The sequence below is a fragment of the Lindgomyces ingoldianus genome, assembly GCF_010093535.1.
Source record: "Lindgomyces ingoldianus strain ATCC 200398 unplaced genomic scaffold BDR25scaffold_46, whole genome shotgun sequence".
NCBI classification, from domain to species: domain Eukaryota; kingdom Fungi; phylum Ascomycota; class Dothideomycetes; order Pleosporales; family Lindgomycetaceae; genus Lindgomyces; species Lindgomyces ingoldianus.
The window spans coordinates 277,947-347,215 of record NW_022985207.1 but is presented as its reverse complement, the minus strand read 5'-3'; the positions used below and the strand labels follow the sequence as shown (position 1 = coordinate 347,215).

At 41.1% G+C, this 69,269-nt stretch overlaps 12 protein-coding genes across 12 annotated transcripts; 8 read left to right on the top strand and 4 right to left on the bottom strand.

Annotated features, from left to right (window-relative positions):
* Positions 1-25,183: 25,183 nt before the first annotated feature.
* BDR25DRAFT_346736 (3-hydroxyacyl-CoA dehydrogenase-like protein) lies at positions 25,184-27,174 on the top strand (the record flags this gene model as incomplete). The annotated part of the gene is made up of 3 exons (XM_033694180.1): positions 25,184-25,271; positions 25,315-25,944; positions 25,997-27,174. The coding sequence occupies 3 exons, from the start codon at positions 25,184-25,186 to the stop codon at positions 27,172-27,174; spliced, it is 1,896 nt and encodes a 631-aa protein (XP_033541265.1).
* A 563-nt stretch (positions 27,175-27,737) lies between these two features.
* On the top strand, positions 27,738-34,605 carry BDR25DRAFT_271884 (polyketide synthase-like protein). Its single transcript, XM_033687279.1, has 5 exons — positions 27,738-28,149; positions 28,205-29,125; positions 29,177-33,292; positions 33,347-33,667; positions 33,735-34,605. Exons 1-5 carry the CDS (start codon positions 27,859-27,861, stop codon positions 34,566-34,568), a joined length of 6,483 nt encoding a protein of 2,160 aa, XP_033541264.1. The 5' UTR covers positions 27,738-27,858; the 3' UTR covers positions 34,569-34,605.
* Positions 34,606-35,341: 736 nt separating this feature from the next.
* On the top strand, positions 35,342-36,454 carry BDR25DRAFT_296819 (short chain dehydrogenase/reductase-like protein; the record flags this gene model as incomplete). Its single annotated transcript, XM_033688960.1, has 3 exons — positions 35,342-35,691; positions 35,751-36,147; positions 36,205-36,454. Exons 1-3 carry the CDS (start codon positions 35,373-35,375, stop codon positions 36,452-36,454), a joined length of 966 nt encoding a protein of 321 aa, XP_033541263.1. The 5' UTR covers positions 35,342-35,372.
* A 209-nt stretch (positions 36,455-36,663) lies between these two features.
* BDR25DRAFT_296816 (short-chain dehydrogenase/reductase-like protein SDR) lies at positions 36,664-37,490 on the top strand (the record flags this gene model as incomplete). The annotated part of the gene is made up of 2 exons (XM_033688959.1): positions 36,664-36,771; positions 36,810-37,490. 2 exons carry the CDS (start codon positions 36,664-36,666, stop codon positions 37,488-37,490), a joined length of 789 nt encoding a protein of 262 aa, XP_033541262.1.
* Positions 37,491-37,556: 66 nt separating this feature from the next.
* BDR25DRAFT_296814 (uncharacterized protein) lies at positions 37,557-38,483 on the bottom strand (the record flags this gene model as incomplete). The annotated part of the gene is made up of 2 exons (XM_033688958.1): positions 38,402-38,483; positions 37,557-38,332 (listed from the first exon to the last, which is right to left on the bottom strand). The coding sequence occupies exons 1-2, from the start codon at positions 38,445-38,447 to the stop codon at positions 37,557-37,559; spliced, it is 822 nt and encodes a 273-aa protein (XP_033541261.1). The 5' UTR covers positions 38,448-38,483.
* Positions 38,484-39,341: 858 nt separating this feature from the next.
* BDR25DRAFT_242524 (multidrug resistance protein-like protein 1) lies at positions 39,342-43,219 on the top strand (the record flags this gene model as incomplete). The annotated part of the gene is made up of 2 exons (XM_033685786.1): positions 39,342-42,817; positions 42,868-43,219. 2 exons carry the CDS (start codon positions 39,342-39,344, stop codon positions 43,217-43,219), a joined length of 3,828 nt encoding a protein of 1,275 aa, XP_033541260.1.
* An 81-nt stretch (positions 43,220-43,300) lies between these two features.
* On the bottom strand, positions 43,301-44,687 carry BDR25DRAFT_381231 (NAD(P)-binding protein; the record flags this gene model as incomplete). Its single annotated transcript, XM_033697700.1, has 3 exons — positions 43,301-43,812; positions 43,857-44,226; positions 44,321-44,687. The coding sequence occupies 3 exons, from the start codon at positions 44,685-44,687 to the stop codon at positions 43,557-43,559; spliced, it is 993 nt and encodes a 330-aa protein (XP_033541259.1). The 3' UTR covers positions 43,301-43,556.
* A 452-nt stretch (positions 44,688-45,139) lies between these two features.
* BDR25DRAFT_329214 (oxidoreductase-like protein) lies at positions 45,140-46,224 on the top strand (the record flags this gene model as incomplete). The annotated part of the gene is made up of 3 exons (XM_033692442.1): positions 45,140-45,645; positions 45,702-46,077; positions 46,108-46,224. The coding sequence occupies 3 exons, from the start codon at positions 45,140-45,142 to the stop codon at positions 46,222-46,224; spliced, it is 999 nt and encodes a 332-aa protein (XP_033541258.1).
* Positions 46,225-46,278: 54 nt separating this feature from the next.
* On the bottom strand, positions 46,279-47,040 carry BDR25DRAFT_242539 (acetoacetate decarboxylase-like protein; the record flags this gene model as incomplete). Its single annotated transcript, XM_033685787.1, has 1 exon — positions 46,279-47,040. One exon carries the CDS (start codon positions 47,038-47,040, stop codon positions 46,279-46,281), a length of 762 nt encoding a protein of 253 aa, XP_033541257.1.
* A 775-nt stretch (positions 47,041-47,815) lies between these two features.
* BDR25DRAFT_381212 (uncharacterized protein) lies at positions 47,816-56,172 on the top strand (the record flags this gene model as incomplete). Its single annotated transcript, XM_033697699.1, has 6 exons — positions 47,816-48,016; positions 48,067-48,551; positions 48,610-49,135; positions 49,194-49,393; positions 49,514-49,998; positions 50,064-56,172. The coding sequence occupies 6 exons, from the start codon at positions 47,816-47,818 to the stop codon at positions 55,868-55,870; spliced, it is 7,704 nt and encodes a 2,567-aa protein (XP_033541256.1). The 3' UTR covers positions 55,871-56,172.
* BDR25DRAFT_296804 (uncharacterized protein) lies at positions 56,084-58,464 on the bottom strand (the record flags this gene model as incomplete). The annotated part of the gene is made up of 6 exons (XM_033688957.1): positions 56,084-56,541; positions 56,663-56,763; positions 56,861-57,035; positions 57,163-57,316; positions 57,445-58,018; positions 58,118-58,464. 6 exons carry the CDS (start codon positions 58,462-58,464, stop codon positions 56,297-56,299), a joined length of 1,596 nt encoding a protein of 531 aa, XP_033541255.1. The 3' UTR covers positions 56,084-56,296.
* A 27-nt stretch (positions 58,465-58,491) lies between these two features.
* Positions 58,492-61,403, top strand: BDR25DRAFT_361685 (uncharacterized protein; the record flags this gene model as incomplete). The annotated part of the gene is made up of 7 exons (XM_033696464.1): positions 58,492-58,520; positions 58,575-58,669; positions 58,712-58,801; positions 58,855-59,005; positions 59,219-59,278; positions 59,360-59,496; positions 61,387-61,403. The coding sequence occupies 7 exons, from the start codon at positions 58,492-58,494 to the stop codon at positions 61,401-61,403; spliced, it is 579 nt and encodes a 192-aa protein (XP_033541254.1).
* Between the last annotated feature and the right edge of the window lie 7,866 nt (positions 61,404-69,269).

Genomic DNA, 69,269 nt, shown 5'->3' with positions numbered 1-69,269 from the left:
TTAGTAATTTCCTATTAACGTACTTCATGGGCGAGTCGCTCACACACCCGAGTCGCTCACTTTTGCCAAGACCCCACCCCAACGAACTCTATTATGGCCCATAACAACCCGCTCTGGCACTATATAGTACAGTACAGCCTAGAATATCATTTAGATACTACTTCTGCTTCTTGCTTACACGTTCGCGCGTTATGCCCAGTCTGATTGCACTGTCCGCAGCGCCTTTGGGATGGCTCACCCACTTCAGCTCGCACCCGCTTCTTCGCCTTCTTCCTGTCACTGCGCGCCCTAAACTCCTTTAGAGCTGTTAAGCGCAGGCCTTCCTAAATTGTTAAGGTCCCTTCTGCCTTAATCTGCTTTCTTTTATGCAATTTACGTCGCGTGGCGGCCTTATTAGCTGCTTAAAGCTTAGTGATTTCCTGTTGCGCTAACACTAGCTTATGCGCAATTATTGCTGCCCCCTTTAAGACCTTCTTAAACGCCTTAACTATAGAAGTTAGTAAACTATTTATATGCTTCTAAATCCTTATCTTTACAAGCATTAATTACAACCTAAGTTCTAAGGTATTGCTTAGGGTTTGCAACTGCCAAGGCTTGTTGTATACAGGTAGTAGTGGTGATGGAGTGCGTAACTTTACATTAAAGCCTATTATAACCTGTTGTGGGTTAAAAGGAACTAATCTAGCGCCTTAGAACCCTCCTTAGATATTACTAGAAGTAATTGCAGCATTATAGGCCGCTTTAAAGCATAGCAGGAACTTTATCTTTGTAATATAGGTAATCTAGTTGCGCATAAGGTTTTTAGCTTAGCGCCTATACGCCTTTTTTAAAAGAGCAAAACAACCCACATTAAGTGGCTATAAGAGGTGCGATAAGTAAAGAGGCATGTAGATAGTAATAATCTTGTTATTTTTACAGTATTGCTAAAAATAAAGCAAGTTATAGCTTTTATAGCTGTTAATAACTAGCAGACAGTGGCTGCTAACAGTACACTTCTTTGTATGCGCGTTAAAGTGCTTTAACTAGTCTAGACTAAGCTAATTAGTAGTCTAGCCGCGCTTAGAGATTGCAATAACCTAATTCTAGGGTAGATTTTCCTCCTTGTACTAGTTTAAAAGGTGGTTGCCACCCTAGAAGATAATAAAGGGCAGAATAGCCTACCCTTTGGCATTAATGCCCTAGATGGCTGTTGTCCACTCCTAGTTGCCTGGCTAGACTGCTTTTGGCTGTCCTTGTCTCTCTAAACCTGTAACAACTGCTCTAGTGGATATCTAGCCTATTATAAACCCTGTCTTGTTAAAGTTGTACGTGTTGTTATCCTAGATGCTATACTTAGCTTTAATATTCTCTATAAGGTTAAACTAGCCTTAAATTACTGCAGGATCCTTACAGAGGGCTCTTTTATAGTTGTACTTACGCTTAAACTTTACTTTAAGCTCTAGGTAACGCTTAACAAACGTATTAAGCTAGTTTATGCTAACATAGCCTATATTGCGCTTAGCGCGCAAAGAATTAGCCATATTAGCCACAGCTGCTAGCTAGGGGGGAAATCCTCGCGCATCTAGCTTAAGTATGTGCTAAACAATCACCCGCTCCTTGTTATTGTCTAGCTTCTGTGAGTTGGCTGTACAATTAGCTTAGGAAGGTTGTCTGGCGCGTTAGTCGCTTATTGTCTTTTAAGGGACCCTGTAGATAGCTGCAGCGCGTTAGTTAGAGAGTGTCGCGTCTTGTTTAAGAGCCTAGAGCGCAAGCTGCATCTAACGTTCCTTTAACGCGTTTAAGTGGTGTTGTTAGGAATGCATTAGTGTAGGAAGAGTGGTGTGGTGGGGTCTTGGCAAAAGTGAGCGACTCGGGTGTGTGAGCGACTCGCCCATGAAGTACGTTACGTTAAACTAGCTTATGCATAATTATTGCTGCCCTTTTTAAGGCTTTTTTTCTAGAGACATTACCCCTCTATAACCCTCTCTATACGTAGAACTACTTGTAACACAACTAATATCTACTAGAGATTGCTACCTGCTGCTGTAACCTACTGTAGTTTGCTGTAATTTACTATAGTTTGCTGTAGTTTGCTGTAGTTTGCCGTAGTTTGCCGTAGTTTGCCGTAATTTGCTGTAGTTTGCTGCAATTTACTGTAGTTTGCTGCAATTTGCTGTAGTTTGCTGCAATTTGCTGTAGTTTGCTGCAATTTGCTGTAGTTTGCTGCAATTTGCTGTAGTTTGCTGCAATTTGCTGTAGTTTGCTGCAGTTGTCTGTAGTTTGCTGCAATTTGCTGTAGTTTGCTGCAATTTGCTGTAGTTTGCTACAATTTGCTGTAATTTACTTTATGCATTTCTTAACACTAGCAGGTAATCTCTTACTAACACCTCTAGGCATTAGCCTATTATATTTAAACAGTAGTTAAAGAAGCTAAACTAGCAGTTGTACAAGCAAAACAGCCTGTTAAGGTATTACATGTACTACATTAATCTTTGCGGCGATAGAGAGGCAGAGGCAGAGGCAGAGGCAGCGCTAGAGCTCCCTAGCACTCTAAGAAATTCCTGCAGAGGCAACAAACTACACAAGCTGCAGCTCTACAACTAGAGCTTTAATGCTAAAACAATTAAATTAAAGATATTAGGTAGCAGTATTAGGCATAGCGTAGCAGTATTAGGCGGTGAAAGGAACAGGCGCAATGTGTAACAAGGTAGGCACAGTTAACCACATGGCCTTCTCTTGCTTATAAAGGTTTAGGCTAGACTAGAGACAACTGCTAGTGCTAGTGCTAGCCCTAGCATTATCTATATATATATTATACTATGCAAGAATACTTAGCTTAAGTATTCTTGTGCGTACCTTTTAGTACAGTAGGGAAAGTTGCATAGTATTAGCTTAGCAGGCGGGGCGTCTACCTTATTACACAACGCTAGAGACCGCAAGGTGCAAAGGGGAGGATGTAAGAGGTATTAAGCAGGAAACACAGGCCACAGAGAGGGAATGCAGGATAGGGGGTAACAAGAGAGAGTAAACCTTAGGGTTAGAGGCAGAGGTACAGAGGCTAAGGAGCCTATATACCCTGTGCAAAGCCCTTAGGGTACTTAGGGGTTAGATAGCTGTAACATAACTGTGACAAAGGAAGACTATTGTAAGGGCAGGAACGCGTTAAGAGCTAGAGCTAGCTATTATTTACTTTTTTTTTTTTTAGCTATATTAACTAGTGTGTTAGAGATTAGCATTAGCTATATTAGTGTGTTAGTAATTAGTTACATGCTATAGTTAAATGTTGTTATTATACATCTATTACCTGTCTAATACTATTTTGCTAAGCATTATACTGTAACTATTCTTTAACCTAGACAACCTACTTTAATGTGCTAACTATTACTGTTGCGTAAGAAGAGCACAGGGACCTAGCGTCGCGCACATAGGCCTGGTGTCGCGCCTGTGTTTCAGACAAGCAGCCTAAGACAATTAGCGCCTAAGCTCTCTAATTAGCAGTTGCGACAATTACTCTAAGCAAGCTTTGCTTTTACAGATCATTTATGAACTGTTGTAGTATTTTAAGTATACACTTACATATAATCTAAAATCTGCTGTTTAGCTGCCTTAATTAGCTTTATTTAGACCTCTGTCTAGAATTTTATTATCTAATAACTATCTAGGTATGTTTTTTCTACTACCTTAAACATTTTATATAAAAGGTGCTTCTCTAGTTACTTTTAAGTTAATAGTAAAAGTAGCAGCTAGCTTTTATAAAGTGTTTTTTTTTAAATAGTATTTTTATTAATTCTATTTAGCTTAGATTTAGTGCAGCTCTAGCTATTAACTATATAAGTAATGCTATAGGTAGTAGAGTATTTAAAAAGATAGATAGTTATCTCTAATCTTTCTTTCTTAATAGTAGCCTAGTAGGTTTACTTTATTAAAATTTAATATATTATTTATAGTATTATCTTTATAAAATAACCCTATCTTTAGCTAATAACTAGGTGTTAGAAGCTTAATTATTCTAATATATATAGTAATTTTCTTTACTATGTTAACGTACTTTATAGGCGAGTTGCTTACACACCTGAGTCGCTTACTTTTGCCAAGACCCTACTCTAATAAACTCTATTATGGGCCATAACAACCCGCTCTAGCACTATATAGTACAGTACAGCCTAGAATATTATTTAGATACTACTTCTGCTTCTTGCTTACATGTTTGTGTGTTATGCCTAGTCTAATTACACTGTCTGTAGCGCCTTTAGGATAGCTTACCTACTTTAGCTTACACCTGCTTTTTTGCCTTCTTCCTGTTACTGTGTGCTTTAAACTCCTTTAGAGCTATTAAGCGTAGGCCTTTCTAAATTATTAAAGTCTTTTTTGCTTTAATTTACTTTTTTTATGTAATTTATATTACATAGTAGCCTTATTAGCTGCTTAAAGTTTAGTAATTTTTTATTACACTAACACTAGCTTATGCGTAATTATTGCTGCCCTTTTTAAGACTTTTTTAAACACCTTAACTATAAAAGTTAGTAAACTATTTATATGCTTTTAAATTTTTATCTTTATAAGTATTAATTATAACCTAAGTTTTAGAGTATTACTTAAAGTTTACAACTACTAGAGCTTATTATATATAAGTAGTAGTAGTAATAAAGTGCGTAACTTTATATTAAAGCTTATTATAACTTATTATAAGTTAAAAAGAACTAATCTAGCGCTTTAAAACTTTTCTTAAATATTACTAAAAGTAATTATAGCATTATAAGCTACTTTAAAGCATAGTAAAAACTTTATTTTTATAATATAAGTAATTTAGATATATAAAAGGTTTTTAGCTTAGTGCTTATACACTTTTTTTAAAAAAGTAAAATAACTTATATTAAGTAGCTATAAAAAGTGTAATAAGTAAAAAGGCATATAAATAGTAATAATTTTATTACTTTTATAGTATTACTAAAAATAAAGTAAGTTATAGCTTTTATAGCTGTTAATAACTAGTAGATAGTAGCTACTAATAGTACACTTCTTTATATGCACATTAAAGTGCTTTAACTAGTCTAAACTAAGCTAATTAGTAGTCTAGCTGCGCTTAGAGATTATAATAACTTAATTTTAAAGTAGATTTTTTTATACTAGTTTAAAAAGTAGTTGCTACCTTAAAAAATAATAAAAAGTAAAATAGCCTACTTTTTAGCATTAATGCTTTAAATAGCTGTTGTCTACTTCTATTTACTTAGCTAGACTACTTTTAGCTATCTTTATCTCTCTAAACTTATAATAACTACTTTAGTAGATATTTAGCTTATTATAAACTTTATTTTATTAAAGTTGTACATGTTATTATTCTAGATACTATACTTAGCTTTAATATTTTTTATAAGGTTAAACTAGCTTTAAATTACTATAAAAATTTTATAAAAAGCTTTTTTATAGTTATACTTACACTTAAACTTTACTTTAAGCTTTAAGTAACACTTAATAAATATATTAAGCTAACGTACTTCATGGGCGAGTCGCTCACACACCCGAGTCGCTCACTTTTGCCAAGACCCCACCCTAACAAACTCTATTATAGCCTATAACAACCCGCTCTAGCACTATATAGTACAGTACAGCCTAGAATATTATTTAGATACTACTTCTACTTCTTGCTTACACGTTTACGCGTTATGCCTAGTCTAATTGCACTGTCTGCAGCGCCTTTAGGATAGCTTACCTACTTTAGCTTGCACCTGCTTCTTTGCCTTCTTTCTGTTACTGCGCGCTCTAAACTTCTTTAGAGCTGTTAAGCGCAGGCTTTTCTAAATTATTAAAGTCTTTTCTGCCTTAATCTGCTTTTTTTTTATGCAATTTATGTTATGTGGCAGCCTTATTAGCTGCTTAAAGCTTAGTAATTTCCTATTGCACTAATACTAGCTTATATGTAATTATTACTACCCTCTTTAAGACTTTCTTAAACACCTTAACTATAAAAGTTAGTAAACTATTTATATGCTTTTAAATTTTTATTTTTATAAGTATTAATTATAACCTAAGTTCTAAGGTATTACTTAGGGTTTACAACTGCTAGGGCTTATTATATATAAGTAGTAGTAGTAATAGAGTGTGTAACTTTACATTAAGGCCTATTATAACTTGTTATAGGTTAAAAGAAACTAATCTAGCGCCTTAAAACTTTTTTTAGATATTACTAGAAGTAATTACAGTATTATAGGCTACTTTAAAGCATAGCAGGAACTTTATTTTTATAATATAAGTAATCTAGTTGCGCATAAGGTTTTTAGCTTAGCGCTTATACGCCTTTTTTAAAAAAGTAAAACAACCTATATTAAGTAGCTGTAGGAGGTGTAATAAGTAAAAAGGCATGTAGATAGTAATAATTTTATTATCTTTATAGTATTACTAGAAATAAAGTAAGTTATAGCTTTTATACCTATTAATAACTAGCAGATAGTAGCTGCTAACAGTACACTTCTTTATATACATGTTAAAGTGCTTTAACTAGTCTAAACTAAGCTAATTAGTAGTCTAGCTGCGCTTAGAGATTATAATAACTTAATCTTAAAGTAGATTTTTCTTCTTATACTAGTTTAAAAAGTAGTTGCTACCTTAGAAGATAATAAAAAGCAGAATAGCCTACTTTTTAGCATTAATGCCCTAAATAGCTGTTGTCTACTTCTAGTTGCCTAGCTAGACTGCTTTTAGCTGTCCTTGTCTCTCTAAACCTGTAATAACTACTCTAGTAGATATCTAGCCTATTATAAACCTTATCTTATTAAAGTTGTATATGTTATTATTTTAGATACTATACTTAGCTTTAATATTCTTTATAAGGTTAAACTAGCCTTATATTACTGCAGGATCTTTATAAAAAGCTTTTTTATAGTTATACTTACACTTAAACTTTACTTTAAGCTTTAAGTAACACTTAACAAACATATTAGACTAGTTTATGCTAATATAGCCTATATTATGCTTAGCGTGTAAAGAATTAGCTATATTAGCTATAGCTGCTAGCTAGGGGGGAAATCCTTACACATTTAGCTTAAGTATGTGCTAAATAATTACCTGCTTTTTATTATTATCTAGCTTCTATAAGTTAGCTGTATAATTAGCTTAGAAAAGTTGTTTAGCGTGTTAGTTACTTATTATCTTTTAAAGAACTCTATAGATAGCTATAGCGCGTTAGTTAGAAAGTGTTATGTTTTATTTAAAAGCCTAAAGCATAAGCTGCATCTAATGTTCCTTTAACACATTTAAGTAGTGTTATTAGGAATGCATTAGTGTAAAAAAAGTAGTGTAGTAAGGTCTTAGCAAAAGTAAGCAACTTAGGTGTGTAAGCAACTCGCCTATAAAGTACGTTAGTTTATACTAATATAGCTTATATTATGCTTAGTGTGTAAAAAATTAGCTATATTAGCTATAGCTACTAGCTAGAGAGGAATTCCTTACGCATCTAGCTTAAGTATGTGCTAAATAATTACCTACTTTTTATTATTATCTAGCTTTTATAAGTTAGCTATATAATTAGCTTAAAAAGGTTATTTAGCGCGTTAGTTACTTATTATTTTTTAAAAGATCTTATAGATAGCTGCAGCATATTAGTTAAAAAGTATTATATTTTATTTAAAAGCTTAAAGTGTAAGCTATATTTAATATTTTTTTAACATATTCAAGTAGTGTTGTTAGGAATGCATTAGTGTAAAAAAAGTAGTGTAGTAGGGTCTTAGTAAAAGTAAGCAACTTAGGTGTGTAAGCAACTTGCCTATGAAGTACGTTATATATAAAGTTATTTATTAAGTCTTTAGGCTTACTACTAAAAATTAAGTGTTTATTAAAAATAACATTATATATATAAATTACTTTTACTAGCAGTAGTATTTATACATAACGTACTTCATAGGCGAGTTGCTTACACACCTAAGTTACTTACTTTTGCTAAGACTCTACTACACTACTTTTTCTACACTAATGCATTTCTAATAACACTACTTAAATATGTTAAAAAAATGTTAGATGTAGCTTACACTTTAAGCTTTTAAATAAAATATAATATTTTTTAACTAACACGCTGCAGCTATTTATAAGGTTTTTTAAAAGATAATAAGTAACTAACATGCTAAATAACCTTTTTAAGCTAATTATATAGCTAACTTATAAAAGCTAGATAATAATAAAAAGTAAGTAATTATTTAGCATATACTTAAGCTAGATGCATAAGAATTTCTCTTCTAGCTAGTAGCTATAGCTAATATAGCTAATTTTTTACACACTAAGTATAATATAGGCTATATTAGCATAAACTAGCTTAATATATTTATTAAGTATTACTTAAAGCTTAAAGTAAAGTTTAAGTGTAAGTATAACTATAAAAAAGCTTTTTATAAAAATTTTATAGTAATTTAAAGCTAGCTTAACTTTATAAAAAATATTAAAGCTAAGTATAGTATTTAGAATAATAATATATATAACTTTAATAAAATAAAGTTTATAATAGGCTAGATATCTACTAAAGTAGTTATTATAAGTTTAAAGAAATAAGAATAGCTAAAAGCAGTTTAGCTAAGTAACTAGAAGTAAATAATAGCTATTTAAAGCATTAATGCTAAAAAGTAAGCTATTTTACTTTTTATTATTTTTTAAAGTAGTAACTACTTTTTAAACTAGTATAAAAATAAAAATTTACTTTAGAATTAAGTTATTATAATCTCTAAGCACAGCTAGACTACTAATTAGCTTAGTTTAGACTAGTTAAAGCACTTTAACGCGCATATAAAAAAGTGTACTATTAGTAGCTACTATTTACTAGTTATTAATAGGTATAAAAGCTATAACTTACTTTATTTTTAGTAATACTATAAAGATAATAAAATTATTACTATTTATATACTTTTTTACTTATTACACTTTTTATAGCTACTTAATATAAGTTATTTTACTTTTTTTAAAAAAGTGTATAAGCGCTAAGCTAAAAACCTTATGCATAACTAGATTACTTATATTATAAAAATAAAGTTTTTACTATACTTTAAAGTAGCTTATAATGCTATAATTACTTTTAGTAATATTTAAAAAAAGTTTTAAAGTATTAGATTAGTTTCTTTTAACTTATAATAAGTTATAATAAGCCTTAATATAAAGTTGCGCACTCTATTACTACTACTACTTATATATAATAAGCCCTAGCAGTTATAAACTCTAAGTAATACTTTAAAACTTAAGTTATAATTAATGCTTATAAAAATAAAAATTTAAAAGCATATAAATAGTTTACTAACTTTTATAGTTAAAGTGTTTAAAAAAGTTTTAAAAAGAGAAGTAATAATTATGCATAAGCTAGTGTTAGTATAATAAAAAATTACTAAGCTTTAAGCAGCTAATAAGGCTGCTATATAATATAAATTACATAAAAAATAGTAAATTAAGGTAAAAAAGACCTTAATAATTTAAAAAAGCTTACACTTAACAGCTTTAAAGAAGTTTAAGGCGCGCAGTAATAGAAAAAAGGTAAAGAAGCAGGTGTAAGCTAAAGTAGGTAAGCTATTCTAAAGGCGCTGCAGATAGTGCAATTAGACTAGGCATAATACGCAAACATGTAAGCAAGAAGCAGAAGTAGTATCTAAATAATATTCTAGGCTGTACTGTACTATATAGTTCTAGAGCGGGTTGTTATAGGCTATAATAGAGTTTGTTAGGGTAGGGTCTTAGCAAAAGTAAGCGACTTAGGTGTGTAAGCAACTCGCCTATAAAGTACGTTAGTAGATGTTTAATAATTAGTACCTAACTAGATATTTAATCTACGCCTTTAAGTTTAGCTTTTATAGCTTAGATTTATTTTAATGTGTGTTATTAGTTATTATAAATACTTTATAGCTATAAGCTTTTAAATGTGTAAAGCTTAGCTTTTAAATTAATATAATAACTTTATTATTTAAAGCTACTTATATAAAGAAGATCTTATATAGTGTCTTCTAGTTATTAGCATAGTTTAGCGTCTAATTATATAAGTATACACTAGCTCTAGTAATGTATAGCTATATATTTTATAGTAGGTTAGCATCTAGTTGCATAGCCTATAACTTCTTTTTATTTACACCTTTTAAGCGTTTAGCTCCTCTGTTCTAGGCTTATGTATTTAGTGCTAAAGGCTTAACAGTTATTTTATATAATCCTAGCTAGCGTTCTACCTTTAGTTTTACTATTATAATTTTATTATTAGCTTTAATAACTTTTATAGTAATATTATAATAGTTCTTTAAAAAAAATTATAAAAGCTTTAATAATTAATTTAGTAGGCCTATTATTTTTAAAGTAAAGGTCCTACTAGAGGCTAGAATACTTATTAGTAATTAGCATTTAACTTTACTCTTTTATAACGTACCTAACAGGTTGGCCGGCCACACGGGTTGGCCGGCCACTTTTGCTAAGCCCCTACTAAAACCACCCTATTCTCTTGCAAAACAGCCTACTTTAGCCCTGTATAAAGTAATACAACATAAGATATTATTTAAAGTCTACTTCTACTACTTACTTACATGTACGCAAGTTATGCCTAGTCTAATTACACTGCCTGCATTACTTTTAACTTAGCTTACCTCCTTTAGCGCGCACCTGCGTCTTTAGCTTCTTCTTATTACTACGCGCTTTAAACTCCTTTAGAGCAGTTAGATAAGCTCTATTCTTAACTATTAAAGTCTTTTTTGCCTAAATCTACTTTCTTTTATGCAATCTACATTATGTAGTAGCCTTATTTACTGCTTAAAGCTTTATAATCTTATAGCTTACTTTGTTATGTTAATGCTCTAAATAACTATTATCTACTTTCTATTACTTTACTATATTGCCTTTAGCTGTTCTTATCTCTCTAAAGCTATAATAACTGCTCTAGTTAATATCTAGCCTATTATAAAGCCTAACTTGTTAAAGTTATACCTGTCTTTATTCTAGATACTGTACTTAGCTTTTATGTTAGCTACTAGGCAAAACTAGCCCTAGATAACCTTTAGATCTTTATAAAGCGCTCTCTTATAATTATACTTGTAATTAAACTTTATTATAAACTTAGGGCAGTGCTTAACCTACATACTAGTCTAGTTTAAGCTAACCTGGCCTACATTGCGCTCTATAGGCAAGGAATTAGCTATATTAGCTATAGCTGTAAGCCTAGAAGGAAATCTGCGCATAATAAGCTTAAGTATGTACTTAACAACTACTTTTTTTTTAAGCTTAGTTAGATTCTTTAATTTAGGCTAGCATTCTGCTTGTAAAGGCTGTCTAGCGCGTTAATTGCTTAGTGTTGTGTAAGAGACATTATAGATAGCTGCAGCGCGTTATAAGAAGAGTTTTAAGTCTTATTTAAGAGCCTAAAGAGCAAGCTATATCTAACGTTCTTTAGAAGATTTAATCTAGTGTTGTTATTAAGGCATTATGTAGATAGGTAGAGTTTAGTAGGGGCTTGGCAAAAGTGGCCTAGCCAACCTGTTAGGTACGTTAATACTTTATGCTTTATATGCATAAAAATTAATTAATAGTCTTTTACTAAGTCTACTATTACTAATTTATAGTGTGTAGCTAATTTATTATTATATTTTACCTTTGCTATAGTTATAAGTTATATTAAACTATTATAATTTTTTTAATTTACACATTTTTAGCTTACTATATAAAGTGTTTAAGTGTAGCTAGTCTAGGGTGTCTAAGACACTTATGCTATAGCTCTACTAATACTTTTTATAGACTATATTTAGTTCTTGTGTTAATTATATGTGTATAATATAAGCCTTTTTATAGTAGATAGTACTTTAACACTTATTAGCTATAAATCTTTATAAAATCTTTAATTATTATCTTATCTAAAGCCTTTAAAGTAGTTAGCTTTACTTATGTGTCTTACTAAATTCCTTTTTATTATAGTAGGTAAAATAAGACTAGGTTGCATAACAGGTCTAGGCACAGTGCAACATTATATAGTATAAGACTATATACTTAACTATGTGTTTTATACTTACTTTTTAAGCTTAGTGTAATTAATTTATAGCTTTAAATCTATATATAAAAGTTTTTAAACTAGATAAAGTTTTTTAGTGTTAGTAAATAATAGTTATAAATTTAATTAAAATTATTTATAACATAGCATATTAAGCTTAAGTTAAGAATAAATAATTCTTTTAGTAAATATCTATTCTAGTTTAAATTAACTAACTATAGCTAGCAATGTAGCTGCCTTAATTTTTAATACTTTTTAGCTTTTAAGTTAGTCTTTTTATATCTTTAGTGTAAGTGCATGTAAACTTTTTAAAATTAGTATTCTTAAATTATATCTACACTACCTTTTAAGTAAGCCTTAAAATTCTAAGTTATGCTTACACTTTAATGCTATAAGCTTTTTAACTTTTTTATTTAGCTTCTACTAGTCTAGTGCTCTGTTTAGATAGACATAGAAGTAATTCTTTAGTGCATAGATATGTCTATATATAGAACATTTAGTGCCTTTTATTTTAGTAGGCTTCTAGCTTAAAAATAACTTTTTATTATTTTTTTTAACATTACAACTTTTGCACTATAAGTGTCTCTATTTATGCTCTAAGTAGTTTTTCTACTTTTAGTAAAATATAATAAGTTATCTATTATAAAAGTAGCTTTATGCTTTTTTATATATATTAAATAATTTAACATTATGTGTTTTTAAAAGCACTTTATTATTTTTTTAATATATGTTTAGTGTAAACTATCTACTTTTTTAAAAAGTTATAAACTAATAAGGGGAAACTTTATTTATAGTAGTTAGAAAGTTCTTTATAACAGCATTAAACTATATTATTTCTAGAACATATTATGTCTCTGCTTCTATAGCAGCGTAATTATACTCTGCTAGCTATAGGTCTTATGTACTTATGTTTCTTAGTAGCTTTAAAAATGTATTATATTAGTTACACACATATTTTTATTTAAATTAGTTATTAACACTAACTATAGCTTTAAAGTTTATAATCTACTATTTAAGTAGTTAATCTAGAGAACAGCATGTACACTGCAGATGCAGGCTAACTATTAACTAGATAAAGACAACAATCTGTTAAAAGCTTAATTACTCTTTTTTATAATTATATCTATTACTTTTATACTTGTTAGTCTTAATTTTATAGTATTTAATAGCTTTTTTAAAGGCTCTAAGACTACTTATTAATAGCTTGTTTATGTGCATAGGCGTTTTAACATTAGAGGCTAGTAAAAACTTAGCTATTAGCAGCATCTCTAGAGCTCTTAGTTTAGAGATTATTTAGATAGTTAACTTAGGATCTACTTGCGGCTAGATGCTGTGCGCTACACATCTTAATTGCAGCTGCATTATCTAGGCTCTGTAGTTGGTGTAGTCTTAAAGAACAACTGTTGCGTCTTAAAAAGGCTAGGTGGCTATTTTGTATTAATAGAGGCACTAAGACTTTTAATTGTTAGATTAAAGCACTGTTTCTAGGCTTCCTAAGATAAATAATAGGTTTAGATATAATGTATAAGATAATAATTAATTATATTAATTAATTAATGTTTCTTTTTCTTTTCTATCTGCTCTGCTTATGTTGCTTAGCTTTGTTTTTCTAGTCTAAGTCCCTCGCGCACTAGCCCTATGCGCGACTAGCTGCAACATGCTGCAATTTGCAGCAACATACTGTTTAAGCTTATTGCTTGTACTATGTAGCAGCTTTCGTCCAGCGTTCCTCCTGTCTTGACAGTAGGTGCGCATATCTAACAAAACTACCTAAGGCTTTAGTAAAACATCTTATAAAGTTACTTATTATAATAGATTAAGAAAGGCTATAAGGTATGCTTACTTTACTTTTTTTGCTTTAAAAACTATAAAATAGTTAGTTAACTAATGTAAACACCTTTTTTTATAAGTAACTAGTAGTAAATCTTATTTTAATACATCTACCTACTTTAAATTAGCTTTTTATAGAGTGTGTTAGCGTCTTAAGGGCTTATCTTAATAAGCTGCCTAAGTGTTGCTGTTAAAGGCTTTTAAGTAGTGTTAAACACCTTAAGATTTTTCTCTATATTATAAACAGCTTGCTTAAAGCAGTCTTTATAGTTTATAATTACTTTAACAGGCTATTCTAGTACAAAAAAAGTGCTAAATATTAAGCCTAGTACAACTACTTAATCCTTGCTTGTAGATAAAAAGTATAGGTTAAAAGTTTAGAACACGTTAGCGCGTTAGCGCGGCAGCAACGCTGTGAGCTTAAAACATAGGGTTCTATTACACTAGAAAAGCTGTTAGTATAGCCTGTTACATGTACTTAAATAGCCTTATCTTTTTTACCTAACTAATTAATATTATAGGGCGATTTGTGGCTGCATAGTGCAATTTGCAGTTTGCTAGCAAAATACGCGCGCGAAAAAAAAGGCGAGGGTGACGCCAAGCATTGCACCGATTTTTGAATACAATAGATGTTTCTCAGCTGCTGAGTACCATGTTTTAGCGCGTAATGCACGGCCTCGCGTAATGCACAATTTTGGCAATCCGCGCCTTTTACTTTTGAAGCTCTAGAGACTCACACAAATTATAGATTATATAGATTTTTTGTTATAATACTAATTAAATGCTATAGATTCTATTCCTAGCAATAATTTACATGCAATACCTTATAGGGAGGTTAATTTGCCTGCCACGTTAAGTCCTGCCTAATGCTAGCTCCCTCTCTTTATTTAATGCTGCATTATTATTAAAATCCTCCAGCGTACTAGCAATAGGCGTAGGAGCTTTTTGCTTGCCCTTTATTGCCTACTAGAGGTTATTTTTAAGCTGTTAATTAACCTGCTAGGTAAGCTCTGCCTTCTCTTGTTAAGCTGCTTTTGTCTTAAGCTCCTACAGGTAAGCCTCCTTTGCTATTACTACTCTATGCCTCTTCCCTTTAACTGCGCGCGCCTTTTTAGCTTTCTCTGCTTTTTTACACTTTGCCTTCTCTTGTTTTTAAAGCTGTAGAGCCTCTTTTTTAGCATCTCTTTATGCTTAACAATTACGTGCTTTTTAGACCTTATTTAGGGACTAGAAGGTCGCACCACTATAATATTCTAGAGGTGCTTCTAGTAGGAGAGGCTTGCTACGCTAGCAGCGCTTCTTCTTATTAATTAGCGCATCTTTAACCTGCTTAAGCTTACGCTAGAGAAGAATGCAACACACTAAGAATAACTAGACAGTCTTCTTAAGCTTTTATATGTCTCTTTTATAAAGATTACTAACAACCTTGTCTAAAAAGCCTTTAACCCTCTTCTAATCCTTTGCACTAAGCGCTAAGCTAGTGCTTTTACTAGAGGATAGTTGCTTCTTCTGCCTATAGTAAAATTAATCTAAGACTACCTGCAGCTTAAATAGTAATAAACTAGTTACTTTAAAAGCACTAAGAATAGTTTTATGCTTAAAAGATGTTTTCTAGGCCTTATTAAACATGCTATAGAAGTCTCTTTTCTTAATTAATAATAGTCTCTAGCATCTATCTATAAAGCTAGCTAGCTTAGCTAAGTAGGCTAACAAGAGAGGTTTAAACATGCAGACATTAAGAGGCTGCAGTGTATAGGTCGCATGCAGCAGGTATACAGCTAGAAGGATCTTATTGTTGTTATAGTACTTAATAAACTCTATTAAAACATGCAATCTATAGCTATCTAGGAACAAAAGTTAGTACGCCTGTTACGCCTTTACCTTAGTCTCACAATTAAACACATGTTTAAGCTATGCTAGGCCTAGTTTATTATTTGTCTAACCTGTAAGTAATAAAGCAAAGAAAGCTTAATACTTAAAAAAGTTAAAATTCTGTAGCTAAAAGTTTTGTATATAGTTAGAAACAGCTTAGTAGATTAGCATAGGCGTAAGAGAGCTACTGTTAGCGCAGATGCAAGCTATTGTTATAATCTACTTGCAATTGCTATCCTATATAAGCTGCTACTTAATACCTTACTTATACTACTGTCTAGAGAAGATTTGCTTTATTTTTAACAGTACCCTAATTAGAAAGCCCTTTTTATCTATATTATAGGTATGCTGTGGTTCTATGCTATATTGCTTAATTTTTTTGCGTACAAGCTTAAAATATAGCGAGTACTTAAATGCTAAGTTAGCTTTGTTACGCGCAGCGTCTATGCTAGATGTCTATTAAGATAATAGGTTAATAGAGTGCCTCTTAATAAATTAATTAACCTAGCTCTTGCTAGCTTGCTGTTACGGCCAACAGTCAGACCGTAATAACCCAACTGGCTGTCCCGCACAGCCCGAACGATGTCGGATGGAAGGCGCTTAGCCCCGAACTAAGCGAATCACGTGACAGGACAGATGAGGAATAGCTTTAGCTTTTAGATAAAAGCCTTGCGGAATGCACTATCTAATAGGGACTAAAACATTGCAGGTAATGCAGGCATTGCAGGCTGTTGTAGGTAATGCATGCAACACATGCAACGCATGCAAACGCATGCAGACCTTATGTATATAGTCCTAATTACAACTATAGTTAGAAAGTTATAATTACTATTAAGTTTATTATTTAGTCTTTACTATCTAACAAACTAAGAGGCATTAAAACCTTTACAAAGGGAACTCTGCTGTCTTGTATATCTTGCACCACATATACCTCTATTTCTATCTCTATAGATTAGGTTTACTAGCTCCCTATACAGCTGCTAGGTTAAACCACAAGCCTGCCTATTCTTAACCCCGCCTTACCCTGCACTCTGCTTAACAGACTGTACACCTAATTTAGCTAAGTCTTACCCCCTTGTTAACACACCCTTATAGGCTAACATACTCCTAAAAAAACTATTTCTCTAGAGTAAGGATTGTAACAGTAATCACCACTACCTGTAAAGTATAGCTACTACCACCTTAGACATTGGCATGACAGGTGCTTTAGCTGCTAGCACTAGCTAGACCCCTATAGCAACAGAAGAAGCATAAAACTAACAAATACTCTACCTCTAAAACAAGCTTAAACAGCTTAAACAGCACCTCTAGCTACAGGCATAATAAGGACTCTTAAACGTCTATTAAATCTAAGCTCTATAGCTAGAAGTAGCAAACCTTAGAAACATTACTTAAGAAAAAACTAGTATTAAATCTAAAAAGACTCTACACCTAGCCCCCCCTAAGGCATTTAATAGCTCTGCTAAGGATCTAAAACCCTTCTTTACTAGATGCCACCTTTACATGCAATATAATAAAGGCGCCTTTAAAACAGATAAAGAAATAATTTCTTAGATAAGCTTACACCTAAAGAGATTGCCTGCTATTTAGTTCTAACCTTATGCTAATAATTAGATAAACTATAAAATAACTAGTAAACTCTTACTACTAGAAACATAGAAAGTTTTTAATAATATTAACTCCTTTAAAGCAGCCCTTACTATAATTTATAGGCTAGTTAACAAAGAAAAATAAGCAGTTAATAGAATAGACGCTTTTTAATAGAGTAATAGCTTTGTCTAATAATACGCAGCCTGCTTTAGGGAACTGCTTACTATTTGCAGATAGACAGATAAAAAAGCTATAAGATAAATGTTCTATAAAGGGCTTTTAGACACTATTAAGAACAAATTTATCTACATAGGGAAGCCTAAGAGCTTTAAAGATTACGTTAAGAAAGCGCTTACGTACAACAAAAGACATGCTAAACACTGTAGTAAAAAAGAAAAAAGCTAGACAACTAGAAAAACTAACTAGTTCTAGAAAAAGAAAAAAACTCCACAGGCTAACATTAAACCTATAGACCTTAGCTATGCTAGACATATATGTAGCTTCCTTAAAAAAAAAAGCAGTACCTCTAGGAGCGTAAGGCTGCCTCTAAATAAGAAATAAAAGAAATAGCTTAAAAAGAAGGCATGCCTTAACTGTAAAAAAGTAGGCTACTTTTATTAGAAATGTCTAGACTCTAAACAACTAGAGAATAAAGATAGTAGACTATTTATTAAAGCAATGCATATAGAATAAGGCCTAACAAAACAAGAGATCCTAGACTAGCTAGATAAACGCCTCTGCTAGCAATGCAAAGATAATTATAAATTTAAGAAGTGCCTATTAGAATACTAGAAAGTTAAGGTATAAGACACTAATAAAGTCTTTAGGGCACTAGAACAGGCTGCTGTCTATAAAAAATAGTAAGGCTATACCTAAGCTGCAACATATGTTGCTAATATTAAAAAAAAAAAAAATTTCTTTAGGACAACTAATAACAGAAATCTCTGCTTAAGAGCTAAAATACTAATTTACCTATAAGGATTACTAGAAATGCAGCAACACACACTGTTAAAAAGACTGCAGAAAATTAATATATAAAGTACACATTAATAATAATGTTAAAACTTATAGTATATTAAAAGAAATTGCTAAGACACATTACACAGTTATAAATATTAATAAATAATAGAAAATGTTTTAAAAGATTTTTAATAAAGAAAAGAGACTTAACTAGTAATGCACTTTACTAATAACACCTAAACTATGCTAGGAACAAACTAATACGCTTCCCCCTGCGCTAGCTGTTACCTGTAAGGACTTAGAAACCTAATAAAATAAAAAATACTGTATCCCCTATAGAAGTAGGCAACATAATAAATTCTAATGTGCTTACTAGAACTACCCCTTACAAATTATTAAAACTAAAGAATACCCTAGATAGACATAGGTTTAACTAATACTAGTGCAAAACAACCTTAGAGAATGCCCTTATACCTAGTATCTGTGCAGTAACAAATACTGCATTAAACACTAGCTAACTAAGCATAGGGCTAGCTAGTAGCTACATAGAACATAAGGAAGTGCATCTAATAATAACACGCTAACTAGTATAACATCTACCTATAAAATGCTACATTGCCTCTATTGCAGAAACAGTATAGACTATAAATAAGAACTATAGACAGAATGCAATAATAAGTTAGTATGCATGTTCTATTACTTCTAATAAAGGGCACATTAATAAAATAATTAAATACTATACCACTATAAAATAGAGGATGCATAATGTACTGTAACAGAATGCATAATACTAGGACATTAGAAATATAAAGTATAATTAGACTAGATTAAAGAATATAAAAATGTAGCTACAGCTGTTAAAAAAAATAACAGAATAAACTATAAAAAAACACCTTAAGAACTCTATGTTTTTATTGTAGTAAAATAAAGACTAGGCTAAAGCTTAATAACTAAAATTACCCTCTAACACCTAGGCTAAAAATAGGAAGGACTTGCCTTAATTAACAGCAGATGCACATTTACAGTAATTAATTTAAGATAGGTTAACTAAAAAAACATGCCTTTTTAAAGTAAAAAAAACCCTTTTAGGGTATCTCTAGCTAACGCCTTATTAATAAAATACAGAGTAGGATAAATCTAACTAAAAATAGAAGAACTTATTACTAAAGCAGAAGGTACAGAAGACTAGATATTCTTTAACATACTGCTACTAGAAGACAAATACTAGGCAATATTAGGTTACAACTAGCTCTACTAACATAATTCTATAATTAATTAGCAAACTATGTCTTTATCTTACTAAAATAATAAAAAAGCAGCACAGCTAGCACTTTATAAAGAATCTAACAAAATAAACTAAAAACTAAAAATATTTCTTTACTAGAAACCTAAAGCATAGGCTGTCTACCTAATAAAGAAAGAATTAGAAGAAATCTCCTTTAAAAAATTTAAAAAAAAAGGGACTTTAACTAGGTTAGAATCTACTAAATAGTTTAAGAAATAAGTAAGATACCTAAAGAATACAGGGATTACAAAGACATGTTTAAAACCCTAGAAGACCTAGAAGAACTGCTGCTACACTAGCCCTAGGACTACATTATTAATCTTAAACTAAACCTATAATTAAAAACGCATAAACTACAACTATTAACAAAAGCCTAAAAAGAAGCCCTGTAGGAATACATAGATAAAATGCTATTTAGAGGACATATTAAAGAAAGTAATAGTCTAGTAGCAGTAGCAGTAACCTTTATAAAGAAGAAGAATAGCAAGGTATAAGTATGCTAGGACTATTAAACTCTAAACAACAACACTATTAGAGATTAATTCCCTCTACTAATTATCTAAAATATTATAAATTAGCTTAAAGGAACTAAACACTTTACTAAATTTAATGTCTAGGATAGATTTAATAAAATAAAAATAAAAAAAAACATAAATAGATAACAGCCTTTTAAACTTTTAAAAGACTATATAAACTTTTTATTATGCTATTTAGACGAACTAACGCCTTAGTAACCTTTTAACAAGTTATTAACACAGCGCTTAACTCTTACCTAGATATATTTATACTTATGTATCTAGACAACGTCCTAATATATACTAAAAAAGACAGGACAGACTACATATCTAAAGTAAAACTTGTACTTAACTAACTCTAACAGTACAGACTTTACCTATAACTAGAAAAATGTAAATTTAATGTATAAAAAACTAAATACTTAAGATTTATTATTAATAAAAAGAAAATAAAAATAGACCCTACTAAAGTAAGCAAGGTATTAGACTAGCTAACACTAACTACTGTAACAGAAATTAAAGGATTTCTAGGCCTTACTAGCTATATACAAAGAATAATTAAGAATTATTTAAAAATAGCCCTTCCTCTTATAGACACTACTTTAAAGAAAAAAGTAACCTAGAAGTTTTAATAAATAACAGAGATAAAGGAAGCCTTTTAAGAACTAAAATAAATAGTAATAAGCTACCCTATCTTTAAAATGTATAATTTTACACTAGAAACAAAAGTGCACACAGACGCTTCTCTAAAAGTAAAAGAAGCAGCGCTATCTTAAAAACAAAAAAACAGCTAATAGCATCTAGTAGCCTATTACTTAGCAAAGTTTACACTGCTAAAGTAAAAATATACTATCTCTAATAAGAAACTAAAAGCTATAGTAAATGCATGCAGAAGCTAGGAAGTAGAACTTTAAAGCCTTAGTTAATAATTTATAATTTACACTAACTATGTAAACCTTATTACTTTTCTTACTACTAAGAAACTTTTACTAATGCATGTATAATAGGCTATAGAACTTACCTAGTTTAACTTTATTATTAAACATGTAGTAGGGAGCAGCAACTAACAAGCTAACGCCTTAAGTAGGCGCGTAGACTACTTTAAGGCAAATAAACAGAACTTAGAAGAATTTATAATCTTTAAAGAAACTCTTAAAGGAATAGTTTATAAAGAACTAGATTATAAAAAGTTACTATGCTTCCTTATAATAGTTAAATAAGAATAAAAAAATCTTATATAAGAATGCTATAAGGCCTCTATGTTTAGACACCTAGGAATTAGGTTACTAAAAAAGAAAATTAAGACAGCTATACTCTAAAAGATACCCTAATTAAAGCATTTGTGCACTAAAGTCCTACAGAAATGCAATACCTATAACAAAAACAACTTATAAAGGCATAAACTATATAGACTAATTTAGCTAATTATAGCACCTAGCTAACTATAAATAATAATAACTATAGACTTTATAACTAGACTACTGCCCTTATGTAAGCTTAGCACTAAAAGACCCTATAACATAATTACATAAGTTATAGACAAAACTACTAAGTTTATTTACTTATAGCTATTAGAAAAAACTATTACAGCTAAGAAATTTATGTTTAAATTAAAGAAAAATGTCTTTGCTACTTACAGCTGCCCTAAGATTATTATTTTTAATTATAATAAAATATTTACTAGTAAATTCTAAACAGCTTTAGTTAAGCACTTTAGAATTAATTATAAGCTTTTTACTGCTTACTACTTATAGATAAATAGATAAACAGAAAAAGTAAACATAGAAGTAGAAAAGTACTTATAAAAATACATCTTATATAAATAAATAAATTAGGCAAAATAGCTACTAATAGCATAATTTACTATTAATACTTTAAAGTTAGCTATAACTAAGGAAACCTTGTATAAGGCTAATTTTAGATACACTCTGTAATATAAGCTTTATAACTTATAACTAACTAATCCTCTAGAAGCTATAGACTGCACAACTAAACTTCTAGAATTGCACTAGAAACTAACTAGAGAAGCCTAATTAGCTAAAGAAGCTATAGAAAAGGTAGTAAACTAGAAAAAAAACTAGCACTAGAAATACACCTAAATAATTATGTATATTTAGACATAAAGAACTTTAAGACACCTAGACTTTCTAGGAAGTTAGTAGAAAAACACATAAAACTATACTAAGTTATATAAACATGCCCTAGCACTTGTAAACTTAAGCTACTAAAAGAAATGTAGATACACCCCTAGTTCTATGTCTTAAAACTTAAACTTACACTTTAAAATATTCTACTTACAACTACAGAATAGAAAGAAGAAGAAAAAGAATATAAAGTAAAAAGAATTTTAGAACATAAAGAAGATAGGTACTTAGTAAAATAGAAAAGATAGCCTACTAGTAAAAACACTTAGGAACCTGCTAAAAGCCTAATAAACACTCCTTAGGCCTTTTATAAATATTAGGAGTCTCTTTTAAGTAAAACTACCTTAGAGAAAGCTTTCTAGACTAGAAAACACTATTATTAGTTAAAACTGCAGCAGCACTAGCTAGCTATGATGTAGAAAGTCTACAACCCTTTAACACAGGCTAAGAAGGAGGAAGACTAGCTGCTTTTGCTTTAAGCGCTTTAAGCTTATCTAGCAAGGAAAAGTCTCTTTTTAGATACTTTACTCTTTAATTTGCTAGAACTTTTAACTGTTTTTAAACCTGTTCTTACTAAGCTATAAAGAATTAAAAACGCCTTAGGGACTTAGCCTACTTCTATATCTCTTTCTTCTTTTCTCTTATTTTCTTCTCTTTAGCTGCCTCTAGTTCCCTGCGTAGTTTCTTCTTCTTACGCTCTAGGTAATCCTAAGCTGCATTAGAAATAAAAGCATTATAATAACTACCTTTTTGCACACACTCTACGCACTTATTTAATAATAAGGACATTACATAAGAAGAACTATAAGACTAGTAAGGACTATAGAGACGCATTTTTATATAACAATAAGGATTAAGACAAGCAATAGTACAAAGGTAATAGGTAATAGCAGAAGTACAAGAAACCTAATAAGGCATAGTTAAAAAAGATAAATATTAAACTAGCCTTTAAAGATAGAAATACACTAGCTAAAAAGAAAATCTAATATGCGCAACAGAAAGAACATAACAGTAAGAACGCTAACTAGAAGAGAAGCCTGCGTGTTACAGCTAACAGTTAGACTATAATAACCTAACTAGCTGTCCTACACAGCCTAAACAATGTTAGATAGAAGGCGCTTAGCCCTAAACTAAGCAAATTACGTGATAGGACAGATAAGAAATAGCTTTAGCTTTTAGATAAAAGCCTTGCAGAATGCACTGTCTAATAGGGACTAAAACATTGCAGGTAATGTAGGCATTATAGGCTGTTGTAGGCAATGCATGCAACACATGCAACGCATGCAAACGCATGTAGACCCTATGTATATAGTCCTAATTATAACTATAGTTAGAAGGTTGTAATTACTATTAAGTTTATTATTTAGTCTTTACTATCTAACAAACTAAGAGGCATTAAAACCTTTACAAAGGGAACTCTGCTGTCTTATATATCTTGCACTACATATACCTCTATTTCTATCCCTATAGATTAGGTTTACTAGCTCCCTATACAGCTGCTAGGTTAAACCACAAGCCTGCCTATTCTTAACCCTGCCTTACCCTGCACTCTGCTTAACAGACTGTACACCTGATCTAGCTAAGTCCTACCCCCTCGTTAACACACCCTTATAGGCCGACGTACTCCCGAAAGAACCATTTCTCTGGAGTAAGGATTGTAACACTTGCCTACTACCTATTTCTGTTGCAAAATTTTAAATTATCTGTCTTAAAGGGGATAGACCTCTTGCGCAAAGCCTATTAATGTACTCTACTAGCTCTTTCTCCTGCACTAGGCTAAGTAGTTGCTGATTTTTAAGTTTCTCTGCACGCAGGCGGGTAACGCGTTAGTGACGCCTTAAGAGCGTAGATTAATCAACGCTATACTGCCTAGCTACTGCAGCATAATTTAGTGATTCTCTAGGTTTTAGCAATTTCAGCGACTCTAAAGCGGCCTTAATACTGCCCATATTGGTTGAGAGAGAGGTGGTTGAAGTTTTGACAGCTTCGCGCAGAACCGTGCATTACGCGAGGCCGTGCATTACACGCTAAAACACAGTAAGTCAGCCCTCGAGCTTCAAAACATCCTAAGAAATTTCTGCAGACATAATAAGCTACACAGCTGCAGCTTTACAACTAGGGGTTTAGTTCAGGCTGCACGTAATTAGAAGCTGTTGTAAGGCCGGATGTCCCAGAACAGGCCAGTATGGCCTCACCTGACCTGTTTGGAGGTCATATGACCTGTGCTTCGTTTTAGGAAGCGAGAAAGAGGTGAAGGCTTTTCTCGAGAGAAAGCTTGCGCAGCGCCAAGGCGCTAGCATAGCTCTTAGCGCGGTCATGTGACTAGGAGCGGAGCTTGACAAGCAGCACCGTCACACTTAACAGCCTGAGAAATTTCTGTAGACACAACAAGCTGCACAGCTGCAGCTCTACAACTAGGGCTTTAATTCAGGTTGCACGTAATTAGAAGCCGCAGTATACTAGATACTACGTATTGTACTTTTTAGAAAGTTAATTAAAAACTTGCTTGTTAAGGTATTACATATGCTACATTGCTAAAGATCTTTTAAATTCTAGAATAATTAAGCCTAAATTATCTAAAGAGGAGATTCTACTAACTACATTAGGCTTGAGGAAAAGCCGGCGTTCTCAGAAACTAAAAATATAAGCGGAGGAAGCTCTGCTTGTAAATAGAGGAAGCTTTAGCTAATCTGACTATTTCAATACGTTAGTGCGTTGGCGTGGGCAAAGTCTTTTGAAAAGCTTATCCGTAGTCGGCTAAGCTTGCCGAGAAAAAGTCAGATATCAGTCCAACCGATTCGCCCCATCCATAAAGAATCAGCTCCTAAGAGCCGCGCCCTACCCAACGCCATAAAACCTAAAGCAAGACTAGAACTACTCCCTCATCTCCTTAGATCTCACAAGCTCGCCCTGCAATACTCCTCAATCCTCGACCCACAGTGTTCTTCTATATAAGCAACAACACTTTATATCCCACTTCCGAATCGTTATTCAATCCCTATCACATCCTGCTCCCCGCCCTAAGAAAATGTCAAGCAACCCTTGGCACGAGCCACAAAACTACAAGACCCGGCCCGTAGCAATCATCGGCGCCGGCGTGTTGGGCCGCCGAATCGGTACGACACTCACACCCTCTCAATCCAACACTAATATTCTTAGCGACGGCCTGGGCGGCTGCGGGCTACGCTGTGCATATGCACGACCCGGACGCGCAAGCGCAGCGCGAAGCGCTGAAATACTTTACCGAGAATGTGGCGATCTACCAGCAAGGGCGGGCGATTGTAGCTGGGGAGCTGCTCTTCAGTGAGCTGGAAGATGCGGTGGCAGAGGCGTGGCACGTCGTTGAATGTGTGCCTGAGGTGTTAGAGGTGAAGCAGAAGATTTTTGGCCAGTTGGAGCGGCTCGCGGCAAGAGATAGCATTTTGGCAACGAATTCGTCGTCGTTCAGGTCGAAGGCTGTCTCGGAGAAGATGGGTGAAGCAAGGCAGCGTGTGCTGAATACGCATTACTTCATGCCACCGTATGTCCGGGCGGTTGAACTCATGACGAACGGGAGTACGGCGCTGGACATCTTCCCGTTCCTGGCTAAGAGGTTGGAAGAGGTGGGTGCGAAGGTGTTCGTTGCGAAGAAGGAATCGACTGGTTTCATCCATAATCGGGTCTGGGCTGCGATGAAGAGAGAGTTGCTCATGGTGGTTGCGGAGGGTGTTTCGGACCCGGCGACTGTGGATGATATTTTTTTTGAAACAGTTGTGGTGCCCGGGCTGAGGCCGTTTCGGGCCATGGATGGTGAGTCTGATCGCGAATTTGAGGGTGCAGAGATACTAATAGAGCTGTCAAGTTGTGGGCCTCGACACCGTTGCTATTATCGAAGAGAATTTTGCTAAAGAGCGAGGTCTGGAGACCAAGAACACCGTGGACTTCCTGAAGAGGGAGTATGTCGATAAAGGCAGGTTAGGATCGAAGAGTGATAAGGGTGGCTTTTTCCCTCCAGAGGCAAAGGCCAAGGGTACGGGAGCGGAACCAAGCACGTTAGTGGAACCAAATATACTTGGAGAAACAAGTACAGTTATGGAGCCGAATACGCCTGTAGAACCAAGGATACTTGTGTTAGATAACGGCTTATCCGGCGAAGTCAACTCTCTGAAGACAGGAAAGGTATTAGAATACTCCACCACCGGCCAGTATATCCGGACGTTGTTCAAAGAGCAGTACCTACCAGATGGCATCGCGGTATCAAGATCTCAAGGGCGGTTCTTCTGGACCTGCATGGGCTATCCAGGTACGATGGATGGCACCATATGGTCGGCGAAAATTGATGGAAGCGATCACAAGCAGCTCATTGAAGCAGGGATATTGAACACCCCAAAGCAAATCACCCTTGACCCCCGCACCGAAAAACTGTACGTTGCTGATCGGGAAGGTCTAGGTATCTGGCGCTGTGACCTTGGAGGCGGCAACCTAGAACAAATCATTTGCACCGGCGACAAGAGCAATGAGAACGATCGGAAAGATGCTACAAGATGGTGCGTCGGGATCGCGCTATCTCATCGACTGGGAAAAATATTCTGGACGCAGAAGGGCCTGGCCAAAGGGTGGCAAGGGCGCATCTTCAGCGCGGGCATCGACGTGCCTCAAGGTGAGAGCGCCAATAACAGGACCGACAAAGTCTGTCTTTTGGAAGGGCTTGCCGAGCCGGTTGATTTGGATTTCTACGAGGAAGGATTGAGCCTTTACTGGACGGATAGAGGCGAGATGCCGTTTGGGAATACGCTCAATAGACTCCAGCTTAATGGCACCGGATCGCCACTAGGCTTGAACAGCACACCTTTGTTAAAGTATCAGATACTGGTAAGGAATTTTCATGAGGCCATTGGGCTCACGATCGATGCGGTGAATAAGCATGTATACGTAGCGGACCTCGGCGGTACGTTGTACAGATGCAATCTCGACGGCAGCGAGAAGACGCGGTTATGCTTTGATGAAAGCAGAGGGTTCACTGGAATCAGTTTAACCTAGGTTATCTGATATTAGCTGGTTTCGAGGATGGATAAATTATCTTGCGCCTAACCTCGTGCATGATATGGATATTGGTGTGACAAGCGGTTGATGGACGACGATGACGACGTGCGGCTTGTACATTAATGCCGTTGAAGTGTTCTTTTGCGCGTGTCGGCTTTGACTCCTTGTTACTGTGATGGGGTTGCAGAAGGTTAAAACTTCGAAATGTGTTGGTGACAACCAGCTCCAAAGAGCTGATGTACGTCAAAAGGCTGTTGTTGGAATCTACCGAGCAACAACATTGTTGACAAATGAAGAGAACAGAGGTAGAGGATAGTATGCTCTTGTATGAAAAGACTCTAAGAGAATCGCAATATTTCAATAGGCACTTCATGGAGAAATAACTTCGAGGCGTGGTATTTTTAGTTTTTGTGATCATATACAGTTCGGAGATTGGGAGCGATGTACTAAAGGGATCCTAGAAAAATGGCCTCAGGCTCGGGAAACTAAGATTACGATCCTGCGACTCTGCCTACAGGTGCAGATATTATCTTTCGTATAAGAGACATGACCGTCATCGTATAAAAACCATCCAAGAGCCTCTTACTCGCCAGGGCAACTTATTGCTGGCTCACACCCCCATTTCTTTGTGTCCCCCTTTGGTCTTCCTTTAGTTTCCCTCATCTCACCGCACACACAACAATGGAAGCGCCAGCGAATTCGTCGGTGCCCAAGCCTCTGGCCATCGTCGGCATGTCCTGCCGAATGCCTGGAGCCGTGGCTTCGCTGGAGGACTTCTGGGAGATGCTGACCAACTCTAAAGACGGGTACAAAGAGTTTCCTAGCGATCGGTTCAACTGGAAAGCTTTCTACCATCCAAACCAAGCGCGCAAGGACTCGATTCATGTGAATCATGGGTACTTCCTGGATGGGGACATTACCAGCTTCGACGCCCAATTCTTCAAAATGAATGCGACAGATGCAACCTCGTTTGTACGTCTTCCACCATGGCCAAAGAATTGACTTGTAGTTGACTGATTGCATGCAGGACCCGCAGGGACGGATCGTGCTTGAATGTGTTTATGAGGCACTTGAAGACGCCGGGATGCCGAGAGAAAGCGTGGCAGGCACAAAAGTCGGAGTGTTCTCAACGGCCAATAGCTCCGACTATACGATCGAAGTAAAAGACAGCCTATGCTCCATGCCAGCGCAGGTAGGCGTACTCGGTCATTCCTGCATGCTTTCAAACGTCGTGTCGAATGTGTTCGACCTGACCGGCCCCAGTGTTACCGTTGACACGGCATGCTCATCCGCATTCTATGCCCTGCAGATGGCAGCGCAAAGCATTCGGTCCGGCGAGACGGACATGTGTATTGTGTCGGGATGCGCGCTCAACATCTCGCCCTGGCGGTGGAATATGCTGTCAAACCTAACCATGCTGAATGCTGAGGGGAAGACAGCTGCTCTGGATCCCAACACCGACTCGGGCTACGCCCGCGGAGAGGGTGGAGCTTGTATTATATTGAAATCACTAGACCTGGCGCAACGCGACAACGACCGAATTCACTGCGTATTATCGCACATTGGTGTGAACCACAACGGGCACACCAATGGCTACACGATGCCAGACTCAAGATTGCAGGCAAGGCTGATGACGGAACTTCAAGCCAGCACCGGCATCTTGCCAGACGAATTCGGTTTCATTGAAGCCCACGCCCCTGGTACGCGCGTTGGAGATCCTATCGAGGTCAAGGCTATCAGGGAGGTTTTCTCAAGCAGCGCCAGAACGCCAGAGAAACCGCTATGGATGGGTTCAGTCAAGGGGAATGTAGGCCATTTGGAGTCAGCGAGCGGATTTCCCTCACTGATTAAGGGCGCGATGATGCTGAAGAAGAAATTTGTGGTGCCCAATGCGAACTTTAAAAGCGACGAGGCCAAGAACGTAGAGTTGCGGAAGATGAATTTCGCGGTATGGAGTTCCAGACTCAGGTGAGGATGATCAGAACTGATTGAGGACCAGGTACCCACTGAAACGCGACCCTGGCCGAAAGACAAATCTTACGTCGCCATCAACAACTACGGCTTTGGAGGAAGTAATGCGCACTGTATCATTAAAATGGCGCCCGAACCAGTATATACTAACGGCGTGAACGAAACGACTGACGATGTCGATTCTTCTGAAGAGGATCCCTTCCTATTCGTCCTGTCTGCCAACGATGAGACTGCTCTTGCCCGCACCCGCGAGCAGCTGGTGGAATTCCTGGAGACGGACGACGCAATCGAGGGACGGGTCTCCATGCGGAATCTGGCCTATACGTTGTGTGAGCGTCGTTCCCAGCTCAGCTGGCGTTCCTCCATCGTCGCCTCAGGCCTAGATGATCTTGCGATCAAGACAGCCTCGCCCCAGGTCCAGCAGCGACGCGTTGTACATCATCCCCGGGTTGCATTCGCCTTCACCGGACAAGGTGCCCAGAGTTTCGGCATGGGTCGTGAACTATTTGGCTACCCCGCCTTCGCTGAATCGTTGAAGAAGTCATCCGCATGTGTAGAGTCGTTTGGTGCAACTTTCAATCTTCTTGAGGAGCTGTATGGTGATGAGAAAACTTCCCGGATTAACGATGCCGATGTGAGTCAGGCAGCATCGACAGCGGTCCAGATTGCTCTTGTGGACCTCTTACGCTCATGGGAAGTCGAGCCTACTGCAGTAGTAGGTCACTCTAGTGGAGAGGTGGCGGCAGCTTATGGCGGCGGCTTCCTTACCCTGCCAGGGGCTATGCGTATTGCGTATTCGCGTGGCCAGATGGGCGTGAGGCTGAAGCAAGAGCAACCAGACTTTAAGGGTGGTATGATGGTGATTAGTGCTGGAGTAGAGGATGTGGTACCGCTCCTGGATATCGTCACATCCGGCACAGTTGTTATCGCGTGCGAGAATTCACAGAAGTCGATCACAGTCTCCGGGGAAGATGCTGCTCTGGATGAACTGGAAACGCTGCTGGAAGAGGACGGCGTGCCTCACAAGAGACTGACCGTTGACTTCCCGTACCACTCGCCTTTCCTTGAGCCCTTTGTTGATCGTTACGAGGAGGACATCTATATGGCCGAGTTCTTCCCCGACACCCAACATAAAGTCGAATTTTTCTCAGCTATGGCGGGACGCAGGATTGACCCGGCTGCAGTCAAAAAACCATCGTACTGGGCCAGCAGCGCCAAGTTCCGCGTCCGGTTCACATCTGCCATTACGGCGCTGCTGAAGAGCAAGACACCACCTGAGGTGATTGTGGAGATCGGTTCTAATCCCACGCTCATCTGGGCCATCAAGAGTATCATGAAGGGGCTTCGGGCGCAGGTGAGGCAGCCACCGGAGACACTACCCACCTTGCAGCGAGGTGAGAATGCCCGATTATCGATGCTGAAGTTGGCCGGTTCTCTATACAGCCTGGGTCAACGGCTAAACCTGGCGCAAGTTAATTTGGTTGCGGGTGGCCACCCTGGCCGGCCACATCTCGTCGATGGCATCAGGCCATATCCATGGACTAGGAGCCGCTACTGGATTGAATCCAAGATTCGGGACGACCACCTGCAGCGGTCGTTCCCGCGTAACGACCTGCTAGGGTACGCCATGACCCGATTCAGCGACGGTGAAACGTCGTGGTTTAACAACTTCGAGCTTGACGACATGCCATGGCTACGCGACTTCCAGGTCGGACCCTTTATTACCTTCCCACTCGCCGGCTTTGTTTGCACGGCATTAGAGGCGAGCAAGCAGCGTACCATAGCACATAGCCCTGGTAGCGACATCGAAATTACGGGCTTCTCGGTGCGCGATGTACATTTGCTCCACCCGCTCACGCTGGAGGAAGGCGTACGCATCGAGCTGGCCAGCAAGCTCCGCCCAATCCCAGAGAGTGACTATCAGGAATTTGAGATGTCGACCTGGAGCGAGGCCCAACAGCAATGGATCCACCACTGCCGCGCCCTTGTCAAGTGTCATGTGGCGCCCGAAAAAGTGGCAGTGGGAACCGCCGAAGAAGCTGGAGGGTGGAGCAAGGTGCGCAGAGAGTGCAAGACCCGTGTCGGCAGCGCTCTGCTCTACCAAGGATCTGCGAAGACAGGGCCGCGCCGAGTTGGTATGTTCCGTAACGTGCATAACCTTTGGTTTGACAGCGGTAAGGCGACTGCTGAAGTGGTCGTGTCGGATACTGAGACAGTCATGCCAAACCACTACGAGACGGACTTTTACATTCATCCTACTACGCTCGACGGACTGATTCAGTGTGGTAGCTACCTACCCTTCCTGGACCCCACAAGTGCTCCAGCCGGCAGCGCCAACAGCAACGTCTGGGTGCCTACATCCGTTGAAGAAGTGAACATAGTGTGTGGTAGCTCACACAAGCCGGGTCAGAAGCTTCAGGCAGTGGTCCGCAGCGAGCAATCTACGCAGAAACGCGAGGGAGGCTATTTCGCCATCGATGCAACGATGGCCAACGACGCCAACTCGAGCGTCCAGATCCGCGGCCTGCAGTTGTCTGTTGAAGAGAGGCTGCCCCTGCAGTGGCCAGAGCCGCACTACGGTTGCTACAAGCTGGCGTGGCAAGCCCCTGAAAAGCTTTCGTCAGACACCACGGCCAAATGGCACATTTTGCAAGGACCGGAAGGGGATAACGGTCTGGCTGGCATACTGAGCAAGAAACTGGGCTGCGCTGTTGTGCCCATGTTGCAGGGCTTGCCAGCAGAAGCCAAGTTCTGTGTAGTGGTGGACGTTGGTGAGGGCTTGCTGGGCCATATCGACGAAGTGGGCTTCGATGCCGTCAAGCACGCCCTCTCAACCTGCGACGGAGTGGTCTGGGTGACTCGAGGAGCCTTCTTCAAGGCAACAAACCCAACGGCGGGCATGGCAGTCGGCTTGCTCCGGACAGTTCGTAGTGAGATGCAGGCATCGGTCGCAACCCTCGATCTCGACCCGTTTGCTACCAGCAATGCCGCAGCACAAGTAGCTCTGGTGGCCAAGGTTGCTAGCCATGTCGCCGCCGCTGCAAAGAAAGCGGATTCGCAGGCCGAGATGGAGTTCACCGAGAGCAGTGGGCAGCTTTTTGTGCCGCGCATTGTGCACGACGACGAGTTGGACGCCAATGTGCACGCCGCCACGGGCGTCGTTCCGCCACGGGACGAGCCCTTCGATCCTGAAATTCGCGGCGCCTTCGCCCTGCAGCGCCCCGGCGTGCCGCAATCGCTGTTCCTGCAGCGCGCCGATACGTCATCTTCCTCGGCGCTGCCTCTGGCTGCCGATGAGGTCGAGATTGCAGTCGCTGCAGCGAGCCTTTCTGTTGCTGACGTCCAGGCATTGCAAGGCCGCGAGCTCGGTGGTACTGTCGTCCGTTGCGGCTCGAATGTTGACCGAGTGCAAGTTGGTGATCGGGTCTTTGGCCTCGCAAATACCCAAGGCGCCTTTGGTACGTTTGTAGTCGCCCGCCAGACAAGCATCGCTCGTGTGCCTGAGGCCTTCTCGCTTGACGTGGCCGCCACGCTCCCCGCCACGTTTGGCGCTGCCCATCTTGCCCTCGTTGATGTAGGTCGGATACGCACGGGCGAGCGCGTTGTCATTCTCGAGGCGGGCTCTGCTGCAGGACAGGCTGCCATTCAAGTTGCCAAAGCGGTGGGTGCCGACGTTTACGCCGTAGTCGCTTCCTGTGAGGAAAGGGATGCTGTATTTGCTGTCGCCGAGCTGCCTAAAAATCATGTCGTGGGCAGTCTCAATGATATCCCGCCGGCTCAGGCGCAATTGATCCTCCAGCCTGTCCCCAAGACCAAGGTTGATGAGCGCGACGATGCCCGAATCTCGCGAGCTTTGGCAGCGCTGGGACGATTCGTCCAGATTGGAGAATGGAGTCGTGCACCTCGCTTGCCCGCTGGCTGCAGTGCTGCTGCAGTTTCTCTGAACGCTGTAGCCGACGTCCTGCCCGCGCAAACTGCTTCAGTGCTCGATGCCGTGACCGAGCTATTTGCGAAGAACAGCGTCAAGGGCCCTTCATCCGTGAACAAAGTCCGACTCGGACAGTTGCATGAGGCTTTAGAACAAGTCTCGCCCCTTGACACAGTCCGGAGAGTGCTTGTGCCTGAGAAGGGGGACACGATTAGGGTATGTATACAACCACGAAACAGTGGTAAGAATCGCCGGCTGATATTTATACAGACAACACTACCCCCTCCAGCTCTACCTTCACTCAGTCCTAATGCTGTCTACCTGGTCATTGGCGGGGGAGGTGGACTCGGGCGAGTCATCACGAGATGGATGGTCGACAACGGAGCTAGGAAGATTGGTCTTCTCTCCCGTAGCACATCAATGAGCCCCGAGGTGCAAACGCTTGTGGAAAAACTAGCTACCTTGGGTGCTGAAGTCTTCTTACTGCCCTGCGATGCTACTGACAAGGCCCAAGTACAGGAAGTGCTCGATCAATGTGCTGCCGACAAGGGCCCTATCAGGGGTATCATCAATGCTGCCATGGTATTCAGAGTGAGTTTCCCTTGGATATTGCATCCCTTTCAATTTCTACATATTATATACTGATTCGTTCTTCCAGGGCGGCGTCTTCAGCTCCACCTCCCATGCTGATTTCGGTGCCGTCATCCGGCCAAAGGTCATGGGCACATGGAACTTGCACCATGCTCTCCAAAACAAGCCTCTCGACTTCTTCGTACTCATCTCATCCGTGGCCGGCATAGTCGGCACACCCGGACACTCAGCCTACGCCGCTGCTAACACCTTCCTCGACTCCTTTGCTAGATACCGCACACGCCAGAACCTCCCAGCCGCCGCCCTAGCCCTAACAGCCGTCGTCGATGCCGGCTACATGGCAGAAAACGCCGAGAAACTGCAAAAACTGAAGTACGTCGACGATTTCGAGGGTGAGATTCTCACTACGTCGGATGTCCTCTCTCTTTTAGCCGCAGCTGTGAACGGACAGCTGCAATCTTCTTGCGAGGGATTGTCAATTACAGGGGCCGGTTTCGGCGGCGCCAGCAGGTTGCCGGCGTGGGCCAAAGATCCCCGCTTTTCTCCCTTAATGACGCGCCATGCTAAAGAACAACAATCAAACGCCGCCGTCGTCGCCAACAAGAGCTCGCTGTCTAACACGATCGATTCCGCGGAAAATAGAGCGGAAGCCACTCGCCTCCTCTTAACGGCTGTTCGGAGTAAGGTAGCTGAGTTGCAGCTCATTCCTGTCACGGATATCAAGGAGAACAACACGCTTGTTGACCTAGGGCTCGATAGCTTGACTGCAATGGAGCTGTACTCGTGGATTGGAAGGGTATTTCATTTGAAGTTTAAGGTGCAGGAGTATGCGAAGTTGGACACGCTGGAGAAAATTGTAGATAGTGTGTTGACGAAGAGGGAAGCTGCCGCTACTGCTTAATGTCCTGTAGATAGTTTAGGATTTTCTAATCTCGTCGGTTATGTATTGTATTGTTTCCAAGTTTTTGAATAATGGATGGAGTTATATTGTAGACTGAATTGAATCTTCCGCCTCTTCTTTAGCTGGTCGGTGTGTTTTACACATAACTGTTTAAAGTTGAGTCAAGTAGGTATAAGTCTTACCTGATAAGCATGTTAAAGGTAGAATGATCGAGTGCTTTCTAGATTTTAATTTCTTTGCTTAAATTTGCTTCATATTATCACTTTAGCAACTACCTTGCTCAAGCCAGCAGCATTGTGAACATTTTGACATCGAGAGGCCCTATCAGAGACATGAAACTCGGCAGAGCAACAACAAACTAGTACAGCAACAACGTAACTGTAGTTATTTTAACTAGATTTCCGTTTTGCACAAGGACCTATACATGTTGAACTGCCATTGAAAGCGGGCTAACAAATTTCTTTTGTGAAGTCAATATTGTATATCAGGATCTTTAATTCTATCAACCGCTCCAATAGAAGGCTTCTACCACTTCATCCTCAATATATTGAACTTGTCCTGAATAGATAACAATACGAGGGAGGCTTTATCGAACGGGATGACGACTGTAACAGTTCACTAACCATCGACTTTCCCAGCTTGCCTACAAAAGCATCCCGCATTCGACGTATACCACTACACTCCAATTACTTCTCGTTTCGCTTTTACCCTCCACTTTTTTATCTTTCGACCACTGCTCTCCAGCGATTTCTTCGGTTTGTCCGGCCTATTTTGCAATTTACAACACATCTGTCAATCATCATTATGGGGCCTGTTCAGGTCATTATCCACAACGCAACTGGCCTTTCAAGGATGATTCTGACACCCAAGATGTTCCTCATTCCAGTCGTTAGTCTGTGTGCTGGCATTTCCGTATTCAAAGTCCTGCAACGTATAAATGCGTACTACTCCTTCTGGAGTCTGAACAACTATGTCGATGACCAATCATGGGACTGGACTAAGGAAGTTATTCTCATCACCGGGGGGTCTGGAGGTATTGGCGCCGATATGGCACGCAGATTTGCACAGCGTGGGATCAAGGTCGCTATATGGGATATTGCTGCTCCCGCTCCCAACCTGCTAGGTAAGTATGGACCAGGATTAGAATTGCGGGACTGGAAGTGTTGTCTGACTCTCCAATAGAAAACGCTTGTGTGAAATACTATCACGTCGATGTCACTTCGGATAAAATGGTCGTTGAGACCGCAAAGCAGATGAGGGCGGAAGTGGGCGATCCTTCCATCTTGATCAATAATGCTGGTATTGCTATAGCCAAAACCATAGTAGAGGAGACGACGGAGCAGCGGAAGCGGCAGTTCGACGTCAATGTTTTTGCGCAGATGCGCATGGTTCAAGAATTCCTTCCGGCTATGAGCAAGCGCAATCATGGTCACATTGTGACAATGGCGTCTGCCTCTAGCTTCATATCCACCACACAGCTTACAACGTACGCCAGTTCCAAAGCATCTGTCATGGCCTTCCACGAGGGTCTTGGACAGGAGCTGCGTATGAGATACAATGCCAGAAGAGTTCGGACAACGTAAGCACAAGAAACAATCCTTGTATGCATGCTGCCCCACACTGATAATCGACATAGCATTGTCTATCCTCACTTCGTCCGGACCGCCATGGTTGAAAAGCTGACCACTCTACACGATTTCCCGGAACTCCTCCTGGACCCGAAGTATGTGGGTGAAGCGGTAGTGGACCAGGTATTGACCGGGTATGCAGGCAGAGTCATTCTGCCACCTAGCAACGCATGGCTAGCGCGCCTGCGTGCTCTGCCGCCGTGGTATATGTACCGCATTCACTCACTGGATCCTGATGTCTACAAGCCACGTAACTAAACGGTTGATGTCTCACAATTTCGTTTTTCGTACGGTGGGGTTCCCTCAACTCGCCTGTGACCAGTGCCACATCGCACAAATCAGCTCGTGAGAGCTGATTTGCCCTCTTGTCGTCCGTCACCCCTACCATCATCGACTATGTATAAAATAATGATAGAGAATGTCTGGAATCGGTTCAAGTCTACTCAATTCTATTTGCCATCTCAATAATGCATTCGCTCGAGGGAAAGGTCGCCATTGTCACAGGAGGAGCGCGTGGTATTGGAGCGGCCGTTGCTCTGAATCTCGCCGAGATGGGCGCTAATGCAAGACGGATAGTCAGCCACGTAGATTGTGGAGCTGACAGTTGATACAGGTTGCCATCACATTTGTCTCGGCCTCGAGTGAATCCAAGGCCGAGGACCTCGTGGGCAAGATCAACAATCTCGGAAACGGGGCACGCGCCATAAAAATCCAATCGGATGCAGCAACTATCGACTCGCCCAAGACAGTCGTTAGCAAGACACTGGAAGCCTTTGGTCCTAGCATTGACGTCCTCGTCAACAATGCCGGCACAAGCGTCAGAAAGGCGTTCCTCGAAACTACAGTCGAGGACTTCGACGACGCTATCAACGTCAATCTACGTGCTGCGTTCTTCATGTCCCAAGCCGTGGTTCCGCATCTTCGCCGCCCAGGCCGCATTGTCAACATAAGTTCCATCGTATCTCGGACTGGAGGACCTCTCTACGGGGTCTACGCTGCGTCAAAGGCGGGACTGGAGGGTTTTACTCGGTCCTTGGCCGCTGCTGTAGGCCCTTACGGGCACAGTGTGAATGCAGTTCTGCCTGGGCTGACAGACACAGATATGTTGACGAAGATCACGGAAGACGAGGAGTCTGCCAATTTCCACAAGATGGTTGCGGCTGCTACGCCAATGGAGGGACGGGTGGCATCACCGGAGGAAATCGCGCGTGTCATAACGTTCCTTGCTGGGCCGCAAAGCCAGTGGATTACTGGGCAGTGCGTCAGTGCTACGGGGGGTTTGTTGATGGTTTAGATGGCTGAAGTCATTCTGTCTTGGATTCCGTGAACTATAATCATACTACATCAACCTGTTTATGAATCACTGCCCACCTATCGTCTTGCCAGCTATAGCTAATATCTTTTCGCATATCGTGCTTGTCAACGCAGGCTCGATAGGGATCCGGTGTTCCCCGTCCCATTCTATCAAATTCCGCGAAGCCTCCGAGCAATACTTCTCATAAAGCCTCCGCTGTGACAACGCCCATTCGTCATTTCTACCAATGACATGGAGCGTAGGCCTCTGGATGCAGATTTTCTCCGTAGGATCAAACTTATCCAACTCTTCAGTTGTAAGATCTAATTCTTCAGGACTTTGAAGCGGGAGATGCTCGAGGCCAGGCGACATTGCGATGAGCGGCGAAGGTCCAGAGAACAAGACTGCAAACTGCCAGTTCTGACTCCACAGCTTGGTTTCAACGTTTTCGCCCTCGTAGCCCACCGTCTTGCCGCCCTTCTGTTTCACTGTCTCCCGCCTCTGCGACTCGAACAGGATAGATGCTCCTAGCCTCGCACCCTGACTGAAGCCTAGAAGGCCAACCCATGCCCCTGTCGCGCCGGCTTGGTCGTCCTCTTTCATGGAATCCTCAATGCATTTTTGGAGAGCTTCGAGGTGGAATTTTGGCTTGAGGACTCGATGCTTCGGCGACCAGCGGAGCCACCGTCTGAAAGGTTCGGCGCCTTGATAAGCAGGGAGCATGCCGGGTCCTGGTTCGCAGAAGAAGGGACCGTCGGCGAAGACGAAGCGGAAGGTTGTATCGAGCTGGCTGCGCAGGGTGCGTATCTGAACGAACAGGACGTCTGCATTTGAGCCTACGCCTGGTCTTGTTGTCAGTTCAAGGGCTTGAGGGGAGAAAGTGCGGCGTTAACAGTTGTGTTGTAACTTACCATGGAGGCAGAGTATTCGAGGTAGTTTGAGGGAGGTGTCAGACATAGTACAAAATCTAGGCTCTGGGTCCGTATGGTTGAGACCAGGGCCGCAGATGGGTTGAATCCATACTGGCTAGCAGTCTTGGAGATCCGTTGGTATTTATACTCCACTTTGTGTTGCTGCAATTGACGTATTCGTGATCCTTTGTGCATGATCCTTTGGGTGTACATGCGGCGCAAATCAAAACGCAGCGACCAAGTCACGGCTTAGGGATCTTAGTTTTATTAACTTCTTTTTTACTACCCGCCTCTGCGAAAGAGTTGAGCAATTATTGTCAACAATCTAAAATCCCACTAGCGGCCTAGCCGGGAAGATACTACGTCTTAGCACCCCGTCATGAACAGAGAGAAGTTGTGTTGGGGTGAGTGCATAAATTCGCTGGCCTAATATAGATTCTGCTCCACGGGGACCAGGTTTGCCCTCCGCGCGTTAATTATCAGTGTTCTCGACTGGATACGCCCGTCCAACTTGATTCGTGTTCGTCGGGCGTCATTCGCTATCAGCCGACTTTCATCCCCGAACCCAGAACGAAATATTTTCTGTTTCAGACAAGATACGTCTTTCATTTTCAAGTTGTGAGTCGCACAAGCGAGACAGGGCCCCCTGGCCTGCTGTTTTTCTTGTCCCCATGCAATCGATCGCGATAAGTGAACCCGTCACGTGTGCGACCCCGTGATCGAGGCCTTGGCTGTAACAGGTGATGTTCATGGGTATCTTCCCTTGGCCGTCTCGTTTGTTCTGTTCACAACGCGTCAGCGGATGCGAATGTCGACTTTTCGACATCTGCCACTCAGTACATCTCCACTCATGATCACTGCGGCCTTTCTTCTTCGCCGCCACCAACACTCTCGATAGGCGTAGGCTCGCAGATACAACCTCGAACAGCAGACCTGCGACATGGCAGCCGAAACCTTGCAGACGGAGATCGCGGCGCAGTACCACAGTGAAAAGCCTATTCCGGAGCGCGAAGCACTGGCACAGCAAATTGCAACGCCTGTTCACAACATTGGATATTTCCAGTTGTTCCGATATGCCACCAAAAAGGATGTCGCCATCATTGCCTTGTCATTCCTGTGCGCTGCTGCCGCCGGCGCAATCATAACGTTACCTGCTGTGGTGATAGGCTTGTTAGTTGGCAGCATACAACGCATCTGGATCGGAGCCTCAGGGACAGAGCAAGTCAGCAGCGAGTTAACGCGCTACACCATCTATTTCGTTTACCTCTTCGTTGGCGAGCTCGTGACCTGCTACATCGCCGCAATTGGATTCATCCGCACGGGCATTGTACTATCGAGCCGGATCAGGGAACAGTATCTCGCGGCCCTTCTGCGCCAGAACATTGCATTCTTCGATAGTGTTGGCGCTGGAGAGATCGCAACCCATATGACCGCCGACGCCAATCTGATTCGGGATGGCATCTCGGAGAAAGTCAGCGTTGCCGTCCAATGTACCTCTTCCGTTGTTGCGGCCTTTGTAATCGGCTTCATCCATGACTGGCGGTTGACTCTCATCATGTCCTCTGGCCCTGTATGCATTGCGCTCGTTCTTGCCTTTGGAGGTGCGATGGTGACAAAATATCGCCAGCAATGGTTAGGAGAAATTGCAGAAGCAGGCACCATCACAGAAGAGGCCTTTTCATCCATCAGAACTCTCGTCGGGCTTAACGCGCAAACCGAGTTGGCCGCCCGTTATGATGAAATGCTGGTCAAATCTGAACGCTGGGCGAACAAAGCTAGGGCGGCCGGCGGTGCGCTGCTCGGCGTTGTCTATGCTGTCGTGTATCTGTCCATCGGATTAGGCTTCTGGATGGGTTCCCGCTTTCTGGTTGCAGGCACCATATCTTACGTCGATATCTTGACCATCGTCCTCGCAATCGTGACAGGGATATCATCTCTCAGCAGCATCATCCCACCACTCCAGGCTTTTGCAGTTGCCACGGCTGCTGGATCGAGACTTTACAGTACCATCGAACGCAGGGCTCCAGAATCCCCAGGCCATTCGCGGGAGAAAAGCCTAGACAGCGTGGCCGGGCGGATTGAATTGAGAAATGTCCGCCACATCTATCCTTCCAGGCCAGAAATCACCGTGCTAGACGAGCTAGATCTGGTCATCGAAGCTGGGAAGACGACAGCAATTGTTGGGCCATCGGGATCTGGCAAGAGCACCGTTATTGAGCTTATCGAGCGCTTTTATGATCCTCTATCCGGGGATATTTTGCTAGACGGCCACAGACTTTGGGACTTAGAGTTGCACTGGCTACGGCAACATATTTCTTTGGTCCAGCAATCGCCCACCTTATTTGCCACGACCATCTTCGAGAACATAAAGAATGGATTAGTGGACACTCAATACGAAAATCTCTCCGACGAAGATGTTCAGACCCTCGTTTACAATGCTGCTGAAACTGCGAATGCCCACAAGTTCATCACCGAGCTCCCTGATGGCTATGGGACTCTTGTTGGCGAGGCCGGTGTCTTGCTATCTGGCGGTCAAAAACAGCGCATCGCCATTGCTCGCGCCCTAGTCCGCAATCCTAAGATTCTATTGCTTGACGAAGCCACTTCTGCTTTAGATTCGGAGAGTGAGGCTCATGTCCAGGCTGCTATCGAAAAAGCGTCTCAGGGACGAACGACTGTCATTGTTGCGCATCGCCTGTCCACAATTAAGGCTGCCGATAAAATTGTCGTGATGGTAAATGGCCGAATCGTTGAGCAGGGAACCCACAACACACTTTTGCAAGCAGAAGGAACCTACAGCAACCTTGCTACAACCCAGGCGATCAATCTGAGTGAAGGAAACATCCCTGAAAGAGATACTTCGTCCGATTCAGCTGGTTGTCGACCCGATTCCCCCTCTGAGGTCATCAAGAAGCCTAGCCATACCATTCCAAGAAGCCATTTGTCTCAAAGCTTCCATGCAGATGCGGTTGCCCTTGAAAAGCTAGACCAGCCCAGCCAAATATATCCTCTTAGGACGCTCCTCAAGTTCATAATGGGCTTCCACCGGAACTCATTATCATTGATGATTCAGGGTTTCTTTTGGTCTATCCAAGCAGGTGCAGGTGCGCCCATTCAGGCAGTATTCTTGGCCAAATGCCTCTTTGCGCTCGCAAAACCCCTAGGCGAATACACGCAGCTCCGATCTGAGTCTAATCTATGGGCCGGAATGCATGCAGTTCTAGGCCTCGTACAGCTATTTGCCTACACCGCCCAAGGTGCTACCGTGGGCATCTGTACGGAGAGGCTAATCCACCATGTCAGCGACTTGACCTTTCGCGCTCTCCTCCACAAAGATATGGCATTTTTTGACATGGAGGAGCATGGAGTTGGCGCGTTGGTTTCGTTCCTCTCCACTGAACCATCGAGCATGGCAGGCATGGGTTGCACTGCTTTTGGCTTATTCACCATGGCATTCACCACTCTCATCGGTGCCCTCGCAACTAGTATTGCCGTTGGGTGGAAGCTCGGGCTTGTGGGTGCCGCCACTGTGCCCGTTCTTCTGATCTGTGGTTTCCTTCGATTTCGGGTCATGTATGAACTCGATGCGCATTTACGGAAAGCATACCAGGAGACTGCATCCCTGGCCAGCGAAGCAGTATCGGCCATTCGCACAGTTATGTCTTTGAATCGTGAGTCTAGGATCACAGCACGATTCCATGAGCAACTCGTCCAGCAAGACTCGCAGAGCATACGATCGAGCTTGATCTCCTCAACTCTGTTCGCATTTTCGCAGTCCGCATCCATGCTGTGTACTGCCCTTGGTCTATGGTATGGCGGCACGCTCGTCATCAAGGGCGAATACACTCTGTTTCAGTTTATTCTAAGTCATGCTGCTGTAAACATATGCGGCGACGCTGCTGGAATGATCTTTAGCAGTTCACCAGATCTGGCCAAGGCTAAGAATTCCGCTGCTCGCCTCAAAAGCCTGTTCGATGGTGCGCGCCAGAGGATCCCAAGTTTTGTTGAAACCCATCCAGTCTTAGAAGACAAAATCCAATTCCAGGATGTCAGGTTCACATATCCCACTCGTCTCGAGCAGCGTATTCTGAACGGCCTTAATCTCACTGTCCATAAAGGTAAATATATTGCTCTAGTCGGAGCTAGTGGTAGCGGCAAGAGCACTGTTGTTTCCCTGCTTGAACGTTTCTATCACCCAATTGCGGGTAGCATTACCATGGATGGCGAAAGCGTCTTCTCCATGGACTTGCGTGCATACCGTAACCAAGTAGCACTTGTCAACCAGGAACCTGCTCTTTTCCAAGGCACTATTCGCAAGAACCTCACACTCGGACTCGATGCATCCCAGTATTCGCAACAAGACCTAGAGAAAGTCTGCAAAGACGCACATATCCTCGACTTTATTGTCTCCCTTCCGTAAGTCATACAGGAAATGTTTTAATCTGCAATAGCTAATTGAAGTCTAGCTCTGGATTCGACACAATGTGCGGTGTCAAGGGCAACAATTTCTCCGGAGGACAGAAGCAGCGACTTGCTATTGCCCGAGCGATCCTCAGGCGCCCGAAGGTCTTGTTACTGGACGAGGTAACGTCGGCATTGGACTCCGAATCCCAGCGTGTGGTGCAAGCTGCTCTTGACGCGGCGGCAAAGGGTCGTACGACAATCTCAATTGCTCATCGCCTGAGTGCTATACAGAACGCGGATATCATCTTTTACTTGGAGAATGGCGTAGTTATTGAGTCGGGCACCCATGCGGAATTGATTCGCAGGCGCGGGAAGTATTTTGCTATGTCTAGCTTACAGAATCTGGAGAGATAGATACTCATGTGGTGGGCGACATTGATTTTCTGGCGTATAGGTGCATCTTGACATCTACCTTTCTTAGACTTTGAAGTGAGCAAGGAAAAGCCAGGGGCCTTCTTTCCGATTATCGTCCATTCTCTTTTCAGTGAAACAGGCTCATATGTCTAGAAGTCTATTTCATCTATCTCTGTCTTTCAATTTTTCTTTTTTGGAGAGCATCCAGTACCCTAGGCAGTATTTTCTCCGAAGGTCAAAGCTATCTTGTGCAGCACTAATTTGGTACATCTGAAAGCCCATAAAACGGATCGTAGTCCACGGGGCCTTACACTCCATGCATCTACCCAAACAAGCTTTACTGGTTTACAAGCGCCAACGGATCCGGATCGTAAGCCTGAACGATTCTCTGAATCCACAGCGGCAGACCTCTCAGCAGAGCCAGATACTCCATCGATCTCGGCAGCACAATGCTATGTCCATATGTCGATAAAATGGCAGCAACGGCCTCATCCGCAATCTCACTGGGCTCAGCAATTTTCAGGGGGAACTGGGACACCTTGCTAGTTAGGGCCTCAACGAGGGGCGTGCGTACGAAATCGGGGTAAACGATTCTGCCTCCATCAGTAACGGCGTCGACAAGGGACGACAAACTTACGATGTGCGAACCCTCCTCGCATTGTACCGGGACCGGAGTTCCTGGCCCAGCCCCTCATGGAACGCCATAGCCGACGCCTTGGAACTCGCATACGACACATTCTGCGACTGCGAGTAGAAGCTCCCCGTGCTGGCGACCGTCATAACGTGCCCGTGATTCCGCTCAATCATTGCGGGAAGGAATTCGCGCACGAGTGTGAAGTGGCAGAGTGAGTTGACTTCGAAGACGCGGCGGCGCTCGGACTCGGATTCGCTGAGGATCGTCTGCGCGGTGCCGGTGCCGGCGTTGTTAATTAGGATGGTGGGGTTGCCGTGGGTGCTTTTGATGATGGTTGCGGCGTCGCAGGCCTCAGAGGATGAAGTTAGGTTTACTTTATAGAAAGCCACGCCATCTTCTGCTTTGGATGTTATCCGTGGAAAAGTTTAAAGAATGGATATACGACAATAGACGTGGCTTATACGAACCTGGCTTTGAAGCTGGTGGGTTGATATCCAGGATGATTGTTTTGACCTTGTGCATGACAAGTCCCCGTACAATTTCAGCGCCAATACCACTGGACCCTCCCGTCACGACAGCAAGCTCGTTGGGCCAGTCCCATGTCGGGTCCTCGACGAAATTGTTGGTGGCCTTTTTTGACAGCCACTGGTTGATTGCGCCTAGCAGTCTAGCAACTGTGACAACGATGGCAAATGGTTGTAGAACCTTTAGGCCTGCTGAGTAAAACGGCCATTGGTTTGGGGATATAGGAAGTGCGTTCTGGAATAGCTTTGGCACAAATGGCAAGGCGATTACGAAGGGGTTGAACAGCGTACAGCGTAGTAGCGAGGACATGATGTTAGGTGGACGGAAGAGGGAGATCGCGCGGAAAACCGACTCATAGGCGGCTCTGGCGAACAGAAAGGTTGCGTGGCGTTTAACCAAGGATATATACTGATAAAATAGAGTATAGGTTGCAGTTGGTGGTGCATGTCACGAATGACGATCAGATTGTATATGCTGGCCTTGCTCGCTTGGGATACTCGGAGTGATTATAATGATTCGAGCTGGTGGAAAGCAGACGCGCGTGATCCAAAGTTTTGATGCATTTTGACATCCATTCCGGCGTCGCATACTGCTTTCTCAGATATAAAATAGTTCGTGTATCAACACAAGACCATCCATTAAGCTGGTCAAAGAGCCGTGCCTCTCCCCCCAGAACACTCGCCGCGCATCATATCCAACCACATCGCGCGTGTTATCACTCGATTCTATACCGCCCGCCCCAACCGCTCATTGTTTGCAAGATGAAAGCCATCAAGGTCGTGCAAGCCGGCGAGCTCGCCATCCAAGACGTAGAGATTCCAAAGCTGCGCCAGGGCTACTGCCTCGTCAAGACCATAGCTGTAGCCTTAAACCCCACGGACTTCAAACACCTCCACTTCATTCCCTGCAACGGGTGCACCCTTGGGTGCGATGTCGCAGGAACCGTCGAAGAAGTCGGGCCCGATTCAGCCCTTAAGAAAGGGGACCGCGTGGCGGGATTCGTTCACGGGGCCAACGCAGTGCATCCAGAGGACGGTACGTATGGGGAATATGCGCTCGTGAGGGAGGGAATCCTGTTCCGCATTCCTGGTTCCTTGAGCTATGAAGAGGCGGCAAGTCTCCCGGTGGCCATCGCGACCGTGGGAATGGGATTGTGGCAAACGCTTAAGCTTCCCTTACCAACGGAGCAGGTTTCACAGAAGTTTCCCGTTTTGATCTATGGTGGCAGCACAGCGACCGGAACTGTGGCCATACAGATGGCTAAAATGTAGATTGAATCCCCAAACAAGCCTGGTCGCGAGACGCACTAACATGGTAGTCTAGGTCTGGTCTCGAGGTCATCACAACTTGTAGCCCCGGAAACTTCGACCTCGTCAAGTCGCTAGGTGCTTCCGAAGCTTTCGACTACCATGACCCTGATTGCGGGGAGAAGATACGTAAATTTACCAAAGACAAGCTATACCATGCCTTGGACTGCATCTCGGAGGAGGCAACCGCAGTCATCTGTAGTACCGCACTCTCACACGATACATCTTCGCAGCCCGTGCTCTACTGCTGCACCCTCCCTGTGGAATTTCCCCGAAAAGACGCGCTCACCAAGTTCATACTCGGCTACACCGCAATGGGGGAGGCATTTTTCAAGTTCGCCGACTTCCCTGCGAACACTAACGACTACGAGTCTACTAAAACATTCTTCGGGGTCTGCCAGCAGCTTCTGGACGAGCAAAAGCTCCGACACCACCCAATCGAAGTACGAGACGGGGGACTTGAAGGTATCCCATTGGGGCTGGAAGTCATGAAGGCTGGACAGGTCAGGGCGAAGAAGCTTGTATATCGTATTGCGTAACTACTGCTCTGCATAAACGCCTGCAACCGTGAAAAATATCGAGAGTTGAACTTTTTAGAAGTCGTGTATATTGACTGGCGAGATTGTAGCCGAACTCCCCTTAGCATAGTGCGCCGAGATGTATTCTTCAACGTGAGTTAAGTGCAGAGGATCAAACATGGACTGCGCGGGGAACCCGATGGACGCCACACCCTCCCAAATATGCGTGTGCTCCAGCTTGAACGCGACCTCGGTGAACTGTCGGATATGCGGTGTTTTCTCTGGCATGGGAGAGGGGATGATGCGCAGGAACAGACTGTTCAGTTCGGGCTCGATGAAGCGCTCGATAGGTAGGAGCACGGTGGGTTTGAACAGGATCTCTGCGATAGGATGTCCGACCGGACGACTCACATTGCCGCGGAAGAATCCGCTCACCCCATCTGGCTTGTCGGGGAACTCGAACGATCCCATTACCTTCGGTGCCCCCCACAGCTCTCGTCCCGAGTAAGCGGCATCCTCGTTGTCCAGGATGATGAGTAGCGAGTAATCGTACTTGGAGCCATTGAAGGTGACCTCCACGCTCTGGATAAACTCGTGGTAGGGGCCAATGGGTGAACATCCGTAGTAGATAAATCGCGTGGTGATGATGGGTTGTTCTTCAATTGCTAGGTTGTCTGGAAGGAGGGCCCGGATTTGTTGACCATCTGTTCGATACTTGATAACGAGACAGGTCATGTCTGAGAAGCGCGAAGGGAAACTCGCGGGTCGGTACGCCGGGGCGAAGATGGGAATGGCATTGTAAGTTGTTGCGGACGAGACGGTGCCTGTGAGGACCATTGCAAACAATGTAATGTGAATTCTGGCTTGCTTCAGGGAGGAGCTAGGGACGTATTTTGTGCCTTCTATGACTGAAGGGTATAAGCATACGTGCGCATTGAAAGCATTGGGGTATTGCTCCGACTCTGGCCTTGTATATGTAGCCGAACTATTTTTGCGGGAGGACGTAAATGCTTCACCGACTGGAGGAAGTGACCCAGCTGGACTAAGTTGTAGATGGGCTACGTTGCAACTATTGAATCCTTCCGTAGCTTTAATAGAAGGATGGAAAAGGTTTTAGTTCGAGGCAAGTTGTGGTGGGGAATCAGCTCTCAAGAGCCGGTGTACCCCGAGAGTTCGGTACGCCAACTCAAAGTATAAAGGTATCGTCTTGCTGCGTACAAACTAAATCCATCCAAAAACAAATCCCGAATAAGTTTCTTGCTGAATCAGAACTAGAAAAATCTGTGCGCACACTGGCTCATAGAGCGCCGGATTCTTGAACAGACTAGTTCAGGTCCCTGATCTCTACAGCACGAGGCTGATAGGGGGTAGGGAGGAGATAAAGGGATCGCGAGACGCAAGGATTATGTATGTGCGAGATAACAGCTATATATATACGAGATGAGTGATAGTATAACGATTTCCATTCGATCCGATCATCCTCGAGTCAACCAGCCAAGGTAATCCTCTCGTTACCGTACCACCTACTCGGCGCCCTCGTTGAAATTCTTGTGTATAAAGAAACCGAGAACCCGGTTTTTCGTTCGTTGTTGCAGGGACTTCTTGGATCATCATGTCGCCAACCGTCCAGAAAGAAGATCTAGTGACACCCATCGCGGTGGTGGGTATGAGCTTTCGCGGTCCTGGGGATGCCACCAATACCGACGGTTTGCTGCGAATGGTTGCTGAAGGCCGGGAAAGCCGGGCGAGGATCCCCAAGCAAAAATGGAATAACGATGCATTCTATCATCCAGATGGGAATAGATACGGAACGGTCAGCCAACCACATAGCAACATTTAAGCATAAGCTGATGCGAATAACAGCATAACGTCGAATATGGACACTGGTTCCAGCAAGATGTGTATGAATTCGATGCGCCATTCTTCAACATATCTGCGCCGGAGGCAGCAGCTCTCGATCCACAGCAACGTATGCTTCTAGAATGCTCGTACGAAGCTCTCGAGAATGCTGGAATTCCAATGTCCAAGGTTGTCGGGACCGACACTTCGGTTTTCACAGCTTGCTTTTGCACGGACTATACAGACATGCTCTGGAGAGACCCGGAGAGCGTGGCTATGTACCAGTGTACTAACTCGGCTTTCTCTCGAGCGAATATGGCGAATCGAGTATCATACTCCTTCGATTTGAAAGGCCCCAGCATAACAGTAGACACGGCATGCTCCGGGGGTTTATCTGCACTGCATCTTGGCTGCCAGAGTCTACTATCTGGAGACGCATCACAGGCCATCGTTTCGGGCGCCAGTGTGATATTGGGCCCTGAGGCTATGGTAACAATGAGTATGATGAAGTATGCGAACCTTTCCCTTTCAAGCCTTGCCAAGGTACTGGGGCTTACGCGCATTTAGGTTTCTCTCACCCGATGGAAGATGTTATACTTTCGACGAACGAGCGAATGGCTATGCTCGAGGTGAGGGCATTGCTGTTCTTATCCTGAAGCGTCTAGGCGACGCATTGAGAGACGGTGACACCGTCCGGGCTGTCATTCGTGGTACTAGCTCCAATCAAGATGGCAAGACGCCGGGAATTACTTTGCCCAATGGCCAATCGCAAGAGTCACTGATCAGGTCGGTATACCAGAAGACTGGCCTCGACCCGCTGGAGACCTCCTACGTGGAATGTCACGGAACAGGTACCCAGGCCGGTGACACAACTGAGACCGCTGCTATATCTAAGATCTTCAACCCCGGGCGCAAGTTGAAAGATTCTCTCGTCCTTGGCTCGGTGAAAACGAACATTGGGCACCTTGAAGCAGCGAGTGGGCTCGCAGGAGTTATTAAATCCATTCTAATGTTGGAGAATGGAGTCATATTGCCACAGCGTAATTTCGAGAAGGCCAATCCTCGAATTCCACTAAAGGAATGGAATCTCAGAGTAAGCGTTTCTGGACATCTTGATATCCCGTGGTTGAATACTAATTCCTGACCACTAGGTTCCTACGACTGTTGAAGCATGGACGTGCTTGACGCCTCGCCGTGCCTCGTTAAACAGCTTTGGCTATGGCGGGGCGAACGTCCACGCAATTCTGGAAAGCGCTGAAGATTATCTTATGGCGCGTGGTATCGATGCTGGAAGGTACACAAGAAGATCTGCCTTAGCGATAAAGGCAATCCAGGATACTCTTGATATGGGGTACCAATCTCCTAATGGAAACAAAGTACCTAATGGTCTACCAACCCCACGGAACCGCACTGTGAACGGGTATCGAACTCTCATTAATAATGATCTTACCACCGGGAATGGACAAGTCAGCGGCAACGGAATTCCCAATGGCAACGTGTTCACTAAAGGACACCTCGACATGAACGGTTTCGACAATGGGAGTGAGTCAGACGACCCGGATTCTGTCCCGCAACTCTTTGTACTTTCCGCGTTCGATTCGGTCGCAGGGGATGCGTGGGCAGGCAAACTCGCGGACTACGTCAGCCAGAGACCGGACCGAGACGACGCTGGATTCCTCCAAAGCCTCGCTTTCACGCTCAGCGACAGGAGAACCATTCATCCTTGGAAAGCCATTGTAGCTGCTTCATCTGGGCAAGATCTGATTTCGCGGCTCAAGGCCGTCAAATTCACCAATAATCCTCCTCCGAAGAATCTTGGCTTTGTGTTCACTGGACAGGGTGCCCAGTGGTGTGGCATGGGCAAAGAGCTCATTTGTGGCTCACCACGCTTCCGAAAAAGCTTGGAACTCTGCGGAGCGGCGGTCCGGCAAGTGGGAGCATCGTTTGATGTCTTAGGTATGTCACGTGTGCTTGGGCGTGTGCGCCCAAATTTGAGCTGGTGCTAACCCAAAACCTTGTAGATGAGCTTCAGAAAGACTTTCATACTTCACATATAAACAAAGCGATGTATAGTCAGACCCTTTGCACGGCTGTGCAGATCGCCCTAGTGGATATGCTCGAGTCCTGGGGTGTACGTCCCGACTGCGTCACTGGACACTCTAGTGGAGAGATTGCAGCCGCATACGCCGTCGGTGCGTTAAGCCTAGAGGATGCAATGCTCGTAGCATACGCTAGAGGCTGCGCGTCGACGGAGCTTGCCAAAGCAGGTGTGAAAGGCGCCATGGCCGCAGTGGGCATGGGGAGGGATGACCTTATCCCGATCCTCTCGAGTTTGCAGAGTGGAAAGGCCGTGATAGCTTGCTCTAACAGCCCTTCCAGCATAACTGTTTCTGGAGACAAGGCTGCTCTTGACGAGCTACACCAAGTCTTGCGAACGAAAGGCGTGTACAACAGGAAATTGATCGTTGAAGTTGCGTATCACTCTCATCACATGGCACTTGTTGCGGACAGCTATCGGAACGCCATTAACAACATTAAGGTGCTCGAGGGTAACGGCGTCAAGTTTTTCTCCTCTTTAACTGGCAAGCAGAGCGTCATCTCCAAGCTGGACGCGGACTACTGGGTTTCCAACATGGTAGGCGAGGTCAAATTCGCCCAATCTTTGCGCCAAATGGCCAACCGTGGTGGTTCGGACAGTAATTACCCGGTGCAGACACTGGTGGAAATGGGCCCGCATGCAGCCCTCGCTGGGCCAAGCAGGCAGGTACTGGAAGCAGATGAGACACTCACCAAATCGGCCATTGAATACTGGTCGGTCTTGGTCCGAAAAAAGGATGCAGTGGCAACGGCATTGGAGCTTGCATCCAACCTGTTCATGGCAGGAAAAGCTATTAGGATGGCTGCTGTCAATCAGCATGCTGAATGCGGTATTCCTCCGTTGATCGACCTGCCCTCGTATGCCTGGAACCACACCAAATCATACACTGCCGAATCAAGGATCAGTAGAGCATATCGTGAACGGCCATTTCCCAGAGTCGATCTTCTCGGTGTACTGGAGACTCAATCCAGTATGCTGGAGCCACGCTGGCGGAATTACATTCGCTTGTCGGAGATACCTTGGGTGCGAGATCACATGATCCAGTCCTCCATCGTGTACCCGGCGGGAGGTTATATCAGCATGGCAGTTGAGGCAGCGAGACAACGGATTATGATGAGGGCGGCGGGCACACAGATTGTAGGCTACCAGTTCCGAGATGTTCACATCAGCTCCGCTCTTGTCATCCCAGATGAACCTGGAGAGGTGGAAGTCGTAATTACGCTCAAACCTTTCTCAGAAAGCGTCCGATCGCCGTCGAGCCTGTGGGATGAGTTCTGTATTTCGTCCGTCTCGAGGGAGAATCGATGGACAGAACATTGCCGTGGACTGATTGCGGTTCGAACTCCATCTAAGACATCGAATCCCGTCAACGGCCAGGCACATGATGAGTCGGAAAAGGCTGCTTACAAGGAGCTGGCTGAAACCTATGACGGCATCTGCGTGAACTCGACAGACGTCGCAGAGTTCTATGAGCACCTTCACCAGATTGGAATGGACTATGGTCCGACCTTCGCCAATATCTGCAGTATACGCTCCGGGCGACGAGAATGCATTGCCGAAATACAAATTCCAGACACGGCCGCCGGTATGCCGATGCAATTTGAGCATGACTTTGTCATACATCCTGCGGTGGTAGACAGCATCTTCCAGACCTTCCTCCCAGTGCTAGAAGCAAATCTGGGCAACCTTCAGGATGCTGTGATCCCTGTCTCAATCGAAGATATGTACATCGCGCATGGATTGACGAGACAGCCAGGCAAGACACTGAACTCGTACACAGCGACAACCCCCAAGGACTACCGCTTCACCTCTGCGACCATGACGGTCTTTGAAGGTTCTTATACATCTGGTAGCAAGCCAGTCGTTCACGTGGGCGAAATAACCTTGGCGGCCCTGGACCGCCATGAAGCGGGCGCAAATGACAATACGGTGCCATCAAGGGCATTAAATATGAATTGGGCGCCTGAAATAGACGCTTTGACAGAGCAGCAGGTCACCGCTATCTGCACACCTCCTACAGCAACCGAGGCATCGATGCCAATTCAGCTGAATGAAGCTGTTCTGTGTCTACTCTGGGCTGCTCTCGCCAAGGTTCCCGAACAGAAATCAGTGTCAGCAGGCGAGTACCCTTACAGACTCTGGAAGTGGATGCACTCCCAAGCAGAGCAGTCGAAGGTCTCTAGGGAAGATAATGCTATTGGTGGAGACGAGGTGTTCGGAGAGGTTGGTCCTACGGTACGACGGATTGCCCAAATACTGCCGGATCTACTAGTTGGCGAGAGGTCGCCTGCGGACCTGGGGAAGGAGTACGACCTAGATGCCGTCAGCGCTACCCCAGGGCTCTTTGAAAACAACCAGCCGGCGGCAAGCTACCTCTATCTTCTCGCCCACAAGAAGCCAGATCTATCGATCCTAACATTAGGGCCCCAATCAGGCCCAGCGTCACTGAACCTGCTCTCTCTGTTAACCAATCTCGGCCACGACACGGCTCCCTTCACAACTTTCCATTTCACCGATACGGAATTTGACTTGGATGAAATAGTCAAGGCCAAATTTCCCGCCTGGGCTGAGTCAGTCGCGTTCAAGGGAGTCAACGCTGGCGATGGCGGCGTACTTGAGGATGTGAATTCGCGAGGGGTCAACGACGCCTACGACGTTGTAGTGGCTTTCAATGTGCATAATTCAGGTGAACAGCTATCGAAAACGCTGACATCGACCTTTAAGATGATCAAGCCTGGTGGCAGGCTCGTGCTGGTTAACAATGCGGTGCATTCCGCTGTCGCGACTATTCTATGGGGCCCCATGCCCAGCTTTCTCTCAAGCCAGAGCGACCATTGGGCAGACCTGTCGTCATCGGCGGTGGACGCGGTGATTCGGCAGACTGGTTACACGACGCATGCTGTGCTTTCCAGAAACCGAAAGCCATACGATGCGATGTTCCTCCGGACGGCAGCCACTCACGAGGTGATGGGCCAGGTGAAAGACGCGCTCATCGTGGTGGACGATGAGCAGCCGGGTATTGATTTGGGGCAACTGCAGCGGTTGTGCGAGAAACGTGGGATTGCGACGCACACTGTTCCACTAGAGCACGCCGACCCCAAGCCAGATCAGGCGTGCATCGTCCTCAGCGACCTCACAAAGCACGTGCTTGCTGCACCGAGGGCGTTGGAGTGGGAGGCGATTAAGAGGATTGCCCTCGGCGGGGCAGGGCTGTTGTGGGTAACCAGGGGCGCGGGAGTGGCTGGCGGGAGGGGTGTGGACCCCGAAGCTTCGCTTATCTATGGCTTTGCACGAACCATCCGCGCCGAAACCGGGGATAGGCCGGTTGTCACCTTGGATCTCGACAGCTGCAGTAATGCAATAGGTACGACCGCCGCCGCCGTCATTGCCGACCTCTTCTCGCGCACTATTGCATCTGCTGGCAACAATGACGCGGCCGAATGCGAGTTCGCCGAGCGCGGCGGAGTCCTTCACGTGCCTCGCCTCGTCGAGGATGTCGACGCGAGCGAGCAGCTGCAGGCCGAGAATAGGCCGCAGCCATCCCAGGGTGTACCGTCGCCTCACCGACTGGACCAGACAGGCTCGTCGCGGCTCTTAGTGGGCACGCCTGGTCTGCTGGACAGCCTGCACTTCGCTCCTGACGAGCGTGTCGAGGGCCCGCTTGGGGTCGGGCAGGTCGAGGTGGAAGTCAGAGCGGCGGGCATCAATTTCAAGGACGTGATGATGTCCATGGGCCAGATTCCAGTCGAAAACTTGGGCTGCGAGTGCGCAGGCGTGGTGGTTTCAGTCGGGTCGGCCGTCGAGTCAGATCCAGAGGCTCCCAGCATAGGAGACCGAGTCATGTGTCTCTCTGGCGGCTCGTTCTGTACGAGGCTCAGGGTTGATGCTCGGCTCGTCCTGCGTCTTCCCGATTCGCTTTCCTTTGAGACGGCGTCGGCACTTCCAATCACCTATGTAACGGCATATCACTCAATTCACAACATCGCTCGCCTGCGCAGGGGCGAGACCATCCTGATTCACGCGGCTGCGGGCGGGCTCGGACAGGCCTTGGTCCAACTGAGTATGCTGGCCGGCGGCGACATTTTTGTCACCGTGGGCAGCGTGGAGAAGAAGAAGCTAGTTATGGAGCAATTCGGTCTGCTAGAGGAGCGCATCCTGTACAGCCGTGACACGAGCTTTGCCGCCGACATCATGCGGCTCACTCACCACCGCGGCGTCGACGTCGTCATGAATTCCCTAGCGGGCGAGGCGCTGCGGGAGAGTTGGGAATGCATAGCCCCGTACGGCCGCTTCGTCGAGCTAGGTCAGCGAGACATCACAATCAAATCCAGGCTGGACATGGCTCCGTTTGCCCGCAACGCGTCCTTTACGGCCTACAACCTGGCCTACACGCTGAGAAACGACCCCAGTGCGGTGCGGGAGGTCATGGCCAAGGTGTTGGCGCTGTACACCGATGGCAGGGTGCGAGGGCCGTCTCCGCTCGAGACGTACCCCTTTTCGCAGCTCGAGCAGGCGTTCCGTAGGATGCAGACAGGACGACACATGGGCAAGCTCGTGGCGGTTGTCCAGGGGCATGACGTTGTTAAGTTTGCGGCAGCGGCAGCGGGCCGGCCCCTGCTCCGGCCCGACGCGGCGTACATGCTAGTGGGCGGGCTCGGGGGGCTTGGTCGCGCCACCGCTATGTGGATGGCCGCGAGAGGGGCGCGTCACCTTATATTCCTCAACCGTTCCGGTCCTGACAGCGAGGCAGCTCGTGAGACGGTGGCCGCGTTACACGATGCGGGCTGTTCCACTGTCGTCTTCGCTTGCGATGTCGCGGACGCGGGTCAGCTCACTGCCGTCCTGGACGACGCCCGCCGACGATTTCCCCCCATACGAGGCGTTGTTCAGGGCGCCATGGTCCTGCGCGACGCCATGCTCGACGGCATGAAGCTGGAAGACTACTCGGCTGTCCTGCGGCCCAAGGTGCAGGGCACGTGGAATTTGCACGCCTGTCTGCCTGAAGATCTGGACTTCTTCGTCATGGAGTCTAGCATCAGTGGCATCGTGGGCAACACGGCGCAGGCAGCCTACGCTGCCGCAAACACGTTCCTCGACGCTTTCGCTTTGTACAGGAGGGAGCGCGGGCTTCCTGCGACCACTGTTGACATCGGCGCCGTGGCTGGCATCGGCTATCTGGCGCGCAATGACGCGCTGAGGCTGGCCATGGAGCGGCAGGGCTTCGATTTCACCGACGAATCGCGCCTAATGCGCCTTCTAGAATTCGCTATCCGGCACTCGGAACGCGAGCCTAGGCAAGCCCACATCGTGACAGGCTTGGGAGCTTGGCACCCAGACACCTCATTGCCAGCCCTGCGCGGGCCTGTTTTCTCGCGCTACCGCATCATGTCCTCGTTCGCCGGCGGCGCCGGCAATTCCGATGATACGCTGCGCCGAGCCCTTAAGCAGGCGCCGAGCCTCGATGCCGCTGTTGCCATCATCCTAGGTGCGCTCGTTGAACATATCGTCTCACGCACGGGCATTCCACCCGAGAACGTGAGCCCAGCCAAGAGCCTCCAAGACTACGGCATTGACTCCCTGGCTGCGGTCGAGCTGCGGAACTGGCTGTCAAAGGAGATGGAGAGCACAGTGCCCATCTTCGAGCTATTGGGAGCCGAGTCTCTCGCCATCTTGGCCACCGAAATTGCCGGGCGAAGCAGGTTGATCATCACAGCCTATGCAAGGACATAGGAGATGGTTTGACATATTCGTCGCTCGTGACTCGACACTATATCGAGTTCTGTGGACTTGTGCCTTAATTTTGCTTGATCTATCTACTTTTTCTTACATGGCTTAGATCTATCACCATTTCTCTAATACAGCTCTTTATTTCAGCTAGTAAGAAAGCTCGGTCTGATTTAGCTAGGTCTAAAAAAAGGCTACCTCCACAAAGACTGTCTCTATGTCAATTTATATTGTGGATATACATATGTCTTTCGTTTCGCTATATCTTTGAACACACCAGAACAGATCCATCATGTAGTTATATATGCCAATAAAACAAACAAGGCCAAAAAGCTCACCGTGCCCGGCAAATGCCGCGCAAAATGGTCCATCTGTCTCAGCTATATCAGTGAAAGTCCAATGACCCCCAGCGCGCTAATAACCCGATATAGTCTAAAGTTGCGAACCATCCAAATCGTGAATAGGAAACCCAATATCCAGCCCCTCCACATCCACCGCAAACGGCATAAAAGAGTCCTCAACACCCTGCAGCATATCTAGAGCGTCGGAGATACCGCCGGACCCATCATCGGCAAATATGTGCGCGTGAAGCCCGTCGTGGTACGGGGGCATGCTTGCGTCCAAGTCCGGGGCAAGGAGGCCGGTGGATTGCTGTGCGTCGCCAAGATGTAGTTGCCCTGCCACGCGTTAGTTCGGAGAGTTATAGCTTGGCCATGTTGGGGAGTGATTTGGCAACATTGGATTCGGTCTCCCATGTGTGACACGTGGGGCTGGTGAGATAAAAGCGGGCCGGCTCACCTTGCGCGGAAGTCGGCGGGAGGCCAAATGCTTCCGTATATGCAGCTGCTCTGCTACTGCCTATTGGTTGGTATTCGATCGCCGCGTTGATCGCCTCTGCCCTACAGGAGTATACATTGTTGTCAGGAGATTGTCAGGCGATGCCAAGATATTGTAGGATTGCCTCCACTCCGTTGTGACCACACTGGGGAGACTTACGAAAGATTCGGCAGATATTGCTGGATGATGCGCTGCACGCAGATAGCTGATGTTGTTGGGTATGAGTCCCGCAGCGTGTCGAGGTCGATGTTTTTGCACATGTACTCGAGGATGCTGGATTTTTTGTCATTGCCTAGGCGATTAATGGTGCGGAGGAGTTGATAATTAGAGGCCTCTGTTATTGTTACTCAGCGTGCTAGAAGTCCCATTTCCTTCATATTTTGCCTTTGGGCCTATTTCCCGTTTTTTTGTTTTCATGTGTAAAGGCGGTCACGGGAAGTAAATCACGGTGAGATGCTTACCGAAGACGATGTGGTAGAGAATCCCTGCGTCCTGGAAGCCGCACGATTCTTGGATTGATGCGATAATGCGATTGATCAGTTTCGTCTCGTCACGAATCGTTTTAAAGCCTCGAGAGTGCCCACAGAAGCCCGCCTCACGCATCTTGGCATTGACCTGCATTTTTGCCTTAGCTAAGTACGATGGCAGTATAGGGATTATTTTGCCATTGCTTAGTTTTGGACTTATGCAGCCAGCACTCCCACTGTTTTAAGAAAGAGAGGGTGGAAGGAGGGAGTGCGTACCAAGCGAGCAGCACTTTTCCCTTGCTTCTCCGAGTACTTCTCCCATATGAGAAAGAAGCAGAGGGATAGGAAGCGCAGGAACCGGCCATTTTTCAGCTTCTGACTGGACCGCCGCGCGAAGTTAATACACATCTCCCACGCTCGGGACACGTTCTCGCCGCTGGGAGTCACTGGCGGGTGCTCCATGTTGGCGAGTGCAATGTACGACGTTACCTCCGCATCTGAGATGGTTGCGGAGCTGAGCCGTTCCAGGAGGATATCTGCAGTCTCCATGATAGGTTCCGCGAGGCTGCTAGGTCGCCCTTTTCGCTTCTTTCTTGCGGGCTTCTCCATCTCGAATGTCGAATTGGTTGTGACGTTGCTTGGACCACTTCTCTTGCACGAATGTAAAGATGAAATCGAGCTCGACGGTGACGTTTGCATTAACCCGTCGCTCAGGTGCACAGCACTGTCGCTCGGTGATGCCATCTCTTGGTCTTGTGTCTCCATCAATTGTTGCTTCAACTGCATACTGGCATTATCCATGCTCGTGTCGAGTGGGCTATGCACCTGGCTGCCATGTGTGACTTCGGACCTGCGCAGTTAGCATTGGTGGAATGAGGGGTACTCGAGAAGGGAAGGACGGGAGCAAGTAGGGGGCGTTAGGAGAGGGGATGATGAGGGGCGTATCTACCAGAACCCAGGGGCCCTAAGATTCCATTTATGCCACGAGACACAAGCTTTATATATTGCATCCGCTGCATCGGTGACATGTGGCAGCAGGTCGCCTCCGTCCAGCTGGTCGCAACACCGCACGATAGCCCCCTGGGCGGAGTGAAAGACTTGGCCAGGAAATTCACGTAGAGAGAATGGTACGATGGAGATTTGGACGCCCACGTAGTGGTCCTCCCTGATGGGTACAAGGAAATGCAGATAGACCGCCTCTAGAGACGGATCGACCCATGTGGTGAGGCTGCCCTGGCGTACATCGTCGAGCGAGATATAGAACGTTGTATCTCCGAAACGCTGGGAGCCGTGCATATCCATCGTCAACTGGAGTGAGAAGGGATGCAAGAAAGTGGCACACCATTGGCGGAGTGAACGCAGAGGAGGAGAGCATGCTGTTTATTAGTGTCCGTCTCTCGAATTAGGGCAAACTGTCTTCGTTCTCAGACTAATCGCCCCATTAAGAAGAGTGCATTTTTCGTATCACAGTCAGGTCGATATGGAGTGATCACTTCATGTTGTAATCCTTTAATTTCAACTGTGCTGGACAAAACTAGTTAAGGTCCTGTATCTGGTAAGATCCATACGAACAGCAAAGAACTGAACCATCCGCGCGTTCATATCTCATACGAAAGAAGATCTTTAATTGGTCGTATTCTTCCTGATAACGCAACAGGGCAGCTAGCACCTTCCTCGGTCTCTAAGCCAAGGCGCGGCTTAGTACCTCAATTCAAAGGATGCTTATCCCTACATGTAAGCCGGAGGGTTCTACAATGGGTAATCAGCTTGGGCCTAGCGTCTCATCATACAAGATAAAATATATAGCTCCTCAGACCCTTAGTCTGCCATACATCATGTCTTGTATAACTCATGCCCTATGTAAGGCTACAGTTATAAGCCTAGATAAGCCCAGATCTATTGTAGCTTAATCTACCTACGTAGTTCCCTGCACTTGTTAAAAGATTACTTTTCTATTCTATGTATCGTCTTAATATTCTTAATATTATTGTTATTATATTACCTAAAGCTTTGACTGCAGCTACAGAATGTCACAGAGACAATGAATCAGACGTGAATGTGAGATGAACGAGCATCAGATTCAGTTAATTGATAGCTATCTACGAGTATTGTGAGGGTTTGAGAGGATTGCTAAGGAGTCTACAAGAATGCTGCTTCTCTAAGGCTAAATGCAGACTTCAGAGGAGATAAGCCAACCGCCGGAGGAATCGCATAACGTCAGCTACGTACACAACGTGGCGCATGTGACTGTTACGACAACTGGTTGGGCCAGAGGGACATGCCGAGACTCCAACCCTACGGAAGAAGAATGGACCGATGCCGGTGGGGGTGCGGCCCACGGGGTATAGTACGGTCGCTATTCTTAGAATGTGATTTCTATAATTGCTCTCTTAGATAGTAATTACAGCAAGAATTAGCAATTATAACAATTGCTAACAGGTATATAGTCTTGCTCTTCCTCTACTATTTAAAACGTTATAGTTATTCTTATCTTTAAGGCATAGCTTTAGATATAGTAATATATCTAATATTCTTTTTAATATAAAGTGTGTAGAAGATCTTTTCTTATTTAGTAAAATGCTAATGCTACCTAGTTATCTTATAATACTTTTCCTTTATTTTACTTTATTATTATTTTCTCTCTTACTAGACTTCTAACTAGACTGTATTAAAGACTATACTCTCTTTATACTTTATTATATATTAAAGAAGTGTTACCTCTCTCTTTTTCTCTCTCTACTCTCTCTTTTCTCTAAGACTTTCTGTTACTTTTCCTAGGTTACCTGCAAAGAACAGACTTAAGTAAGACATTATAATAATAACTACTTAACTTTTAAGTAATAAAATAACTTAGTTTTAGCTATTAATCTTAGAATAAGCCTATAAAAAACATAGTATGAAATTCTTTTCTCTTAGTATAGTAATACATAGAGAATAGAAACTTATAGAACAGCTAATAAAGCTAAACTAAAGAATAGTAAAGCTATATAATCCTATAGTTAAGAATAACATAATAAAGAATAACATAATAACGTACTTCACAGGCAAGTTGCTTACACACCTAAGTTGCTTACTTTTGCTAAGACCCTACTAAACTACTTTTTCTACACTAATGCATTCCCTACAACACTACTTAGATGTGCTAAAAGAATGTTAGATACAGCTTACACTCTAAGCTTTTAAATAAGACATAAAACTTTTAAAGAAATGTGCTATAGCTATGTATAAAGTTTTATAAAAAAATAATAAATAACTATAGCGCTAGATAACCTTTATAAGCTAATTCTACAGCTAAATTATAAAGGCTAAGTAATAAAAAAAAGCAGGTAATTATTAAGACTATACTTAAGCTATATGCGCAAGGAATTTCCTTTTAGATAGCATTTATAGCTAATATAACTAATTCTTTGCGCGCTAAGCATAATCTAGGCTATGTTTATATAAACTAGCCTAGTATGTTTATAAAGTGTTATTTAAAGCTTAAAGTAACATTTAAGTGTAAGTATAACTATAAAAAAGCCTTTTATAAAAGTTTTAGAGTAACTTAGAGTAGGTTTAGCCTTATAGAGAATATTAAAGCTAAGTATAGCATCTAGAATAATAACATATATAACTTTAGCAAAATAGAGTTTATAATTAGCTAAATATTTTTTAACTATACTTACACTTAAAACTTTACTTTAAGCTTTAAATAACACTTTATAAACATATTAGGCTAGTTTATGTAAATATAGCCTAAATTATGCTTAGCGTGTAAAGAATTAGCTATATTAGCTATAAATGCTATCTAAGAGGAAATTTCTTGCGCATATAACTTAAGTATAGTCTTAATAATTACCTACTTTTTTTTATTACCTAGCCTTTATAATTTAGCTGTAGAATTAGCTTATAAAGGTTATCTAGTGCTATAGTTATTTATTATTTTTTATAAAACTTTATATATAGCTATAGCATATTTTTTTAAGAGTTTTATGTCTTATTTAAAAGCTTAGAGTATAAGCTGTATCTAATGTTCTTTTAGCGCGTCTAAGTAGTGTTGTGGGGAATGCATTAGTGTAGAAAAAGTAGTTTAGTAGGGTCTTAGCAAAAGTAAGCAACTTAGGTGTGTGAGCAACTTGCCTGTAAAGTACGTTATTTTATAGATAAAATCTACTTAACTAAAGAACCTGTAGTATAGTTTATTGTTATAATATCTTATCTTTGTCTGTTTGTTGCTAGTAACCTGCTACAAGTAACAGAGGGTCTTAAAGAAGAGAGAGAGTAGAGAGAGAATAGAGAAAGGTGATAGTTTTCTAATATATAACAAAGTACTAAGATTGTATAGTTTTTTATATAATATAGTTAAAAGTTTAGTAAAAAGCCTAGTTTAGTGTTTTCTTTAACGTATACTCTAGGCGAATTGCTTACACACCTAAGAAACCTACTTTTACTAAGACTCTACTAAACTACTTTTTTATACTAATACATTTCTAACAACACTACTTAGATGTGCTAAAAAAAAATTAGATATAGCTTACACTTTAAGCTTTTAAATAAAATGTTGTATACATTATCCGCCTATATATATCCTTCTACTGTGTTAGCTAGAAGGTTAACCTTTTAGCAACGCAACAGTTATAAGCCTAGTTTACAGCGTAGTGTAGATAGTTAGCGCACAAAAATTTTTGCACCCCTGCTTACTAATTAGAACGCATTATCCCTAAGCGCTGTGTGTTTAATTCCTACGCTTAGCAAAGAGCAGTTAGGAAGTGTGCCTATTATAGAAGCTACCTTATATTTAGATCTGTCTCTACGTTCTGCTGCTTAGGCTAGGAGAGTGTGTTAAGGCTTTCACCTCTCTTGTTCCACTGTTTAAGCTAGGGGGTGTGTTGTATACATTATCCGCCTATATATATCCTTCTACTGTGCTAGCTAGGAGGTTAACCTTTTAGCAACGCAATATAAAATATAACACTTTTAAAGTAATATGCTATAGCTGTTACATACAGCTATCTGTCTATATGTATTCTTCTGCTGTGCTAGCTAGAAGGTTAACCTTTTAGCAAACGCAACAATAGCTATATATAAGGTCTTTTAAAAATAAATAAATAACTAATATACTAAATAATTTTTATAAGCAAATTTTATAACTAACTTATAAAAGCTAAATAATAATAAAAAGTAAGTAACTATTAAGCACATACTAAAGCTATATATATAAAAGTTTTCCTTGTAGCTAGTAGCTATAGCTAATATAGCTAATTTATTACACACTAAGCATAATCTAGGCTATGTTAGTATAAACTAGCCTAGTAAGTTTATAAAGTGTTATTTAAAGCTTAAAGTAAAGTTTAAGTATAACTATAACTATAAAAAAGCTTTTTATAAGAATTATAAAGTAATTTAAAGCTAGTTTAGCCTTATAAAAAAAATATTAAAACTAAGTTTAGCATTTAAAATAATAACATATATAACTTAAATAAAATAGGCTTTATAATAAGCTAGATATTTACTAACTATACTTATACTTAAAACTTTACTTTAAGCTTTAAATAATAATTTATAAACATACTAAGCTATTTTATGCTAATATAGCCTAGATTATACTTAGTGTGGCAAAATTAGCTATATTAGCTATAACTACTAGCTAAGAAGAAAATTCTTATATATATAGCTTAAGTATATGCTTAATAATTACCTACTTTTTATTATTTAGACTTTATAAGTTAGCTATAGAATTAGTGTATAAAATTTTTTAGTGCATTAGTTATTTTTTTTAAAAAACTTTATATATAGCTGTAGTATATTACTTTAAAAGTGTTACATTTTATTTAAAAGCTTAAAGTATAAGCTATATCTAATGTTTTTTTTTAGCATGTTTAAGTAGTATTGTTAGAAATACATTAGTATAAAAAAAGTAGTTTAGTAGGGTCTTAGTAAAAGTAAGCAACTTAGGCGTGTAAGTAATTTACTAATAGTGTAGTTTATAAAATAAATTAAGTAGAATAATTTAAAAAAATAGCATAACGTACCTAACAGGTTAGACGGCTACACAGGTTAGCTAGCCACTTTTGCTAAGCCCCTACTACACTCTACCTATCTACATAATGCCTTAACAACAACACTAGATTAAATCTTCTAAAAAATGTTAGATATAGCTTACTTTTTAAGCTTTTAAATAAGACTTAAAACTTTTTTTATAATACACTATAGCTATTTATAATGTTTTTTACATAATACTAAGTAATTAACGCGCTAGACAGCCTTTATAAGTAGAATGCTAGCCTAAATTAAGGAATTTAACTAAGCTTAAAAAAAAAGTAGTTAGTAAGTACATACTTAAGCTTACTACACGCAGATTTTTTTTAGGCTTATAGCTATAGCTAATATAGCTAATTTCTTACACATAAAGTGTAATCTAGGCTAGGTTAGCTTAAACTAGCCTAGTATATAAGTTAAGCACTGCCCTAAGTTTATAATAAAGTTTAATTATAAATATAATTATAAAAGAGCACTTTATAAAGATCTAAAGGTTATCTAAGGCTAGTTTTACCTAGTAGTTAACATAAAAGCTAAGTATAGTATCTAGAATAAAAACACATATAACTTTAATAAGTTAAGCTTTATAATAAGCTAAATATTAACTAGAGCAGTTATTATAGCTTTAAAAAAAATAAAAATAGCTAAAAGTAATATAGTAAAGTAATAAAAAGTAGATAATAGTTATTTAGAGCATTAATATAATAAAGTAAGCTATTTTACTTTTTATTATTTTTAAAAGCTGCTATTACTTTTTTACTTAGTATAAAAAAAAATCTGCTTTAAAACTAGGTTATTATAGTCTCTAAAAACAGCTAGATAATAAATAAGCTTAGGCTATAGTAGTTAAAGCACTTTAATAAGCATATAAAAAAAGTTATAAGCGCTTATTAGCTTTTTATTATTAATAGCTATAAAAGCTATAACTTACTTAATTTTTAGTAGTACTATAAAAAAATAAAATTATTACTATTTATATGCTTTTACACTTATTACACCTTTTACAGCCTCTTAATATAGGTTGTTTTACCCCTTTAAAGAAAGTATATAAGCACTAAGCTAAAAATCTTATGTGTAACTAGATTACTTATATTATAAAACTTAAGTTCTTACTATGCTTTATACACACTTATAATGTAGTAATTACTTTTAGTAATATTTAAAAAGAGTTTTAAAGCGCTAGTTTAGTCCTATTTAACCTAAAATAAGTTAAAATAGCCCTTAACATCTAGTTATATACTTTATTACTACTACTACTTATTTATAATAAGCCTTAGTAGTTGTAAACTTTAAGTAATACTTTTAAATTTAAGTTATAATTAATACTTATAAAAGTAAAAATTTAAAAGTATGTAAATAGCTTACTAACATCTATAGTAAAGGCCTTTAAAAAAGTTTTAAAGAGGGTAGTAATTATTACGCATAAGCTAGTGTTAGTGTAAAAAGAGATTATAAAGCTTTAAGCAGCAAATAAAGCTACTACACAACATAAATTACATAAAAGAAAGTAAATTTAAGTAAAAAAAACTTTAATAGTTAAAAATAAGTCTTATCTAACTACTCTAAAGAAGTTTAAAGCGTGTAGTAATAAAAAGAAGCTAAAGACATAAGTGCACACTAAAAAAAGTAAGCTAAGTTAAAAGCAATATAAGTAGTGCAATTAAACTAGGCATAACTTACATATGTGTAAGAAAGTAGTAGAAGTAGACTTTAAATAATATCTTGTGTTGTATTGCTTTATACAGAGCTAAAGTGGGCTGTTTTGCGCTAGAATAGGGTAGTTTTAGTAGGGGCTTAGCAAAAGTGGCCGGCTAACCCGTGTGGCCGGCCAACCTGTTAGGTACGTTATAAGGCTAATTAAAAATAAGTAAAAGAACTATATGTCTACTCTAAAAATACAGTGCGCTTTAGTATATAAACTTTTAGATACTTAATTATACTAAAATTAAAACTGTATAAAAAATTAATTAAACTACTACTTATATAAAAAAGTAGAACTTATAGACTATTAGCTACACCTTCTCTAAACTCTCTAGATTAACTCTATAGTATATATATAGCACTATAAGACGTGCTAGTACTTAAAGACTTTAACTAAGTAATCTAGAACAAGAAGTAGAATGTAGAGGCTATAGTTAAAACAAACCTAAAACCTAAAAGTACTTTTTTTAAAATAACACTTAACAATTTTAAAAAGCTAAAATTAAAAGTTTAAAGTATAGTAGAAAAAGAAGCCTAAGTAAGACCTAAAAGTTACATGTATAGTAATAATAGTGTTAGAAGATAAAGACATGCTAAAGAAAGTTTATTAAAAAGTGTTATTTATTAAACCTTTTTCTCTTACTTAAAAGCCTGTAGTGTTTTAATTACTTTTCTATTACTTTTTAAATATATAGTGTAATGCTTCTTTATTAAAATAATCTAAGTAAAAAGGTAAGCTTTATTAGCTACTAATGCTACTTTCTTTTTTTTAGTATAAAAAGGCTTAGTCTAGGCTTTGTTTTTTAAAAATAAACTAGAAGCGCTTTTTTATTACTCTTAAGCTAATTCTACTTTATATTAAAAACAAGGAAATTATACTACAACTCCTTTTAGTTATAATAAATATAGAAAAATAAAAAGATAAAACAACTATAAACTTTACTTTTTCTTTACAGTAAGAACTGTATAGAGCTATTATCTTATAACCTAGTAAAAACAAGTAGGTAGTATAGAAAGTATAATAATAATAAATAAGTTACGCTGCTCTAGCTATTAACATACTTTACAAGCAAGTTGCTTACACACCTAAGTTACTTACTTTTACTAAGACCTTACTAAACTACTTTTTCTACACTAATGCATTTCTAATAACACTACTTAGACATGCTAAAAGAATATTAAATATAGCTTACACTTTAAGCTTTTAAATAAGACATAAAACTTTTAAAGAAACATGCTGTAGCTATATATAAAGTTTTTTAAAAGATAATAAATAACTATAGCACTAGATAACTTTTATAAGCTAATTCTATAGCTAACTTATAAAGGCTAGGTAATAATAAAAAGTAGGTATTTATTAAGACTATACTTAAGCTATATACATAAAAATTTTCTCTTTAAATAGCTAATATAGCTAATATAGCTAATTTTTTACACACTAAGTATAATCTAGGCTATATTAGCATAAACTAGCCTAGTACATTTAGAAAGTGTTATTTAAAGCTTAAAGTAACATTTAAGTGTAGTATAACTATAAAAAAGCTTTTTATAAGAGTTCTAGAGTAATTTAAAGCAAGTTTAGCCTTATAAAGAATATTAAAGCTAAGTATAGCATTTAAAATAATAACCTGTATAACTTTAGTAAAATAGGCTTTATTATAAGCTAAATATTTGTTAACTATATTTACACTTAAAACTTTACTTTAAGCTTTAAATAACTCTTTTTAAATATACTAAGCTAGTTTATAGTAACATAGCCTATATTATACTTAGTGCGCAAAGAATTAGCTATATTAGCTATAAATGCTATTTAAAAGAAAAGATTTTATGTATATAGCTTAAGTATAGTCTTAATAATTACCTACTTCTTATTATTACCTAGCCTTTATAAGTTAGCTATAAAATTAGCTTATAAAATTTATCTAGTGCTATAGTTATTTATTATGTTTTAAAAAACTTTATATATAGCTATAGCATGTTTCTTTAAAAGTTTTATATCTTATTTAAAAGCTTAAATTATAAGCTATATCTAACATTCTTTTAGCGCGTCTAAGTAGTGTTATTAGAAATACATTAGTATAAAAAAAGTAGTTTAGTAAGGTCTTAGCAAAAGTAAGCAACTTAGGTGTGTAAGCAACTTGCCTGTAAAGTATGTTATTTATTTTATTAAAATTATAAATATTATTCTTCCTTTTAGTACAGTGGGGAAAGTTGTATAGTATTAGCTTAGCAGGCGGGGCGCCTACCTCATTCCATAAACTACTTTTTCTACACTAATGTATTCTTAACAACACTCCTTAAATGTAATGAGGTAGGCGCCCCGCCTGCCAAGCTGATACTATACAACTTTCCCTACTGTACTAAAAGGTACGCACAAGAATACTTAAGCTAAGTATTCTTACATAGTATAATATATATATAGGTAATGCTAGGGTAAGCACTAGCACTAGCGGTTGTCTCTAGCCTAGCCTAAACCTCTATAAGCGAGAGAAGGCCACGTGGTTGACTGTGCCGACCTCGTTACATTAAATATGCTAAAAGAACATTAGATATAGCTTACACTTTAGGCTTTTAAATAAAATGTAACACTTTTAAAGTAATATACTATAGCTATATATAAAGTCTTTTAAAAAATAATAAATAATTAACGTACTTCACAGGCGAGTTGCTTACACACCTGAGTTGCTTACTTTTGCTAAGACCCTACTCTAACAAACTCTATTATAGCCTATAACAACCTGCTCTAGCACTATATAGTATAGTACAGCCTAGAATATTATTTAGATACTACTTCTGCTTCTTACTTACATGTTTATGTGTTATGCCTAGTCTAATTTATACTATCTGCAGCGCCTTTAGAATAGCTTACCTACTTTAGCGTACACTTACTTTTTTACCTTTTTTTTATTACTACGCGCTTTAAACTTCTTTAAAGCTATTAAGTATAAGCTTTTTTAAATTATTAAAGTCTTTTCTACTTTAATTTACTTTTTTTTATATAATTTATGTTATATAGCAGCTTTATTAGCTTTTTAAAGCTTAGTAATTTCTTATTATACTAATACTAGCTTATATATAATTATTACTACTCTTTTTAAAACTTTTTTAAACACTTTAACAATAAAAGTTAGTAAACTATTTATATACTTTTAAATTTTTATTTTTATAAGTATTAATTATAACTTAAGTTTTAAAGTATTACTTAAGGTTTACAACTACTAGAGCTTATTATGTATAAGTAGTAGTAGTAATAAAGTGCGTAACTTTATATTAAGGCTTATTATAACTTATTATAAGTTAAAAGAAACTAATTTAGCGCTTTAAAACTTTTTCTAGATATTACTAAAAGTAATTATAGTATTATTAGCTACTTTAAAGCATAGTAAAAACCTTATTTTTATAATATAAGTAATTTAGTTATATATAAAATTTTTAGCTTAGCGCTTATATACTTTTTTTAAAAAAGTAAAATAACCTATATTAAGTAGCTATAAAAAGTGTAATAAGTAAAAAAGTATATAAATAGTAATAATTTTATTATTTTTATAGTATTACTAAAAATAAAGTAAGTTATAGCTTTTATAGCTATTAATAACTAGTAAATAGTAGCTACTAATAGTACACTTTTTTATATACGCATTAAAGTGCTTTAACTAGTCTAAACTAAGCTAATTAGTAGTCTAGCTATGCTTAAAGACTATAATAACTTAATTTTAAAGTAGATTTTTTTTATACTAGTTTAAAAAGTAATTACTACTCTAAAAAATAATAAAAAGTAAAATAGCCTACTTTTTAGCATTAATGCTTTAGATAGCTGTTATTTACTCTTAGTTACTTAGCTAGACTACTTTTAGCTATTTTTATCTCTCTAAACTTATAATAACTGCTTTAGTAGATATCTAGCCTATTATAAACTTTATTTTATTAAAGTTATATATATTATTATTTTAGATACTATACTTAGCTTTAATATTCTTTATAAAGTTAAACTAGCTTTAAATTACTATAAGATTTTTATAAAAAGCTTTTTTATAGTTATACTTACACTTAAACTTTAGTTTAAGCTTTAAGTAGTGCTTAATAAACATATTAGGCTAGTTTATGCTAATATAGCCTATATTATGCTTAGCGTGTAAAAAATTAGCTATATTAGCTATAGCTGCTAGCTAAGAGGGAAATTCTTATGTATTTAGCTTAAGTATATGCTAAATAATTACCTACTTTTTATTATTATCTAGCTTTTATAAGTTAGCTATATAATTAGCTTAGAAAAGTTATCTAGTGTATTAGTTACTTATTATTTTTTAAAAAACTTTATAAATATCTATAGCGTGTTGCTTAAAAAGTATTACATTTTATTTAAAAGCTTAAAGTGTAAGCTG

Coding starts and splice junctions, on each gene's coding strand:
- BDR25DRAFT_271884 (XM_033687279.1), top strand. CDS start 27,859: ATGGAAGCGCCAGCGAATTCGTCGGTGCCCAAGCCTCTGGCCATCGTC. Junction 28,150..28,204: donor CGACAGATGCAACCTCGTTT/GTACGTCTTCCA, acceptor GATTGCATGCAG/GACCCGCAGGGACGGATCGT. Junction 29,126..29,176: donor TGCGGAAGATGAATTTCGCG/GTATGGAGTTCC, acceptor ATTGAGGACCAG/GTACCCACTGAAACGCGACC.